Consider the following 71,536-nt stretch of genomic DNA (forward strand, 5'->3'; position numbering starts at 1 on the left):
CCAAACTAAAACAGAGACATAAAAAAGGAACTCAGGTCAAGAAGTGACAGTACCCCCCCGCCAAGGGTCTGGGTGGGCATCTGTCCGTGGTGGCGGCTCTAGCGCGTGACGTGGACCCCACTCCACCATAGTCTTGGCCCACTTAAGTGGCGCCTTTGGAGCGGCGACACTCGCCGCCGACCTCCCGAATAGACGGGAGACTCTGGCAGTCGCCGGAGTGAAGGACGTGACAGCAGTGTGCACATAGCCTGTCTTCTCTTGAGAGCCAGGTCTGCCTACAGTGGCCATTCTCAATAGCAAGGCTATGCTCACTGAGTCTGTACATAGTAGAGAGCTTTCCTCCAAGTTTGGGTCAGTCCCTTCACAGCTTTGTAGAAGTTACTTTTGACGCTGATGTTTAGGCCGAGGTATGTATAATTTTTTTGTGTGCTCTAGGGCAACGGTGTCTAGATGGAATTTGTATTTGTGGTCCTGGCAACTGGAAATTATTTTGGTCTTACTGAGATTTACTGTCAGGGCCCTGGTCTGACAGAATCTTTGCAGAAGATCTAGGTGTTGCTGTAGGCCCTCCTTGGTTGGGGACAGAATCACCAGATCGTCAGCAAACTTTAGACATTTGACTTCAGATTCTAGTAGGGTGAGGTCGGGTGCTGCAGACTGTTCTAGTGCCCTCACCAATTCGTTGATATATAAATTATGTTGAAGAGGGTGGGGCTTAAGCTGCATCCCTGTCTCACCCCACGGCCCAGTGGAAAGAAATGTGTGTTTTTTGCCAATTTTAACCGCACACTTGTTGTTTGTGTACATGGATTTTATAATGTTGTATGTTTTCCCCCAACACCACTTTCCATCAAGTTATATAGCAGACCTTCATGCCAAATTGAGTCAAAAGCTTTTTTGAAATCAACAAAGCATGAGAAGACTTTGCCTTTGTTTTGGTTTGTTTGTTTGTCAATTAGAATGTGTGCAGGGTGAATATGTCTGTCGTACGGTAATTTGTTAAAAAGACAGTTTGACATTTTCTCAGTACATTGTTTTCGCTGAGGAAATGTACCAGTCTGCTGTTAATGATAATGCAGAGGATTTTCACAAGGTTGCTGTTGACGCATATCCCACGGTAGTTATTGGGGTCAAATTTTTGTGGATTGGGGTGATCAGTCCTTGGTTCCATATATTGGGGAAGAAGCGAGAGCTAAAGATGATGTTAAAGAGTTTTAGTATAGCCAATTGGAATTTGTGGTCTGTAAATTTGATAATTTCTTTGATACTTTGATACCATCAACACCACAGGCCTTTTTGGGTTGGTGGAATTGTACTTTGTCCTGTAGTTCATTCAACGTAATTGGAAAATCCAATGTGTTCTGGTAGTCTTTAATAGTTGATTTTAAGATTTGTATTTGATCATGTATATGTTTTTGCTGTTAGTTCTTTGTTATAGGGCCAAAAATAATAGAGGAGTGGTTTACCCATACATCTCCGTTTTGGATAGATAACTCTTTGTGTTGTTGTTTGTTTAGTGTTTTCCAATTTTCCCAGAAGTGGTTGGAGTCTCTGGATTCTTCAATTACATTGAGCTGATTTATGACGTGCTGTTCATTCTTTTTCCATAGTATTTCTGAATTGTTTTAGTGATTCACCATAGGGAAGGCTACTGTTTTCTGGGTCTCTATATTTTTGGTTGGACAGGTTTCTCAATTTCTTTCTCAGGTTTTGCATTCTTCATCAAGCCATTTGTCATTGTTGTTCATTTTCTTCAGTTTTCTGTTTGACATTTTTAGATTTGATAGGAAAGCTGAGAGGTCAAGTATACTGTTAAGATTTTCTAATGCCAAGTTGACACATTCACTGTTACAGTGGAATGTTTTGTTCAGGAAGTTGTCTAAAAGGGATTGAATTTGTTATTGCCTAATTGTTTTCTGGTAGTTTTCCACACTACTTTCCTTCCATCTATAGCATTTCTTAATATTATTCAATTCCATTGGTTTTGATGCCTCATGATTGACTATTGCTCTGATCAAGTAGACTGTGATTTTGCTGTGATCTGATAGGGGTGTCAGTGGGCTGAATGTGAACGCTCTGAGAGACTCTGGGTTGAGGTCAGTGGTGAAGTAGTATACAGTACTACTACCAAGAGATGAGCTATAGGTGTACCTACCATGGGAGTACCATCTAAGCATACCATTGACTATGTACATACCCATCGTAGTTGTGCCTAGGGGGGTCTATATGGGGGAGGGAATGTTGTCACCTCCAGGTAGGTGTTTGTCCCCCTGTGTGCTCAGGGTGTCAGGTTCTTGTTCAGTTCTGGCATTTATGTCACCACAGACTAGTGTCCTTGGGCCTGGAAATAAGTGATTTCCCCTCCAGGATGGAGAAGCTGTCTTCATTAAAGTATGGGGATTCTAGTGGGGGGATATAGGTAGCACACAGGAGGCCATTTTTCTCTGTTATGATCATTTCCTTTTGAATATCTAGCCAAATGTAAAATGTTCCTGTTTTGATTGATTTAATAGAGTGAGTTAGGTCTTCTCTATACCAAATTAGCATATCTCTCTCTCTCTCTCCCTCGCCACATGGACACACACACACACGCCTACACTCAGGCACGCACACAGTCACACAGTCACACACACAAATACACACACACATTCACTTACAGAAATACAGAAATGCATGCACGCAGGAACACACACTCACACACACACCTCCCCTTTAACCATTTAAAATCCAATCAAGCCTAATTGACTGCTCGGCAGTAGCAGCATATCACAATATCATTATGACCTACTCAGTCTAACTCAAAGTGTTTCAGCACTCTCTCTCTCTCTCTCTCTCTATCCCTCTCCCCCTCTCTCTTTCTCTCTCTCGCTCTCCATATTTCTCTCTCTCATCCCCTCTCTCTCCCCTCTCTCTCCATCTGTCTCTCTTTCTCTCTCTCGCTCTCCATATTTCTCTCTCTCATCCCCTCTCTCTCCCCTCTCTCTCCATCTGTCTCTCTTTCTCCCTCTCTCTCTAACTCTCCCTACCTCTCCCCCTCTCTTTCTCTCTCTCTTCCCCTCTATCTGTCTCTCTTTCTTTCTCTCTCTCTCTCTCTCCATCTTTCTCTCCCCCCTCTCTCTCTCTCCTTCTCTCCCTCTCTCCACCCTCTCTCTCTTCTCTTCTCTCTCTTTCTCCATCTTTCTCTCTCTCTCCTTCTCTCCCTCTCTCTCCACCCCTCCTCTGCTAAGCTTTCACCCACCTCCATCGCTCTCTGCTCTCCAACCAAGATGCCACAAATGTATCATTTGTATAGCTCTTTATAACAAATAGTGTAAAAACTATCAGTACTACTCATTTCTCTGAGAGTGTGGCGGATTACAGCATTTAGAAAAAAACGTGATTATTTGTCTCTCTGAAATGAATCCATCAAGCAATAGATTTTAAACAAATACATGACTGGCATTGAACATGATTAAAACACACCAATATCTTTCAGAATTTCTTTAATTACACAATAAAATCTCATTGACAAACATTTCTGAAAATGGATATATAGCATTTTGGAATGAAACTATTCACTTTCTACCACTGGACTGTCGTTGGGTGGGGTTGGTTGGGCTCAGGGCTGACGGGTAGAGGTTGAGGGCAGGAAGAGAGGGAGGAAAGGGGCAGAGGAGGAGGTATAGAATTCAGCTGAGAGCAATGTCTCACCCAGGTACGACAATTTCTTCATTAGCGAAGACACACAGACACCAGAAGATGTGGTGGGATGGGAGGGGGAGAGGAGGGGTGAGAGGAGGGGTGAAGGGGGAGAGGGGGAGATCTGCAAACACACCACCCCCTCCGCTGCGCTGACTAGCTGTTCCAGATTCGACGACTTGTTTTTTGGCGGTGGAACCTCATAAATCACCCAGAATGCTTTGCTCTCTGACTCACCATCATAACCGGCGTGTTTGCACTGCAAAAATATTCCTGGAAACGAAGGAATACATGAGAGAACTCCTAGCCAAGGACAGGATAGGAAAGTAGGTCTCATCCCCAGAAGCTTGTGTACTGAATGTAGAGATTGATAAAGGTTGGTCAATCAATTCCCAATCAGAATGTCTTATACTGTTCAGACTATCTATCTATCTATCTGTCTATCTATCTATCTATCTATTCAGTTCTCTATGTGTTTTCAGTATACAAGAGAGGGACCTAGGGCACCACTATGACTAACCATATAGAAATAAATAAACAAGAGGACTTTCTACTGTCTGATTGGGGTTTCCTGACCCCTTAGAACACCACTGAGCTTATCAAAACTCAATTGACATCTTCTGTTTGGGATACACAGACCAGCCCTCCACACCTTAATGCCGGGCAAGTGTGTGTGTGTGTGTGTGTATTCACACACACACACACACACACACACACACACACACACACACACACACACAATTAACGAGAACTAACCGAGACTGCAAGCCATAGCGGTTGGAGCAAGCGGAGAGGCTAACATGCTGTGTACTCAGCTCTCTGGACGGACAAAGACTTCAGTCACTATACTGTCTGTCTGTCTGTCTGTCTGTCTGTCTGTCTGTCTGTCTGTCTGTCTGTCTGTCTGTCTGTCTGTCTGTCTGTCTGTCTGTCTGTCTGTCTGTCTGTCTGTCTGTCTGTCTGTCTGTCTGTCTGTCTGTCTGTCTGTCTGTCTGTCTGTCTGTCTGTCTGTCTGTCTGTCTGTCTGTCTGTCTGTCTGTCTGTCTGTCTGTCTGTCTGTCTGTCTGTCTGTCTGTCTGTCTGTCTGTCTGTCTGTCTGTCTGTCCGTCCGTCCGTCTGTCTGTCCGTCCGTCCGTCTGTCTGTCCGTCCGTCTGTTTGTCTGTCTGTCCGTCCATCTGTCTGTCTGTCTGTATGTATGTCTGTCTGTCTGCAGCTACACACACATCCCATAACATAGCAGACAGATGGCCTAACTCAGCAGGACTTATTTACCACTGGAAGACTGAGCAAAGACCAGTATGTGATGCCCAATCAGCAAACATCCTCACTGAGTATCCAGAAACACTCACACACAAACAAATGCAGAGGCACAGGCACAGGCACAGGCGTACACACACACACACACACACACACACACACACACACACACACACACACACACACACACACACACACACACACACACACACACACACACACACACACCACACACACACACACACATAAATATATATATTCAACACAAAAAACTTGGACATCCCAGTCCTTTCAATCATAAGATGATCCAATGTCAAAGCCGATGCTACTTGAAGCCGCCATAAAGTGTATAGAGTTTGTAGTTATGTGTAAAGGTATGGAGGTATTTTGACTGAGGGGAACCTTTGCTCCTTGCTCCAGCACACAGGGTTGCAGTCCTCCGGCCTGCTGCAGTCCAACCCTAACTCGGCCAGGCCCTGCCAGCTGGATGTCACATTGCTGCTTCATTACTGTTTGCTGGTGTCCCTGTGACCCTGCAGTTTTCATTTACACCCTGGTGTGGAACCCTCCATCACTTTCCAGTCCTGGGACAGGTCCCCCGCCCTGCTCTCTGAGCCTTTCAGAGAAAGAACGCAGAGAGAGAACGGTCATCATTCAGTACATATCAACCTTACCTGATGCCTAATCATGACAAAGATGGAATATGAGAGTTGAAAGTGTATGTGTATACCTATGATAGGTGTTCATGGTATTGTAGTGATCCTCGCTATACAGTGCATTCGGAAAGTATTCAGACCCCTTTACCTTTTCCACATTTTATTACGTTACAGCCTTATTCTAAAATTGATTTAAAAAAAAAAATCCTTCATCAATCTATACACAATACCCCATAATGACAAAGCAAAACCAGGTTTGTAATCATTTTTGCAAATGTATAAAACATTGTTAAACTGAAATATCACATTTACATAAGTATTCATATCCTTAACTCAGTACTTTGTTGAAAATGCACATGAAAGTAGGCTGTCATGTGCCTTTTACTGAGGAGTGGCTTCTGTCTGGCCACTCTACCATAAATGCCTGATTTGTGGAGTGATCCACAGAGATGGTTGTCCTTCTGGAAGGTTCTCCCATCTCCACAGAGGAACTCTGGAGCTCTGTCAGAGTGACTGTCGGCCAAGGCCCTTATCTCCCGCTTGCTCAGGTTGACTGGGCGGCCAGCTCTAGGAAGAGTCTTGGTGGTTCCAAACGTCTTTAATTTAAGAATGATGGAGGACCTTCAATGCTGCAGCATCTTTTTTGGTACCCTTCCCCAGATCTGTGCCTCCACACAATCCTGTCTCGGAGCTCTACAGACAATTCCTTCACCCTCATGGCTTGGTTTTTTGCTCTGACATGTACTGTCAACACTGGGACCTTCTATAGACAGGTGTGTGCCTTTCCAAATCATGTCCAATAGATTGAATTGACCACAGGTGGACTCCAATCAAGTTGTAGAAACATCTCAAGGATGATCAATGGAAATTTCGAGTCTCATAGCAAAGGGTCTGTATACTTATGTAAATAAGGTATTTCTGTTTTTTATTTGTAATAAATCTGAAAAAAAGTTTTTTGCTTGGTCATTATGGGGTATTAAGTGTAGATTGATGAGAGAAAACATGTATTTAATCAATTTTAGAACAAGGCAGTAACGTAACAAAATGTGGAAAAGGCAAGGTGTCTGAATACTTCCTGAATGCTTTATATGAGCCACATTACAATTCCCACCAAGTGGGTTAACCCTATAAGTGTGACTTTTATGCCAGCAACATAGGTTCACTTTCCTGCCCTGCCATTCGCTACATTGGTGTTATTAGTGGGATGGCAGCCATTGGAATGCACGGCCCAGACATGTAAGGGGGCTGATTAGTCGAGGCACGGGGACGTGCCTTGCTGTTCCGAGGGGAGGTGTAGCGATTCTTGCTACATAAGAAACATTACAATTCCCAACATGTGGGTTAACCCTACTGGCAAATCTGCGGTCAGTGTTTGCCTGTCACACTAGCGACCCAGGTTTGCTTCCCTGCTCTGCCATTAGCTACAGTATAATACAAATGGTTTATGGTTGGGGAAATGAGGGGATGATATGGTCCAAATTAGATTTACCCTCTTCACCCAATACACTAGAAGACGCGATATGAGAAATGTACTTTTCAGGGACACCTAAAGCGAAACAACCATGAAAATGAAGAGTTACAGTTCTAAATTAAGCCATGTTGCTTTCCATTTGATTTCTCTCCCTGGTGCGAGGCGGTCTGTCCTCCTGGCATACTGCATTTGGGGTTCATCTACTTTTTTAGTTTAATGACAGACAGGGAATTGTAAACGTGTTAGCCGTGTGTCACACCTCCATGAAGATTGTCACAGAGACACGTCAGCGATGGAAGCCCCTCAGAAGGATTCCTCAACCTGAACCGTTCCATCTCTACGTGTCATATCAATTAGACAATTCACTTAGCATAGCTGTGTTGTCACTGGTATTTATTCAACACTCTGTGCAGCAGCCCCAAAAGAGGATTGAATTTGGGTGCAGGAGACCACAACACCAGTGTGAGCATTGTGTGACAGGTACTGTGTACGTTATGTGTGATAACCATTGTGCTTTGGCAGGGACTTTATTTTCAACAGTTATTTACTCACAATTTGGCTCTTTGCGAAAAACTGTCTTCTCGTTTGTTGGTGTGGACTGTGTGGGAGTTCTTTTTGAGTTGCGCTGACAAAGGTTATTCAACAAGACTTATCGGTGCCAGTTGGAATAGGCTATGTATTCACCTTAGCCCTGAAAAAATATGATTTATTCTTTCATCCCGACATGGGCCTCAGTCTTTGGCTTGCAGTTTTATATTATAAACCTTAATATGACATAGACTGAAATGTATAGATTCAATCCCTCTTCGCCTTTTAGGAAATGGAAATTATATGATTGTAGACACTGTAATGTGGTAGTTAACGTAGTGCATGCCTAAGTACCTCAGGTTAGGCTAATTTCATTGACACTGAATGCGACTGTAATTGACACGCTGAACTCATATTTGAGAAAACAAAGGAACTTTTAATTTATTATTAAAATGGCATAAATAAACATTAACTCCCAATGAGTCCAACAAACACAAATAGAATAGATATGTACATATGATTGCCAGGGAGGGAATGTACACAGAGCGAAGGAGAAGAGACATCTGTGCTTTCTCCTTGGGCTGCAGTGGGAGGATACAAGGCACTTTTTGCTTTCATTCTTTCCTTCTTTCTTTCTTTTCCTTCAGGCCACAAAAAGCAACACACTGACTGACACTGGATCCAAAACAGTTCCATGTAAAAGGCTAACAAAGAAAATGGACGTTAATTTATTTTATATACACACATATACATGTTTTATGTTAGATCAACAGATTATTTCATCCTATTTATCTATTATAATAATAACCAAACTAATTGTAGCAATAAACAGTTAAACATAAGGATTGGCCCCTTTAATAAAGTTGAGGGGGTTACTTCACAAACTTAGCTTTGTGTAGCTAGTGATCCTGATTGTCTTACGCCAGCGTACGATTGTCTTGGGGTACTCTTGTCTGTACTGAAGGACACAACTACAGTAACACACCAGCAACTGGAACAATTGTAGAGGAAGTATACTCAGATTGTCTTAGGCTTGTAACTGCACCTTGGAGAGAGTGAAGGAAACTCCCAACGGAAAAACACATGCCTCTTCCACTCAGACTAAGCTTAGAATGTCTTGGGTGTTCGGAATGGAAGATCAACCATGTCATGTTGGTAAAACACAAGGCCTGAGAGGATCCTACATCTCTCTGCTTCAGATAGATCTTCTTCTGAGTTGACTCTGCCTTTCAAAGGCGTTGCTGCTTCAACCCAAAAGTTTCCTAGCTGATGGTCAGGCAGTAGAGTGGAGATGGTGGTGATGTGGAACAGGATGGTGGTTGAGGAGAGTCAATGGCTATGGAAGCATTGTGCTCAGTAGCTCTGAGCCACAGGTGCCCAGGAGGCGGTGAGCCTGGCGATGGAGCTTTCGAACTGGGCCTCGCCCACACCTACACCCACCTCGCTAAGGCTGGGGTCGTACATGGAGGATGGTGAGGATACGGGCAGGGAGGAGGTCAGGCCTGTGTAGGAGGAGCCTCGCAGGAACTGGCTGGTCAGGCCACCAGCGATGGAGCCAGAGGAGGAGCCTGAAGGAGTTAGGGCTGTCCCGGCAACAGACCACAGGCTGGGATACTGGCTGTAAGCGAGAGAGAGAGACACAGAGAGAGAGAGAGAGAGAGAGAGAGAGAGAGAGACAGACAGACAGACAGACAGACAGACAGACAGACAGACAGACAGACAGACAGACAGACAGACAGACAGACAGAGGGAGAGAGAGAGCGAGAGAGAGAGAGAAAGAGAGATAGAAAGAAAGAAAGAAAGAGAGACAGAGAGAGAGAGGGGTTAGATTAGAGTTTTTTTCTAACCAGGATGAAATCTGGGCCTAGTAAAGGTCTAGCTAGGCCCAGGACCCAGAATTGTTCCTGATAAAATCATGTAGTCAGGAACATGCAGAAAAATAAACAGTGATATCAGAAACATATATATGATCAACTATGACCATGTGTTGCCATACCTGGAGTTGGATGTGGAGTTGCTGGTATGGGCCAGGGTTCCCATCCCGGTGGAGTTAGGGATCTGAAGGGCTGACCAGTTGTCATGGGTGGGCAGGGCTCCCGACGAGTTGTCCATGTAGTTGTCTAAACAATAAAGTACATGGAGAAATTACTAACAACAGCATACAAACATTTCTCTGATCAAAACAATGCATTTCCTTCAGGGGTAATTTCTCAAACATATTTTAACCAACATCTTCAAATCCATGAAACCCCCATGCTGTATTCTATACCTATGAGTCTGACTAGTGATCAGAATAAACAGTAAACAGTGCATTCCCAAAGTGCTGGGTTGGGTAGAGGAGGTTCTTACTTGAGCTGGAGGAGCGGTGTGGGTAGTGGCTGGGGTAGGGAGCGGCCCTGTGGCCCCTCAGGCTGGAGTACCTTTCACAGTAGGACCCTGAGGAGTGGCCAGGGGCCCCGCTGAACGGAGGGGGGCTGCTGCTGGGGCACATGGGACCGTTACCAGGTAGAAACCAACCACCAACTGGAGGGAGAGAAGAGACAAAATGGTTTGGTTAATACACTTCCTTTTTCCATACTGTTCTCTATGTACAGTTTCCTTGGGGACATGGAAGGCCTTGAAAATAAAATGTATGATGATGATGATGATGATGATGATGATGATGATGATTTTCTGAACATGAATAAAAGTGTGTTGGAAAATGATGTCTTATATAATGACTTGGTTTGATTGTTGGAATTGAAACGGAGAGGTACAGAAAGAGCTTTTCTAATTTGGTTGGTGTTGTGAGACTTAAGAGAAGACTTACGTTGAGAATAACCAGACTGTTGACTGTCTCCACCATGGTCTGGCATGTCTTTATGATCGCTTCTAAAATTGAAAAACATAATATCAAAATTCGCACACAAAATGAAAAATACAGGAAAAGCGTTGTCATATTGCCGGCACAATATCAGTCTCTTCCTCTTACCTCTCTTTGGCATCGAGGAAAGCTTTAGCGAATGGATTGTGTTTGATCTTCAACGCAGTTATCTAGAAGGTACATAAACATGACAACTAATATTATTTTCTTCCTTCATTGTAAGCAGAACACAATATAATGTTTTTTGATTGTGAACAAGGATTATCTCTGTGACTGTGTAATTAAGGCCACTGACCTCTTCGTTCTGGTAAGCAGTGACAGCGATGAACTGAGTCTCGGGGAAAGACTGGCTACTGATCATCTTCTGGAGCCCTCCAACCTTCACAATGTGTATCCTGGGCTCATACTTGTGCAGAGAGTTCAGCATAATCTAGATCGAAATTATACATTATTTTAATAATATCACTATTAAGAATCATTAAAAAAACACACTCAAACTGAATAAGATAGAAATATGAGCCTACAGAGCCCTAACACAAAATTGTGAAGTTGATTTGCCATGAAATGAATAACGTTTTCCCGCAGAAAATGCCTACTTTTGTAATTCAGCACAGCAGGGCAGTACATCATTAGCTCTGAGAGAGCAGGGCAATATGACCTAGCCTACCAAGTTGACTTTGAAATTATTTACATAATAATGAATATGCATACTACAAATACGAACACAGAAGACGACAAAGAAATCAGGGCATTACTTGTCCTCCCCCGTTGAGTTTATTGGACAATTTGACTTTGCTAAATGAGACGGGCGCTTTCATCCAGTGCGCTCCGAAGTTAGGCGAGTCTGGGTGGATGTAGACGCAGCTAGGGCTCTGTGGCTCGGGCTTGCCACCGGGAACCCACTCGCCGTTCACGTACTTCCACCGGTTGTTGTCTGCAGCCACGAAGTCCAAGAGAACTGAGTACATAGCGTTGGGGTCCAAGCCACTCACATTCGCTCTGAGCACTGGAAACATCCGCCTGTAGGTTCAAATAAAGTTGTTAAATAAACATATAGCCTAAGCAAGCCCAAATATTATGTTATGTTGGCTCAGCCGTTGATCTTTATAAATGTATTATTTGACAAACGTATATATTTGCATTAATAATAGGGTTTATAAGATTTGACGACCATTGCGCGTTATACCTAATTCTTGACATGGTATTCAAGTTGTAACAGTAAAGCATATATGGCCTATAGATATGGCCTATAGATATGGCCTATAGATATGGCCTATAGCCTGGTCAATACCCTACAGACTATTCTGAAAGGCTGAACATGCCTGTTGCCGATCTAACAGATCAGTTACGTTTAGCTTCGTAGTCGTGCGGACTACGATCTCTCCAGATAAACTTTGCTTTTATCTAGGCAGGCCAGTAGGCCTCGAAGGCCTCATTTTGATCCGTAGCTAACAGAAAAAAACAACCATAGCCTACCTGCCAGTCTTGGTGACAATCATTTCGTTGGTTAGTTCTTTAAACTTGGTCCATAATTCTGCATCTTCTAATCCCAGTTTAATATCCCTCTCTGAGGCATCTCCTTTCTCGCTGCCCTTCTGAAACTCGCTCTCCACCACGCTCAGAAGGTGGTCCAGCCTCTGGTCGGAGTTTGAAGTCATATTTCCTATAGGATGAGTTCGTGTGGAGTTCCGTGAAATGTACCGTTAGAATAGGATTCACTGTTTCAAGATTCGTTTTGACAGTGAGATAAGTACTACTGGCTTCGGAGCCCAAGGCCAGATCATATAAGGCCCCCCAGGGACCACATGGGGACAAGGGCGTGGCGTTGCGTTCTAGACCACGCCCCGATGGCCTAACGGTCTGGCTTCGAGCGTCTCTGCGATGTCCCCAATGCAAAATGGCCCATCATAATTGCGTCAATGCAAAATGAATAAATGTACCTATAGGCCTCAAGGCCTCCTTTAAACAGGGTCATGTTTGAATAAGAATAACGTCTTCATTGCTCTTTCCTTTAGGTTTATAGCCTTCATGACCAAGGCCTATACATTTTCTCAAATTGTTTGGATATTCGTTTACTTTTGCATAGCCTAATACATTTTTTGGAGCTGTTCATATTTCATACATTCGTTATTTATCTTAAATGACCCTCTAACGAAAAAAATACACGTTAAAATGTTATTAGGCCTTATTGCCAAAAACATACAATATGTTTATGGAATTAAAAATAGTTTATTAGTATCCTAGTCTATATCATCTATCTGTCAGATAGGAAAAAACATCGTTGGATTATTAGGCCAAACTAATTTTTGGAATATTTAAATAGAAACAAAAGAAAGGAAGAGACAGGGCAACAGGCTGCAGCCACGGTGCCTTTGAACTAAGTTGTATATTTGCGAATAATGCTAATCTTTTGTTGTCCCAAATACACACGTGAGAAATGTAGTGTTGACTGTGGCCGGGCCATTAGGCTGTTCCTCTGTTCCTGTACTTGGCGAAGTGTGGATAGCCCCGAGGTGACATCGGAGATCTGCATAATGGGGCCGCCTGTCTGTTTCTGATCTCACATCCACTCTCACTAACATCGAGGAAACATTTATTCACACTTCATTGTAAAAGTATTAGAATTCTTTATCATTAAGATCGGGGATTGAGTTTATAGGGAATTAATAATTGTATCCTATACCAAATGATCTGCATATGGACTTTTTTCTTCTCTCATTCTGATACTATACTCTTGATCAATGTCAGTAGCCTAATGTCTTGTATATATATATAGGCCTACTTTTAAATTCTATAGTAATTATCATCATTTCATATTTTCTTCCAGTTTATTATCTTCTTATCCATTTCATATTTATTATTACATGTGGTTTCCTGAAGATTACTCCAAATGTTACATGTTCATTTCAAGGCAGGTGAGGCCCTCCCTATAATGTCAGAAGATTTAGGAGGGAACTTGTGTGGCTAAAGTCTTTCCTGATGTATGAAGGTTAGATTAGGTCTAACAGTTACCATTGATCCTGAGGGGAGGCAGAATACAGTGGGTATGTGTGTTTCTGTCTGCTCTGTCTCAGGCTCTGTGATGTACTTGGAATTGAGTGGGTTCTGTGGAGCGTGACTCCAGTTTACTACTCCACTTCCTGCAGCTCTACAGAGGTCATAAATGTAAAGGGGTTCTCTCACACCTTTCCATCCCATATCATTCAACTGCCTCTTCCTTTACCCCTCTTTATTTTGAGGCCTGAGAAGAGAGAGAGAATTCCACCACCAGCTACAAAATACAGGACTGTTCTCTATCCCGACCAGTCCTTCTGTCTCAGTCTGAATTTAAAATGTATTATAGTTAGATTTTGTGTCACTGGCCTACACACAATACCCCATAATGTCAAAGTGGAATTAAGTTCTTAGAATTTTGTACAAATGAAGTTAAAATGAAGAGCTGTAATGTATTCTACCCCTTTGTTATGGCAAGCCTAAATAAGTTCAGGAGTAAAAATGTGCTTAACAAGTTACATAATACATTGCACGTGTGCAGTAATAGTGTTGAACATGATTTTTGAATGACTACCTCATCTCTGTACCTCACACATACAAACTATCTGTAAGGTCCCTCAGTTGAGCAGTACACAGTTTCAACCACAAAGACCAGGGAGGTTAACCAATGCCTCGCAAAGAAGGGCACCTATTGGTAGATGGGTATACGTTGTTTTTTTTAAAGCAGATGTTGAATATCCCGTTGAGCATGGTGAAGTTATTAATTACACTTTGGTTGGTGTATCAATACACCCAGTCACTACAAAGATACAGGCATCCTTTCTAATTTAGTTGCCAGAGAGGAAGGAAACCGCTCCGGGATTTCACCATGAGGCCAATGGTGACTTTAAAACAATTACAGAGTTCAATGGGTATGATAGGAGAAAACGTATGATGGATCAACAACATTGTAGCTACTCCACAATACTAACCTAATTGACAGATAAATACATATCATTAAGGACTGGGGAGTTTTTTCAGGATAAAACAATTAATGGAATGGATTAAGCACAGGCAAAATCCTAGAAGAAAACCTGGTTCAGTCTGCTTTCCACCAGACACTGGGAGATGATTTCACCTTTCAGCAGAACAATAACCTGAAACATAAGGCCAAATCTACACTGGAGTTGCTTACAGTTTTGACTAAAATCTACTTGAAAATCTATGACAAGACCTGAAAATGGTTGTCTTGCAATGATCAACAACCAATTTGACAGAACTTGAAGAATTTTGAAAATAATAATGGGCAAATGTTGCACAATCCAGGTGGCAAAACAAAGTATTGACTCGGGGGTGTGAATACTTACATAAATGACATATTTCTGTATTTCATTTTCAACACATTATCAAACATTTTGAAAAACACGTTTTAACTTATTTTTGGTTCTAGGCATATGTATTTAAATAACAACTTGGTGTTGAGTTGTACTGTTTGAGTGATGTTCTACTCAACCAATAATACATCTGAAACTAAGATTAATGTCATTCCTTCATTTGTAATGTGTACCTCAATGTTATTTGTTCCATTTTGTTTCCCATAATCTCTTTGGCCTGGTCTGTTGGTGATGTGAGGGTTAAACCATCCAGTCTCCTCAGACATCGACACACGCTCACCTAGGTGAGAAATATTACAGAGGCCTGGTGCTTCACAAAGGGACAGTTATAAGGCCAGGCATATTTTCCAGAGGACTTCGTCTTCATCTTCGCTGGCCTAAATAAGTAAATACAGAGACGAGGATGAGTCAGCCCTGAGAAAGAAGAAACAACTCACTAGACACACACACACACACACACACGCACACACACACACGCGCACACACACACACACACACACACACATACACACACACACACACACACACACACACACACACACACACACACCCTTAAATTTGAGTCTCTTGTGTCCTATGCACATTAACGTCTAATATCCTCAGCATTATTTTCTATTTGAAGACACTTTACTGTAAGTTAGTGTAAACACCATTGAATCCATCTCTCCTTTATCACAGATTTCAGACTCACTGGTCCTCTTATCTCATCTCATATAGTATATCTGCTGTGACCACAGACTTCATTTTCCCATTTTTGTGTTTCATCCTCCTCTCTTTGTCTGTTTCAGGATATAAGGTACCAGTATACCAGTACGGTGATGACATGACAGAACATGTTACTTCCCATGCCCCTGTCATTTCACCAGACTCTTCAAGCTCCACCATAAAACTATCTGTCTGTGTTTTCCTATTTTGTTTATCACCGATAATTCAAGGTGGGTTTGAGTGAGGCGAGTGTTGGGTTTCTATTGCGGTCGTTGTATTGTATTTTAATGGTACTTTATTAGTGGCTGGTGTAACTGTGGCTCTGTGTGAATAAGCAAAGGTGTTGTTGTCCATAGAGACAGATAGTACCTGAGTGAAACACACCAATAGCCACTTCCCTCTCCCTCTCCCAAACCGTAACCCTCCTCCTACCCCTGTCCCTTACCCCCTCCCCCTCCCCTCTCTGATGTGGATTGAGCCCAAAGATACGTCTGTCGCTTTGAATTTCGTTACAAGTTCAGGAAATCTAAACTTTCCTTTTCTAATCACTAAGGCCTTTGAAAGAGATACAAAAAATTAGTCGGGAAAGTAATTTCCCCCTCTGCCACCCTTATCGCCAGCTCAACTAATGCCAGCCAACTAATACCAGCTCAACTAATGCCAGCTCAACTAATGCCAGCTCAACTAATGCCAGCTCAACTAATGTCAGCTCAACTAATACCAGCTCAACTAAAGCCAGCTCAACTAATGCCAGCTCAACTAATACCAGCTCAACTAATGCCAGCTCAACTAATGCCAGCTCAACTAATGCCAGCTCAACTAATACCAGCTCAACTAAAGCCAGCTCAACTAATGCCAGCTCAACTAATACCAGCTCAACTAATGCCAGCTCAACTAATGCCAGCTCAACTAATGCCAGCTCAACTAATGCCAGCTCAACTAATACCAGCTCAACTAATACCAGCTCAAACAATGCCAGCTCAACTAATACCAGCTCAACTATTGCCAGCTCAACTACTGCCAGCTCAACTAATGCCAGCTCAACTAATGCCAGCTCAACTAATGCCAGCTCAACTAATACCAGCTCAACTAATGCCAGCTCAACTAATGCCAGCTCATCTAATGCCAGCTCAACTAATACCAGCTCAACTAATGTCAGCTCAACTAATGCCAGTTCAACTAATGCCAGCTCAACTAATGCCAGCTCAACTAATAGCAGCTCAACTATTGCCAGCTCAACTAATGCCAACTCAACTAATGCCAGCTCAACTAATACCAGCTCAACTAATGCCAGCTCAACTAATGCCAGCTCAACTAATACCAGCTCAACTAATGCCAGCTCAACTAATACCAGCTCAACTAATGGCAGCTCAACTAATACCAGCTCAACTAATACCAGCTCAACTAATGCCAGCTCAACTAATACCAGCTCAACTAATACCAGCTCAACTAATGCCAGCTCAACTAATACCAGCTCAACTAATACCAGCTCAACTAATGCCAGCTCAACTAATGCCAGCTCAACTAATACCAGCTCAACTAATACCATCTCAACTAATGCCAGCTCAACTAATACCAGCTCAACTAATGCCAGCTCAACTAATGCCAGCTCAACTAATGCCAGCTCAACTAATGCCAGCTCAACTAATGCCAGCTCAACTAATGCCAGCTCAACTAATACCAGCTCAACTAATGCCAGCTCAACTAATGCCAGCTCAACTAATACCAGCTCAACTAATACCAGCTCAACTAATACCAGCTCAACTAATGTCAGCTCAACTAATACCAGCTCAACTATTGCCAGCTCAACTAATGCCAGCTCAACTAATACCAGCTCAACTAATACCAGCTCAACTAATACCAGCTCAACTAATACCAGCTCAACTAATACCAGCTCAACTAATGTCAGCTCAACTAATACCAGCTCAACTAATACCAGCTCAACTAATGCCAGCTCAACTAATAGCAGCTCAACTATTGCCAGCTCAACTAATGCCAACTCAACTAATGCCAGCTCAACTAATACCAGCTCAACTAATGCCAGCTCAACTAATGCCAGCTCAACTAATACCAGCTCAACTAATGCCAGCTCAACTAATACCAGCTCAACTAATGGCAGCTCAACTAATACCAGCTCAACTAATGTCAGCTCAACTAATACCAGCTCAACTATTGCCAGCTCAACTCAGGCTCAGCTTTGACACGACAGATTATGAACTTTCTCTGTAAAGTGGCTGCTTCTGACTGGGGATACTGTCGTAGGATACTGTAGTAGACTTTTCATGTTCTGTCATGTTATTACAGTACTGTTATATCTGTTACCTAATATCCTGAAACAGGCAAAGAGAGGAGGAAAAAAGGGGAAATGAAGTCTGTGGTCACAGCAGATATACTATATGAGATGAGATAAGAGGACCACTGAGTCTGAAATCTGTGATAAAGGTGAGTGTCATAATGTTACAGAGTTGACACAAACAGAAATGTATTTGAGATGTCTTTTATGCAACACAATGATACATTGACGTGCCTTTATACAATATTTACAGTAACAATGACTTTTCTAGGACTACTGTCCATCCCTTCCCTTCTACAGTAAGCCATTTAAACTTGAACAACCATTTTAGTAAAGGGTGCAAAATGTAACTAAATGACTGGATAAGTTTAGAAATGTCACGTATTCTCCCTCTCCGGCCTCTAGGTCATCAGGCTGCTGATTATCCCGCACACCTGTCACCATCGTCTCGCACACCTGCGCCTCATGACACTCACCTGGACTCCATCACCTCCTTGATTATATTCCCTGTATCTGTCCATCCCTTCTGTCCATTGTGCTGAAACACAGTTTCACAGATTGTGGCTTTGGATTGATGATTTAGATGTTGACTTATGAAGTGGATAGCGCCAGGGGCACAGTCTTACTGTATATCTGGTTCCTCTAACCTAGAAGGTGTCAGGATCAGCAGGTCAGGTACCCAGGGTGACAACATAGCTGATTTACTACTTGTTGTAATGTCAGCTAGCCTAGCAATACACTGCTGTTTCATGAGATGTTTTCATCTCATGTTTAATCATGTTTCATCAAGAAGTGTTTGATATATAAATAGACTAATATTTTTGAAGTATAGTAGGGCTCCAGACAAACGGTGCCACTGGAACTAGTTTGGGACCTGAATACCAGTAAAGTAGTTCACTGCTGGAATATGAGAGCGAACGTCTCATTATATTTTGATAGCTTCTATACTCTCACAGGCCTGTATACTAGCTCAGAGGGAAAAGTACAATAATTACAGGTATATGACTAAGGAAAATCCTTGTTCTACTGAGGCTATATCATCAAGCTATAGTCTGTCTCTATGTCTCTCTCTCTCTCTCTCTCTCTCTCTGTCTCTCTCTCTCTCTCTCTCCCTCTCTCTCTCTCTCTCTCTCTCTCTCTCTCTCTCTCTCTCTCTCTCTCTCTCTCTCTCTCTCTCTCTCTCTCTCTCTCTCTCTCTCTCTCTCTCTCTCTCTCTCTCTCTCTCTCTCTCTCTCTCTCTCCCTCTCTCTCTCTAGTGTTGCCTGGTGTAAATACAAGCGGCTGTTTTCAGTCTGTTTCAGTGGGTTTTGTGTTGCCTGGTGTAAATACAAGCGGCTGTTTTCAGTCTGTTTCAGTGGGTTTTGTGTTGCCTGGTGTAAATACAAGCGGCTGTTTTCAGTCTGTTTCAGTGAGTTTTGTGTTGCCTGGTGTAAATACAAGCGGCTGTTTTCAGTCTGTTTCAGTGGGTTTTGTGTTGCCTGGTGTAAATACAAGCGGCTGTTTTCAGTCTGTTTCAGTGGGTTTTGTGTTGCCTGGTGTAAATACAGTGCATTCGGAAAGTATTCAGATCCCTTCCCCTTTTCCACATTTTGTTACGTTACAGACTTATTCTAAAATGGAAGCAAATCAAACATTTTCTACACACAATACCTCATAATAACAAAGCAAAAACAGGTTTTTAGAATTTTTTGCAAATTTACTAAAAATGAATAACAGGAATAACTTATTTATATAAGTATTCAGAACCTTTCCAATGACACTCAAAACTGGGTTCAGGTGCATCCTGTTCTCATTGATCATCATTGAGATGTTTCTACAACTTGATTGGAGTCCACCTGTGGTAAATTCAATTGATTAACATGATTTGGATAGGCACACACCTCTCTATTTATGGTCATACATGTTATAGCAATAACCAATCCATGAGGTCGAAGGAATTGTCCGTAGAGCTCCAAGGCAGGATTGTGTCGAGGCACAGATCTGGGGAAGGGTACCAAAAATGTTCTGCAGCATTGAAGATCCCCAGAAACACAGTGACCTCCATCATTCTTAAATGGAAGAAGTTTGGAACCACCAAGTTTCTTCCTAGAGCTGGCCGCCCGGGCAAACTGAACAATTGGGAGATAAGGGCCTTGGTCAGGGAAGTAACCAAGTACAGAGCTCCAGAGTTCCTCCAGAGTGCCAGACAGAAGCCACTCCTCAGTAAAAGGCACATGACAGCCTGCTTGGAGTTTGCCGAAAGACACCTAAAGGACTCTGACCATGAAAACCAAGATTCTTTGATCTGATGAAACCAAGATTAAACTCTTTGGCCTGAATGCCAAGTGTCACGTCTGGAGGAAATCATGATCTTTTTCAACGGCAGGGACTGGGAGACTAGTCAGGATCGAGGGAAAGATGAACGGAGCAAAGTACAGAAAGATCCTTGATGAAAACCTGCTCCAGAGCGCTCAGGATCTCAGATTGGGTCAAAGATTAACCTTCCAACAGGACAGCGACCCTAAGCATACAGCCAAGACAACGCAGGAGTGGCTTCGGGACAAGTTTCTGAATATCCTTGAGTGGCCAAGCCTGAGCCCGGACTTGAACCCGATCAAACATCTTTGGAGAGACCTGAAAATAGCTGTGCATGAGAGGATATGCAGAGAGGAATGGGGAAAACTCCACAAATGTTATCTTTATTTAACTAGGGAAGTCAGTTAAGAACAAATTCTTATTTAAAATGACAGCCTAGGAACAGTGGGTTAACTGCCTTGTTCATTTTTTACCTTGTTAGCTCAGGGATTTGATCTAGCAACCTTTTGGTTACTGGCCCAACACTCTAACCACTAGCCTACCTGCCACCCGAATACAGATGTGCCAAGCTTGTAGTGTCATACCCAAGAAGACTCAAGGCTGTAATCACTGCCCAAGGTGCTTCAACAAAGTACTGAGTAAAGGGTCTGAATACTTAAATAAATGTGATATTTACATATGTATAAAAACCTGTTTTTACTTTGTTATTTTTACTTTGTAAGGCTATAACGTAACAAAATATGGAAAAAGTTAAGGGGTCTGAATACTTTCCGAATGCACTGTATGAGCAGCTGAGGTCAGCAGACACTAGCGTGTGAGAAAACAGTTAAATCTGCTCAGTCAAGCCCCTAGCTGTGCCATCTCTCTCTCTCTCTCTCACACACACACACACACACACACACACACACACACACACACACACACACACACACACACACACACACACACACACACACACACACACACACACACACACACACACACACACACACACACACACACACACACACACACAATCATTGGTCATGTGTGGGTAAGTCACAGTCTGTATTTCCTGACTGCATTTTCTAAGAACCCAAAAGCCTTTCCACTCTGGATATGAGGTGGCTGCGTTATATACTGTCGGTAAGGAAGGAAGGACATGAGCTGGCAGGGTTAGGTATGGGAGTAGAGAGAGAGAGTTGGTGCAGAGAGATCAAAAGGACAGAAGCACAGACACACAGACAGATAGTTCTGACAAACATTCAAATGTGGCAACCTCCACCATGCATGTATTAATGGTAGCAGATATCAGGACCCCTGAAGACGTTATTTACCCAGAAGAGTGATGGGGCGTGAGCCCACAGAGCAGACACATCACTGAGCACTCTCCTCCTGTTGCATCACTTCCTCTTCATAAATGCAAAATGACATGTTCACATGATACAGTGCCAGTTACTGATGAATGTTCTATGATCTGTTAGGATTTCTGTTAATCTATTAAGACGCCTTTGTCACCGCTGGCATACAACCGACTAACAACACCATTTATTTGTTTGGTTTTCTGGTGTTCATCCTGGGACACACAGGGGAGATGGTTTAAGATAGTCTGTTGCTGAGTAGTTGACTGGAATCTTTAACTAATCTTTGTTTAAAGAGAAAGTGCTGGAACACACAATGCTGAGGCAATGCCCTGCAGAAGTGCTCCTTTTTTGACTGATCAGCTTCCCTATATGTGTCCAAGGTTTTCCACGTAGGAAGGAGCCCCTCTCTGGGTAGCCAGAACCAAAGCCAGGACAAGAGCCAGCCAGGGCACCAGCCCAGCGTCTTGTCTGTCCGGCCAGTCTGAGGGGGCTAACCAGAAGCTGTAGGCCAGCAGACTATAAAATGGGATAAACAAAGGGGTTGGGCCGGAGCTGGGGGCTTTTTACTGCATTCCCACGCCAGCAGCAGCAGCAACTCACTAAGAAGTGCTACCTGGAAAACGCAGGCAGGCAGGCAGGCAGGCAGGCAGGCAGACAGGGCCCCCCCTCCCCTCCCAGTCTACACCCATCTACCCCCATTCTCCACTACCAGCTGCAGGAGTAGACAACCAATCCAAGGCGAGTGCTGCAGCCCAGGTGTACAAACACTAAACACAGACCCAGATCAAAGGGTCTCATTAAAGGATAATAGATAGACCCCCCCCCCCCTCCCCTTCAGGTTTGTACCACAGCAGGAGTCTTCTCTACATCAATCCCCTTCCTTAGGCTACACCTGCTAGAGCTCCCCCTACTGTCTGGTCAATGCAGGGGCAAGACAGTCACTTCGAGTCAGGCAACACTGCCCCTATTGGCCAGTTACTCAGCTTTGCTGAGATTATAGGTGGTTTGCGTGTGTACAACGGCCTTACAACTCTACACTACTATCACCCAGGACTTTACGTGTTGCATTTGTATACACACAAATAAAGACACACAGCAGTACTGAGCTAAATAGATTGTCCAGAACGATTATTCACTCTATCCAGCAATTTTGGACAGGAAATGCTAACTGGTACTTGGCAACAGTGGATTTCGGCCTATCTATGTATTCACCCACACTTGTGAGTGAGCAGTGAAACTGTATAGGCCTCTTATAATAAGATAAACAAATGGAAAAATATAATCAACCAGATGCTGTGTCACTATTACCCAGATGTGCTGGGTATTACATCAGCTTTACATGGCAAAGATAAATATTCACAAGAGGGTAGATACTTCATAGCAGAATCATCCTTAAGAATGTGTGTGTCAACTCAGGCAGGCTCTCAAAAACAAGCTGTAAACAATCCAATCAGAACACAAAAGAAACAGACACTGCCACATCGTTTGATTTAGATTCAGAAAGCTTTATTGATAGATGTTAGTGAGTCAGGCCTGGGAAAGGTCTGTCTGTCTGGACTGAACGGACCTCAGAGGCCCATACCAGCTCCTGTGTGTCTTTGATGGGGAGGCCCTCTCTTTGTAGTCGGCGTGTTAGTCAGTAAAAGTTAAAGGGCCTAAATGGTCCCTAACAGGAAGCAGTTTACATGGTGATGCTCAAGCTGCCTGTGGCCCCTATTGTTCCAGGGCCCCTCACCACTTCATTACTATTTCCATAAGAAAGGAACAGTAATTTGCCCTTTTCTTCTGGTCTCCCTTCATCTTGGTGGAGTGCACCTCTCTCTCTCTTTTCTCACTTTTTCCTTCTCTCGTCCAACCTACCCATTTATCGGGTGGAAATCTAAGGGTTGGTTATGTAATCTTTAAAGCATTTAAAAATCACGGAGACCAGTTATTAAAGATTATAAATAAATCAAACTGTATAATGTAGAAGCATTTGTCTGTTTTGGGATGAGAAGTAGGACTAACTTGTAAAGCATATTGACCTGAGAAAGTCAGCTCTGTCCATTGATGAAGGAGGGGTTATTATGTGAAACTTGATGTCTTCTGAGGAGTTTAGCATAGCTGAGCTGTGCACAGAGAACAGTTTCAAATCCTGACTGACTGAAGGGACACTGTGACTGACCACTCTGTTCTCGGACCATTCTGTCCTCTCACCTGGATGGAGAGAAGGCTAGTGTAGAGAAGTCTACCAGCGGAGTTACAGAGACCATTGTGCAGAGCGTTCATAGGGTTTCACAGAGATAGAGAAGGAAAGATACTTTCAAGACAATATAGAAATATTGGTCATCCACATTATAAGGCAAGGTGTTCAAAACCAGAAAAGTTGACCATATAGTGAATCCCAGCTGTGGCAAAGCACATGAAGGAAAGAAACACCCCCCCTCAAACACACAACCCACCCCATACTCCACCCCACCATCCCCTTCCCCTGCCCCTTATCCCACACTTTGAACTCCTGAAGTGAGAAGGGGAGAAATGCAGCGAGAGCAGAATTAATCTATGCGTAGAGAATAATGTGTAACCTCTCCAGTTAATCCCATTAACCTTGGCGCATGGACACATCCTGGGACACATGCAAACACCGATCAAACATGTCCTCTCTCGCTCACACCTGGTCGGATCCCCCAGGATCCCCATATATCCCACTGGGTGGGCAAATACCCCTGAGTCTCCTATGGTAGCCCTCAGTCCTGTAAACCTGTGAACGACCTTAGTATTACCCACAGATATAATGCATGACACGTCTAGTGCACAGAATTACATGTGTTTAGGAGTGTTTGTATGGTTGAATGCGGCAGATTCTGTTTTCAGCCCAACAGTAGCCCTGTCCTGCCCTGCCACTCTATTTACAGGAGTAGGTGGTTCCCCCTCACTATTGAATGTCACTTGTCAACATGAGGTGAAATAGTCTGTCATTATATCATCCAGGGTGGTTATAATTCCAGCCATAACACCTCTATGGTTCTATCTCTCTATTTCTCCCTGTTTTCCGAGGGTCTTAGCCGGAAGGCTGCTTGTTGTTCCTCCAGTCTGAGAAGGGGAGAGCGGCCGGCAACGGACCCCCTCAGTGAGTTGGGCTGTTTTACCCACGGCCCCATGCAGTCCCTGACAATAGAACCAGGCTGGAATCCTCGTCTGACCTATTGTTGCAGGGGGAGCCAAAGAGGCTGGTTGAGGTCCAGAGTTTGTATTCAAAATGTGTCTCAGAGAAGGAGTGCTGATCTAATCATTATGATCTAAAAGGCTTAACAGATCCAAGATCTGTTATCCTACTCTGAGACGCTTTGCCTCCACCCGAGCAGGCCTCCTTATTACACTGTATTTGCTTTGGAGATGATCTCATCCCAGGTGAACCTTTATAGGTTACTGGCTCCTCTTAATGATACTCTATTCCTTTACAAAGCCATCATTTTTGGTTTTACATACTACCTATACACTACCGTTCAAAAGTTTGGGGTCACTTAGAAATGTCCTTGTTTTTGAAAGAAAAACTTTTTTTTTTGTCCATTAAAATAATAACAAATTGATCAGAAATACAGTGTAGATATTCTTAATGTTGTAAATGACTATTGTAGCTGGAAACAGCAGATTTTAATGGAATATCTACATAGGCCCATTATCAGCAAACCATCATTCCTGTGTTCAAATGGCTCGTTGTGTTAGCTAATCCAAGTTAATCATTTTAAAAGGCTAATTGATCATTAGAAAATCCTTTTGCAATTATGTTAGCATAGCTGAAAACTGTTGTGCTCATTAAAGAAGCAATACAACTGACCTTCTTTAGACTAGTTGAGTATCTGGAGCATCAGCATTTGTGGGTTCAATTACAGGCTCAAAATGACCAGAAACAAAGAACTTTATTCTGAAACTCGTCAGTCTATTCTGGTTAGAGCCAGTTTGCGCTGTTCTGCGTTATACGAGATCATCAGTTTCTTGGCAATTTCTCGCATGGAATAGCCTTCATTTCTCAGAACAAGAATAGACTGGTGAGTTTCAGAAGAAAGTTATTTGTTTCTGGCTATTTTGAGCCTGCAATTGAACCCACAAATGCTGATGCTCCAGACACAACCCAACCAGCCGCACTGCTTCTTAACACAGCGCGCAGTCAACCCAGAAGCACCAATGTGTCGAAGGAAACACCGTGCACCTGGCAACCTTGGTTAGCGCGCACTGCGCCCGGCCCGCCACAGGAGTCGCTGGTGAGACAAGGATATCCCTACCGGCCAAACCCTCTCTAACCCGGACGACGCTATGCCAATTGTGCATCGCCCCACGGACCTCCCGGTCGCGGCCGCTTACGACAGAGCCTGGGCGCGAACCCAGAGTCTCTGGTGGCATAGCCCTTAACCACTGCGCCACCCGGGAGGCCCTGATGCTCCAGATACTCAACTAGTCTAAAGATGGCCAGTTTTATTACTTCTTTAATCATAACATCAGTTTTCAGTTGTGCTAACATAAATTGCAAAAGAGATTTCTAATGATCAATTAGCTTAATAAAATTATAAACTTGGATTAGCTAACACAACGTGCCATTGGAACACAGGAGTGATGGTTGCTGATAATGGGCCTCTGTAGGTCTACGTAGATATTCCATAAAAAGTCTCCAGCTACAATAGTCATTTACAACATTAACAATGTCTACACTGTATTTCTGATCAGTTTGATGTTATTTTAATGGACAAAAAAATGGCTTTTCTTTAACAAACAAGGACATTTCTAAGTGACCCCAAACTTTGAACAGTAGTGTTTCCAAATAACTAATTTGATTGAAAAATATAAACGCAAAGGGTGTAAAGGGTTGATCCCATGTTTCATGATCTGAAATAAAAGATCCCAGCAATTGCACATAGTCACAAAAAGTGTATTTTTTATTTTGTGCATGAATTTGTTTATAATAGATCAGGGCCTAATGAATGTATTTCTATTGACTGATTTCTTTATATGAACTGTAACTCAGTAAATTCATTGACATTTTTTATATTTTTGTTCAGTATATATATTTGACTTGTTTATAATGAATACAGATTTCCATTACCTACCGACAATGTAGTCTTATTTCTTTTCATTTACCTGATCAAATGGATGGTAGAAAACTATAATGAAATGCTGCTTTTAGAAGTGAAATAACACTCATTGTGGTGAGATTGTATGAACACCAAGAGCAATATTCCATAAAGAATTGTACCTAAACATACCTAAAATCATTTAAAAACTGGGACTTTTAATCATATTTGTGCAGTTAGTATACCCTTGAGATTTATTTGAAAAATCTCCTCTTCAGCGATGTCAGGCTCTTAATCTAAAATACCATGACAACCTCATCTAGTAACCTGGTAATATTGACTCAACCATTCCCAACCTATGAACTACAAATATCGATGTCATCCACTCTGTAAACGGATGTTGTCTGCTTGCTCTAGCCCTACCTGGTACATGCTCCTGACTCTATATACCTCATTCAATATCAGATCATATTTATAGCAATTCATAGGAGATCCATACAACCTCTAGTCTCAAAGCCAGGACACGTTACATAATAGCAACACATGGTCACTCAACATCTACAAGTTTCATTTCAAACACATTGAATATGTCAGTCAGTTGGGAGCCCTTGGGACTGAGGCTTGGAAGTCCTCCAAATTCAATACAACTACCTGTTAACCTGGCCTTCAACTACGTTTTACAATTGTACACTTTCAATTCATGGGTAATAAAAACATGAGAACAAATAAAAAAATGTGACATTTGCTGCATCTCGCAACGTCTCTGAAAGCTCTTGTAACATTTCACAATGAACTAAATGCCTAATCTGCATCGTAGCTAATCTCACATGGTATTTCAGTTATTTTTCTCTAACATTAAAGTACCGATGATGCCAGATTTCAATGAATGTGGTTTGAATTCATTTATTTTAAAAGAAAAAACTCCAAACATTTCTTTAAAACATCCAGAACACAGTAACAAATGCAACACAACAAAGATGGGAGTTATTACAGTCGTCAAGTTTCTGTCAGTCACAGGAATGAGACTAACAAGAACCCATCACTTTAGGACTACAGAAATGGGAAGACAAAAAGGGTGATGAAGACAAAGAGAGAAAGGGTGATGAAGAAAGAGAGAAAGGGTGATGAAGAGAGATTCAATTCAACTGTAAGATCGGCGCCGGAGGTTGGTTTTGATGAGGATTCATAGTCGTCGTTTTCCTGCAGAGGGGTATGGAGGGTTGGCTGGGGAACGACAGTGACGTCTCTTAGCTGAACTTGGCTTTAGAGAAGTCCATCTCTGGGTGCTGCGACATGAACCTGGAACACAATGGGGGGGGGGGGTCACATCCTAGAGTCTGAACAGTGAGAGAGTAGCCTGGTTCCAGGCTACAAGGGTTTGGCAATGACAACGATCATAGGCGTTTGCAAGACTAGCCATGTTTAATAGTCAGATTACACTGGATAAACTCATCCCAGCATTGAGCCCAGTAAAATGACAGTGGAGAAAGCCAAGCTGGTACCAGCACAGTGAAGCCAGTTACAGATGCACTGAAGTGGACATTTTCTGTAGGTCAATATTTTCACCGATAGGTCAATATTTTCTTCGCAATATTGACCTCTCCCTTCATTTTCTCACCTCCACAACAGGCCAATGCAGATATAATTTAAGGCTTTTAAATTGCCCGATACCGACATGGTTAAAAGAACACCTTACAAAGTAACCACATCAGACTAACACCCATTTATAAAGGATTTGGATTTCCTCTATTGTGTCACACAGTAATGAACAGAAGTCTAACCATAGTAAGGGTACTAGATCTTTTGAATAGGACACTTTCATAAACAGAGGAAGTGTGAGACGTGGCAGAATGACATCACACATATAACCAGCCAACCTATTATTGGCCTCGCCTCGTCATGACCAGGATAGGGGGTAGAAGGGATTAATAACATGAACTTTGATAAGAGACTGTTCTCTACATCCATCTCCGATGGCTCCTTCCCTTAAATAGGGTTTCTAGTAAGCCACAGGTGAACAAGGGTAACCTAACGCTGGCCTTGCTCGTGACTGGGACTAGAAGGGGTTAATTAATAACCTCCACAGTGATAAGAATGTCCTGTACATCCATCTCCAATGGTTACGGCTCCTTCCCTCTATCCCGTACACACCCCTTATCACTGTGTAATGGTTCTTCTACCTATACTAGTCTAGTGAATCATACAGAGATCATTCAGGCAGTATTTGCCAACTATCACTAATGGACCTCACATTGCTCAGGTCACGTCACTGGGAAATAAGGACATGGTCATTGTCTGGTCATGCAATCTGTCTAATACAGAGCATATTCATAAGACGACGCAGTATGTAAAATGCATATAACTTTGTTCTTGTATAAATAAATAAATAACAGGGCACAAACTATGCAATCCACCTGCTCATAACAAAAAGGCTTTGAATAGGGATAACATATAATCCACCTGCTGAAAAGGAGTGCAGTGGGTGACACGGGGCATTATGATGGTCGAGGAACAACAAGTGAGGTCAGCTCTAGTCTCCGGACTCAGTTGGGAAGCTGGTACAGACGTCTCACTATCTGTTTATGGCTGCAATGATTGTGTGACCTGACCTTGACAGGAAACAGTAGGAGGCAGCCGCTTTTACATTCACCTTTTCCTCGTTTCTATGGCTCTGCTAAACTATCCAGTATATTGGAACATGTTTGACAATAAAAAGAAAAGCACCAAGTAAACCTATAGAAAGTAAACAGCAGACAGAACATCGTCTTGTCAGTAGGTATATAACATGAAGTACTTTTCTAATGTTCAATTCTGTCAGTAGATTACCAGTAGTTAAGTCCCAGTGATTATTGGGATAGGTCAAACATTTCACTGTCTGTGTTTTCCTTTTCTTTCTTTAACTAGGCAAGTCAGTTAAAAATAAATGCCTTATTTACAATGATGGCCTACCCCTGCCAAACCTGGACGACGCTGGGCCAATTGTGTGCCGCTCTATTGGACTCCCAATCACGGCCGGATGTGATTCAGCCTGGATTTGAACGAGGGACTGTAGTGACGCCTCCTGCACTGAGATGCAGTGCCTTAGACCACTGTGCCACTCTGGAGCCCAATGTTAAGAAAAGTACTGCACTACTTAAACTGTGTCATGATGGACATGCTATATGATGGTGCTATAAGCAATGTGCTGAAAGCTACTTTTTGAGGATGTCTTGTTTCTTCTGCTCTTCGGAGGTGGGTAGACCCATGGACTTCTGTCTCTGATCATACATCATCTTCTCCACCATACCACGGGTCTCCCCATCCAGATCTGACAGCTGAGACAGCAGGAAGAGAGAGAGGGTGAGAGGGAGGAATATAGAGAGATAGAAGAGGAGCGATTGAGAGATGGAGAGGGAGGAATAGAGAGAGATGGAAGAGGAGCGATAGAGAGATGGAGAGGGAGGAATAGAGAGAGATGGAAGAGGAGCGATAGAGAGATGGAGAGTGAGGAATATAGAGAGATGGAGAGTGAGAGGGAGGAAAACAGAGAGATGGAAGAGGAGCGATAGAGAGATGGAGAGGGAGGAATAGAGAGAGATGGAAGAGGAGCGATAGAGATGGAGAGGGAGGAATAGAGAGAGATGGAAGAGGAGCGATAGAGAGATGGAGAGGGAGGAATAGAGAGAGATGGAAGAGGAGCGATAGAGAGATGGAGAGGGAGGAATAGAGAGAGATGGAAGAGGAGCGATAGAGATGGAGAGTGAGGAATATAGAGATGGAAGAGGAGCGATAGAGAGATGGAGAGTGAGAGGGAGGAATATAGAGAGATGGAAGAGGAGCGATAGAGAGATGGAAAGAGAGGGAGGAATATAGAGATGGAGAGTGAGAGGGAGATGGAAGAGGGGAGAGATGGAGGGTGAGAGGTTAGGAATATAGAGAGATGGAGAGAGAGAGGGAGGAATATAGAGATGGAGAGATGGAGGAATATAGAGATGGAGAGAGATGGAGAGTAAGGGAAAGAGCTTTAGTAAGTGGGAGATAAATGACCCTTTAATCTTTAAATAAAGTCGAATAATCACATGTTCTCTTGCAATATACAGTGAGCCTTGCATCGGTAGCTTGGCGTTGGTTACCTTCGAGTTCTCTGGACAGATCTTCTTTGTATTGAGTTCTGGATCCGTGGTCACCAACTTATTCCACCACTCCATCTTGTTGATCTGAAACAGACGCAAGGCATGATTTAGTGTATTAAAAGGTTTCAGAGTGAAAGAGATGTTTCATCTCAATGAAACCCCTTGTAATACAAGAGAAATAAAAGCAGTACCTTCTCCAGGTGAATGGTGACCACCTTGCCGTCCTCAATGAGCCAGGAGCTCTCCTCCACCTTGACGTGGTTGTAGAGCTGTCCATCGATCACAGGAGGATGGCCCTTCAGACCCACCTTCAGCACACCACGCTGGATGTCCACCACCACATCCTTCCCCTTCATACGGAACTTCACATCAAAAGGCACCACCAGCTGAGGGGGCGGGATAAAGGGGAAAACCCAATTAGAATGAAGGCACCACCAGCTGGGGGGCGGGATAAAGGGGAAAACCCAATTAGAATGAAGGCACCACCAGCTGAGGGGGCGGGATAAAGGGGAAAACCCAATTAGAATGAAGGCACCACCAGCTGGGGGGCGGGATAAAGGGGAACACCCAATTAGAATGAAGGCACCACCAGCTGGGGGGCGGGATAAAGGGGAACACCCAATTAGAATGAAGGCACCACCAGCTGGGGGGCGGGATAAAGGGGAACACCCAATTAGAATGAAAGCACCACCAGCTGGGGGGCGGGATAAAAGGGAACAACCAATTAGAATGAAGGCACCACCAGCTGGGGGTGGGATAAAGGGGAACAACCAATTAGAATGAAGGCACCATCAGCTAGCAAGATAAAGAAGAACACACAGAATGCCTGATTACATCTTGCCCAATACTAACCCAATCCCTAGCAACTGGGGGCAGAAAGATAATCATCCGCTCTGAAATAGAGGAGCTGCCCAGCCCATGCATAATGTGCAAAATGAACAGAGAGCACAAAATACCCCATCATAGTTAAACAATCATGCTACAGTTAAACTTTAATATCCATGCACTAGGGGATACTAAAACCAAAGGCAAATAAACTCACGTCCACTTCAGACAGGGATTGTGTCCAACGATAGTTGGCCAGGTCAGCTCCATTGCCTGCATTAGGTTTAATCTTGTCCTTGTCTTTCTCATCTTCTTCTCCATCGGAATCAGTCTGGCAAAAATCAACTAGTTATGAATTTGCTTTAATTGCCTTCAACATGCATAAAATAGTTTATTTCCCCTAGTTTATTTCCCAAGTGAGATACCCCACCTATATGATAGCAGGGGAAACAGTGATGTCTCACTACAGCTCATTTATCTACTGAGGCATCCCAACCAAATCTCTTACCTCCTTCTCTCCCTTCTCTCTCCCTTCCTTCTCAGCTTTCTCAGGTGGAATTTCTGCATTTGTGTTTGTGGCCTCTTTCTTCTCCTCTTGTTTCTTTTGCTGAAACCAAGACAAGACAAAGACAGACATCAAGCTTCATCAAGACAAAGACTAGGATGGTCCCCATTAAAAAAAACATTGGTTTACAGAGAGTTGTCTGTTCTTTACCAAGAGTTGTCTGTGTTTTGTGCTCATGCACATAATTATGTTACCCGACCTTCCCCAGTAAAACTAACCCTGTCTGAATAGGGTACAATAGAGCCTGACCTATAGCATATCATAATAACATCAATAAATTGGTTATAACAAACTCTGAACACCGTAATACGTGATAGCAAAATTGATGCAGAGGACGTGACGAATACAATTTAAACTGGGGGATGTTTTCTCGTTGCTCAGGAGGTAAAGGGAAAATCTGATGTGTGGAATAAATGTGACTAGTTGTGTAAAATCCCAGAGATCAAGAAAAATACGGTAAGGAGCAAATGATGCATGCATATTATGTGTCTTAAACAGGTGCTGTATCGATTACAATATGAATTTTCTGACCGTTTGGAACAAGGTAAACACTAAGGTAAAAGCGTACCAGAGAGTCTGCTCTAACATTTTTATGTTAAGCCTTTATTACAGTAAAGAATAAAAACAGTTGCATTCATTCATGAATGCAATTTCCCGAAAAGGAAAAGTTTATTTATTGCATAAGCTAATTATTAAATGCTCGCTTTAGTGTATTTAAAAAAATGTCATGCTTGATTGCGTTTCAAATCATGAATGACTCGTATACTGTGTAGTGACATGAACGAATGAATGATTGATACAGTAGCCTATAGAAGTATTGAAATATAGGCCTAAGTTAATTACAGTAATAAGACTAAACAGGATGCCCTAGAGCCGATGGGGGTTATACAAGGCTGCTATATTAATCCTACTAATGATAATGACATTACTTATCATCATCATAATAACAACAACAACAACAACGAGATCAAGAAAAAGGAGGGGTTTTGTTATAAATATAATTTCCCCAACAATTTAGAACAGCGTAAAGACTAAATCAATTATAAATAATACCAGAAAGGCTGTTCTAACTAAAATTACAGCGAAGCAAAGATTAAAACACCGTCTAAGTTGTGAAATTGTTTACTCGACATGTCGTTGAGTGTGGCTTGGTAGTCACGGAATCAGTAGGCTATTAAACAAACACTCAAACAGGCAACAGAAGCAAGATCTGTCTTATTTCTGTAGATATATTGATGATTTATAAAGACAGGCACATTTAACAGTTAGGCTATTGATTATAGACCTAATTAAGTTGGGGTTTCCTCTCTCCTCACTTTTCTTAGACAATAAGTCCAGGGCTGTTTTCTTCTCTCCTCATTCTGCTGCTGTTCTCCACAGCATTGTTCTCAACATCAATATGCTGGGTAACTTTGCAATTATGCACATAGCAACATGGTCTAGGAAAAGGCACAAATTCAACAGCACAATGCTGTGTTTCAGAACCATGGAAAGCGACCGGTAAAACGCGCATTTGTTATAAAATAATATTATTTTTAGTGTTTCAACATTGTTCTTATGTAATATAACCATATACAATTTCAGTTTAATATGTCTTAGACTGATGGACTGTGCCATCTCCAAGGCCTCCACAATGGATCAGTTCACTCAGCGTGAATCAGACGGTTGATATTTTCTGCTACTGCTCGACTAAAGAAATCTCAGTCCGCCAACAAGCCTATCGACCAAACAATTGACCAGTCGACTAAACGAGGTCAGCCATAACAAAGACAAACCGTTAAATCTAATGTGTATAGCACATCAAACATTCATAAGTGACAACACGTTTTTCTTACCTTGTCGATTTCAGACTGAAGTCTCTCTGCCTCTTCGTCTGTCAGTTCTTTGATTTTGGGCTCGTCGTCTGCTTTCTTAATCTTATTTTTCTCCTCTTCTTCAGCTAGCTTAGCAGCCCTCTCTGCCTTCTCTCTCTTCTCCTTCTCCTGTCTCTTCTCCTTCTCTCTGTGGGCCTTCAGGGCAAGACCGCTGTGTTGGGCAAACGACTCCTTCACCAGCTGGGGACAGAGGTATTATTACTAGGTAACACAGCCACAAAGTCATAAACCCCTCTTATTTCTACAAATTTCTCCTCTTCAAATCTAATTTTAAAACCTGAGCCTAACCCCAATCCTAACCTTAAAACAACTTTAAAATGTTTACTATATAGCCAATTTTGACTTTGTTACTGTGCTAGTTCATAAGATTAGACATATTAGTTCAGCATATCTTGATGTATGCATTTTTGTTCTGTTAGGTATCCAATTTTGGACTCACCTTCTCTGGTGCACCTGCCTCGCCACCCGTAAAGAAGTCTGTTTTACGCCGGAGGAAGCTGAAAAACGTGTTTACTAACTGTTGGACGAACAAATATTACATTAGAGATGATATATAGCCAACCTGCGCCTTATATGACTCACAAGCCTATTTGTTATGGCTTACTAACGGTACCACACCAACATGCCTAAACACTGCTAACTACCCTATGGTTAACGATTGCGCTACTGGTGTGATATTTAATATATGCGACTAACATTAGCTACATGTTTGTGGTGTTATATGCATGGTGCAAACGCTGGACATTTTCCCATCCCCCATAGAGCAAACTTAATTAGCCGGCTAGCCAGTTGTTGATGAATTTGCTAGCTAATGTTAGCATGCTATCAAACTGTAATTTACCTCTTGTACACCTCCTTCGTGCTGTTGTGCCATAACAAGCAACATCCCGTCATACTTTTCATCATCACCCATTTTCTGTTCTAATATATATATATATATCCTTATATATATATATATAAACTTGTTTGAAAATATAATTTGAAACGGACAGGCTAGCAGCAACAGGGAGCAATGTAAAGTCACGTTGCTGTACTACTTCCTGGAAACAAGCACCGCCTTGTTTCTAAGAGAATGGAAAGTTTGATGCAATGGGAGGCCAAGCTTTTAAATGACAACCAAACAGCCAATTAGATCGTGTTACATGAACGGATATGGACACATTCAAATTTTAACGGGGGGAAAATAGGAATATTCTAGATTAGAAATTAGTGTTTGATTGATGGCAAAAATATTGCAAATTAATTATGCCATAATTATCGTATATTCATTTTATTTCACGATTACACATTATTTCTTCGTTAATCTGTTATAACTGTGCATTTGAATAAATGAAAATGTATTTATGGAAAGACATTTTTACACGCAAACAGATGATTTGTATGCTCAAGGATAACATTCTGATTCTGAAATTCTTTATTGTAGCCATTATAGCTAATTTCACCACCTCTGAATCAGCAATGATCCTATTGAAAATGTTACATATAATAGTTGTAGAACATCTTTCTAATTCTAACCCTCATTTATTGTCCATGATAGTGATTTAGCCGGAGATATCGCTGATGGATAGATGTCATTGACCAACAGCTCTTTGACCCAGATAACATATCTGTGGCGCCATGACTGAACTATTCAAATAAAGTGAAATAAGGGTCACAATGACCATCACACAGAGTTATGTTGAGTGATATGCAACATGAGTGGAAATATTAATGTTTTCTATGTTGCATAGCCTATTTGCAAAAACACATGTAAGGCCAAAAAGAAAGTAGGCTATTGATCATGATAATAAAATTATATCTATCTATGTGATTAGGATCTAGGCTACTTCTGTTGTTTTCCTAAAATTATATTACTCTTTGTCAATACCAACATTTATGCTGCTATCCTATGATCCTAAGTCTGCATTTACCCCTTAACTAGCACGTAATCGAAGACTGAACCAAGGCTGTGTGTTGGGGTAGCAGTCTGTATGGGAGCATTGACCCTGTCCTTGGTAGCCTGGTACAGGCTGAGTTAGTAACTGCAGGTAAACATGATAAATGACATTGACCCCAGAGCGCAGCCGGCTTCCTCACATCTCTCACATCTCTCACATCCCTCCCTGCAGGGCAAATGTCACAGTTGTTATGAATACGCCCTATTACCTCGCTCCACGTGGATAGAACCCAACGCAGCGAGCAGAGCAGTCCAGGGTCACTCTGTTGTTCTCGGGTGTGTGTGTGTGCTCTGAGGGGGAGGGGTCAAGGCTGACTTGTCACACACAGATCAGAGAAGCGTGTCCTATCTTCCTATAAATAGGACTTGGGCTACTGGAGTTGTCAGACAGTCAGAGCTGCTGATCACACTGCTGGACAATATTTCAAAGAGAGAATGTGGCTATTCTCACCTCTGTAGCATAGCTCTGTAAAGCCTCCGCACTGGGGACATCTTATCATCTACTGATTGATTGACACTTTATTGATCCTCAAAGGAAAATTCATCATGATGTTTCCACTTGAAGAGATGAAGACCACCTGTCACTGTTCAGGTTACCGGGAGCAACAACATCAGCCTCACACCATCCTGTACAATATCCTGAGCCGGGCGGACAGTAACTACAACAACAACAACAGTCTGATCAACAACAACCACGTGAACCAGTATGACTACAACATGATAATGCCTCACAACTGTCATTGCGAGTGGCGACGGGCAGTGTGTCTGAAGAACCCTGCGGGAACCTGTCAGGTGGCGTCTGATGTTCTGGTCAAAACCATCCGCTTCATGAAGAGTTTACCCTCCTTCAGTCAGCTTCCAGTGGATGATCAGCTATCTCTGCTGAGGGACTGCTGGGTGCCCCTGTTCTCTCTGGGCCTGGCCCAAGAACGGACTGTGTTCGAGGTGATGGATGTACCACAGGCTAGCATGCTGAGGAAGATTCTCCTTAACAGTCAGGGGCCACGGAGTGAGGAAGAGCAAGAGGAGGAAGATGAGGGGAAGAGGTCTCTGCCCACACTGGCTGGGGTGCATAAACTCAGATCCTGTCTGAACAGACTGTGGACTCTGAATCTAAGCCCAAAGGAATATGCCTATCTGAAGGGTGCTATGCTGTTCAATCCAGGTAAAGCTCTTCTTCTCAGCATGATATGGTCTACTGTGGAACTCCAAATCTACCTGAACTGACATTCTATTAATTTCATTCGATTGAAATATTTGAAGCAATCAATGGCATAATCAATGATTATTTAACAATCTAACATGAAAAATTATGGTATACAGCTTCACTCTTCAGTCACATTAGTGTTAAACTGCTGATGGTGGAATACAGTTGAATTGACATTCCATTTACCCCAATTCCTCTTAACAGACGTCCCAGGATTGAGCACCACTGTATTTATCAACAGTCTCCAACAGGAGGCCCAGAGAGCTCTACAGGAGGTTGTCCTGACCCTTCACCCAGGAAACTCGGGTCGATTCAGCCACATCCTACTATCGACTTCTGCCCTACAGGCTGTCAGCCAATCACTCATCACAGAACTGTTCTTCAGACCTGTTATTGGTCAGGCGAATCTGTTTGACTTGTTAAGTGAGATGCTGTTTATGAGACAAGAGTACAGCTGAAAGTTTGTGCGTGTGTATGGGGTATGTGTGTGAATTACATTTTAGGTTATTTTCTACTGACAAATATGAATGTGAAGATTGCAACTAAGCAATACAAGTTTTATAAACAAAATGTTTCAGTTTCTCTCTTCTTTACACATATTTAATCACTCTTCTATCATTCATTTTTGGCATACATCTGACAATTTATCAGTGGTGTGATAAAAATAAATGAAGTGAGAGCTACTGTATTTTCCACTGATAGAAAAATCATGGACTAATTGTACTCGCTCTTAGCATGATATGTACTCTGGCTCCTTCTAGTGGTTTCCTACATGCAACTACAAACATGTTGTGCTGTATACCATACAGGGAAGTACAGAATGGAAAGTACCAAAAATCCCTTGAGTGATATTACCTGGAATTGAACATTTCAATGCATGATAAGGGAGACTAAATGTGGCATTGGGCCATGTATTAATACTCAACTAGCTCAACAATGTGTAAACAGTTATCCATTTCCTGTAAACCTACCTCTTATCAATTTCCTGTCTATGGCCAGAACCAGAATAACCTGTTTTACATGAACAACCAAACATGTAGTCAGTCATCCTGTTACAGTTATTTGGTGGCCTGTATTATTTTGTCCTTGACAAAGATAAAAGTAATCCCCAGGGGGCACAAATGAACACCCCGTCAGTGTGCACCTGCCAGAGTCTGTGTAGCGTAAGTCTTAAATGTTGGCCTGTTCAACATGGCAAAGCATTACAGAACATTCAGACAAAAATGTATTGAGTAGAATCAAAAATATGCTTGCCTTCCATTGTAAGAAAACATTATTGTGTCAGATCTTTTCAATCTTTTGACATGCTAAAAGTTTCACCTCACAGAACCCCCATTGGCTCTCACAGTCTGCATGTTGTCAGACATTCTTCCATTTTGATACATCAACTCTATAGAACTGAGGTGAAAATAGACGAAGAGTATTGTGTGTGATTATTGTGTGACTCAAGTCTAGTCATGTGAAGGGAAAAGGCTATTTAGAAAGAATGAAGACCCAGACATACACAGAGCTTAATGTCAACACACAAAACGTAGGACTCTGACTTCTATTGGTGAGCTAATGAAAGGTGAGGTAGTCACAGTTTGACATCTTTTTTTAAATTACAATGCAAGTCATTAATTTACACATGCTTAGAGTGGCAGATCCTAAATTCCACATAAACCCACTTAGTCTCCCCTTGTGCAGAACTAAAATTAGACTTAAGTGGAAGTTAGAATTTTCCCCATAGAGAACAACTCATATCCTTTATACCAACCACAATAAAACATTAGACAAAATGTGCAAGAATCGCATGTCATTAACGCCATCACAACTTCATTTGTATGTCACTTTTTTTTAATAGTTTTATATAAAATCACAGAATTGCATACATTATAAAAGTTCATTTCACATATGTACTCATTGGAGTCTACAATAATATCATGTTACAACATTAGCTGGGCCACATGCTCGCTAAAGACTTTGAAGCATTACCCATTTTAAAGCAATCTCAACATATTAGGATTAAAGTTATGTATTGTAGTACGATTTTCCCATGGCATCAAAAGATCCTTCTACAATTGTATTTCACAGTCACCAATAAGCCAATAACAACATCCATTGTCTTTGAGGTGTTCTTTCTTCATAAGTTCCGAGTGGTTTTTGGCCTCCAGTACATTCCAGGTTGGTTCTTGGTGTCGAAACCACTGCATTATTCACATGGGTTAAACCTTACGAAGACTAAGACCGTCAGGTCCAAACACAGCACAATAAAACCGTGGCGCAATCAAGTGTGCGGTTATCTATATTTCTTGGGTCAGTTTACTTTACCCTGCAAGTCCCTGGATGCAAGTACACTACCTTGAAACTGGTTCTTGTGTCAGTGTTGGGGGTTGACCTGATAAAGCAGAAAGAGATCAAACAGCAGTGGAGAGTGGGGTTTCATATTAACACAGATAGTTGTTATTCAAGGATAAAGGGACATACAGCACTAAAGTAATACGAGGGCGATAAGAAGAACGGACATCAAAACAGAAGCTTCTGGAAGGGTCTGATAAGTCTACAGTAACTTCTCTCTGAGACAGACCAACCCCCAAACACGGACGCAATATGTCAGAATCAAAAATACATTCACTACCCTGAGTGCATTATAATCTTTCAAAATACAGATGACACGATTCATAGTATAGTCTTCAAAGTCATGGTCTTTGGAGTAGTTTGCATATGCGTAATACTCCTCCCACCTAATTTACCAAGTGCAATTCTCTGGCTCCTTCAAGGTCCCAACACAGAATTCAATAGAACATACAATACATGTGTAACTATGGGTCCCAACCTCTCCAGCTGGGGACTGGTGAGATGCTCCGTGGCATCAGGAGTGTCGAGGATGGGTCATCATGTTCTGACCGGGGTCCAGGGCAGGGGCATGCCGAACACAGAGATCTGATGCTCAGAACTTTCGGCTTAAATCAAAATATAAAGGTATGAGATATATAATAGAACAGACAAACTTCATTGTCAACGCAATGAGGAAATTTGGCTTCAAAGTTCACACATAAAATGCAAATGACAACGAAAACATCAGGAGTACCGTAATTGCTGGACTTTTAAGCGCACCTGAATATAAACCGCACCCACTGAATTATAAAAAAATAAGTATTTTGTACATAAATAAGCCGCACATGTCTATAAGCCGCAGGTGCCTACCGGTACATTGAAACAAATGAACTTGGTCACTATCTTCCTCCTCCTGTGCACTGAAACCACTGAAGTCATCTCCTTCGGTGTCGGAGTTGAATAGCCTCAGATTTGCTTCATCCGATATTGGATCGTTTTCATTGTCGCTCTCGTCACTTTCATCCGGAGGCAAATACCCCGCTGAGCTCATGCTGCCCCTTCAACAGTCCAGCCTTTTGAAACCCGTTGATGATAGTGGATTTTTTGACAATGCTCCACGCTGTCAGGACCCACTGGCAGGCCCGTTTTAGTGAAGGATTTCTCCCCACTTGTCATCCAAGCCTCCCACTGAACAAGGAGCGCCACCTTAAATGCACGATTTACACTGATGTCGAGTGGCTGCAAATACTTTGGGCCATCTGCGTTTCTTCCCTCTGAAAACTTTTGTTGTCTTTTAGCACTGAGTCAGTTCCTCACGCTGCTGTTTCCAACGTCTTATCATCGACTCATTAAGGCCAAGCTCCCAGTCAGCAGCTCTATTTCCTTTTCCAACAGCCAGATCGATCGCCTTCAACTTGAAAGCTGCATCATATGCATTTCTCCGTGTCTTTGCCATGATGAGGGTGAAAAAATTACTACCGTAATCAGAATGATGGGAAGTTTGAGCGTGCTCGATTTACGTCACATTATGTGACGGTTCTCAGTTTTTTGGCGGCATGAATCTTGTGAAAGCGGGAAAAATCCATAAATTAGCCGCGTCATTGTATAAACCGCGAGGTTCAAAGCGTGGGAATAAACTAGCGGCTTATAGTCCGGAAATTACGGTACCTTGTCATCAATTTACAGTGCCTTGCGAAAGTATTCGGCCCCCTTGAACTTTGCGACCTTTTGCATTTCAGGCTTCAAACATAAAGATATAAAACTTTATTTTTTTGTGAAGAATCAACAACAAGTGGGACACAATCATGAAGTGGAATGACATTTATTGGATATTTCAAACTTTTTTAACAAATCAAAAACTGAAAAATTGGGCGTGCAAAATTATTCAGCCCCTTTACTTTCAGTGCAGCAAACTCTCTCCAGAAGTTCAGTGAGGATCTCTGAATGATCCAATGTTGACCTAAATGACTAATGATGATAAATACAATCCACCTGTGTGTAATCAAGTCTCCGTATAAATGCACCTGCACTGTGATAGTCTCAGAGGTCCGTTAAAAGCGCAGAGAGCATCATGAAGAACAAGGAACACGCCAGGCAGGTCCGAGATACTGTTGTGAAGAAGTTTAAAGCCGGATTTGGATACAAAAATATTTCCCAAGCTTTAAACATCCCAAGGAGCACTGTGCAAGCAATAATATTGAAATGGAAGGAGTATCAGACCACTGCAAATCTACCAAGACCTGGCCGTCCCTCTAAACTTTCAGCTCATACAAGGAGAAGACTGATCAGAGATGCAGCCAAGAGGCCCATGATCACTCTGGATGAACTGCAGAGATCTACAGCTGAGGTGGGAGACTCTGTCCATAGGACAACAATCAGTCGTATATTGCACAAATCTGGATTAAAGATATCCATAAAAAGTGTCGTTTAAAGTTTGCCACAAGCCACCTGGGAGACACACCAAACATGTGGAAGAAGGTGCTCTGGTCAGATGAAACCAAAATTGAACTTTTTGGCGTAAAAGCAACACAGCTGAACACACCATCCCCACTGTCAAACATGGTGGTGGCAGCATCATGGTTTGGGCCTGCTTTTCTTCAGCAGGGACAGGGAAGATGGTTAAAATTGATGGGAAGATGGATGGAGCCAAATACAGGACCATTCTGGAAGAAAACCTGATGGAGTCTGCAAAAGACCTGAGACTGGGACGGAGATTTGTCTTCCAACAAGACAATGATACAAAACATAAAGCAAAATCTACAATGGAATGGTTCAAAAATAAACATATCCAGGTGTTAGAATGGCCAAGTCAAAGTCCAGACCTGAATCCAATCGAGAATCTGTGGAAAGAACTGAAAACTGCTGTTCACAAATGCTCTCCATCCAACCTCACTGAGCTCGAGCTGTTTTGCAAGGAGGAATGGGAAAAAATGTCAGTCTCTCGATGTGCAAAACTGATAGAGACATACCCCAAGCGACTTACAGCTGTAATCGCAGCAAAAGGTGGCGCTACAAAGTATTAACTTAAGGGGGCTGAATAATTTTGCACGCCCAATTTCAGTTTTTGATTTGTTAAAAAAGTTTGAAATATCCAATAAATGTTGTTCCACTTCATGATTGTGTCCCACTTGTTGTTGATTCTTCACAAAAAAATACAGTTTTATATCTTTATGTTTGAAGCCTGAAATGTGGCAAAAGGTCGCAAAGATCAAGGGGGCCGAATACTTTCGCAAGGCACTGTATGTGCAAAATGAAGTTAAGTCCACAGGTTTAGTAATATATACATAATTGGTTCAGGACCTTCATCATCAAGAACAACTTGTCATCCACACGATTCAATTAGGTTCATATTACAGCATTTGGTTTATAAAACCTATTTATTTGTGTCTAACAAAGAGAATACAAGTCTGACTTGCCCAAGGAGCTACAACCTTAAGGCAACCAATCCACCTCTGGGATAGGCTTAAATAAATAGGATGTTCACAATAAAAAGTCACGGAAAGGATCTATCTAACAGGGGAAGAGATAACGTTGGATATATGCCACAACATTCACTCTATTAGATCTCTCTCACTCAGATACTAACCCAACCGGTTTCAGTGTTTCCTAGATTTTTTTTTGTGCAGCGGTGGCAAAGGTCATGGAAGGGGGTGAATCACTGGGGAACTCCAGTCTGGATCATTTTTATGTAGGACTGTGAGAAGGTACACTATATATATAAAAAAAAAAGTATGCGGATACCCCTTCAAATTAGTAGGTTCGTTTATTTCAGCCACCCCCTTTGCTGACAGGTGTATAACATGGAGCACACAGCCATGCAATTTCCATAGACAAACACTGGCAGTAGAATGGCCTTACTGAAGAGCTTAGTGACTTTCAACGTGGCACCGTCATAGGATGCCACCTTTCCAATAAGTCAGTTCATTAAATTTCTACCCTGCTAAAGCTGCCCCGGTCAACTGTAAGTGCTGTTATTGTGAAGTGGAAACGTCTAGGAGCAACAATGGCTCAGCCGCGAAGTGGTAGGGCACACAAGCTCACAGAACTGGACCACTGAAGCTCATAAATATCGTCTGTCCTCGGTTGCAACACTCCCTACTGAGTTCAAAACTGCCCCTGGCAGCATAATAATTGTTCGTCAGGAGCTTCATGAAATTCGTTTCCATGGCCGAGCAGCCGCACACAAGCCTAAGATCACCATGCACAATGCCAAGTGCCCTGCAGTAGTGGTGTAAAGCTCACGCCATTGGAGTGAAAACGCGTTCTCTGGAATGATGAATCACGCTTCACCATCTGGTAGTCCGACGGATGAAACTGGGTTTGGTGGATGCCAGGAGAACACCAGCTGACCAAATGCATAGTGCTAACTGTAAAGTTTGGTGGAGTAGGAATAATGGCCTGAGGCTCTTTTTCATGGTTTGATCTAGGCCCCTTCATTCTAGTGAAGGGAAATCTTAACGCTACACCATAGAATAACATTCTAGACGAGTCTGTGCTTCCAACTTTGTGGCAACAGTTGGAAGGGAAGGCCCTTTCTTGTTTCAGCATGACAATACCCCTGTGCACATAGCGAGGTCCATACAGAGATGGTTTGTCGAGATCGGTGTGGAAGAACTTGACTGGCCTGCACAGAGCCCTGACCACAACCCCATCGAACACCTTTGGGATGAATTCGAACGCCGACTGCGAGTCAGGCCTAATCGCCCAACATCAGTGCCCGACCTCACTAATGCTCTTGTGGATGAATGGAAGCAAGTCCCCGAAGCAATGTTCCAACATCTAGTGGAAAGCCTTCACAGAAGAGTGAAGGCTGTTATAGCAGCAAAAGGGGGACCAACTCCATATCAATGCCCATGATTTGGGAATGAGATGTTCGATGAGCAGGTGTCCACATATGTTTGGTCATGTCGCGTAATTTCTGGTGACATTTTATAAGGGCAAGCTACTCCAAAAATAAAATCAATTACATAATGTAGTTATTTTGTTAGATACTTCTCCCTCTTAGCTGAAAAAACTTTTTCAAAGCCATTTTGGCTGTCATGCTAGCTGTTCAAATAATGGGAATTTGTTGCGCAATGCAGAAGTTAACTCCTTCCGAGGAATATGTTGCTAGGCAACCCCCCTGCAATTCAAATCAAATTGTATTGGTCACATACACGTGATTAGCAGATGTTATTGCGGGTGTAGCGAAACGCTTGTGCTTCGAGCTCTGACAGTGCAGTAATATCTAACAACATACACCACACACAAATCTATTGATTTAAGACTATATACATATGGATGAGCGATGTCAGAGCATTGCCGCTCTGTACGTGTCTAACGCTTCAAACACACCGACTGCGGCGTTGCATTTTGGTACACCAGAATTACATTCATTTCCAATGAAACGCTGCGTTTGCCTTGCAGCATTGCGTTGCAGAGGCGGTTGCAGTATGTTCGGGGTGTGGTGCATACGTTGGATTTATAGAAGGTAGGCGTCAAACTGTATGCGTAGATGGCTTGACAGAAATGGTAGCAGAAGGTGAATGTTGAACTTTTGTTGCACACATATCCAGATGATGCTGCTTACTATTTTGCACTATGACGCTGTCGGTGTGTTCGAAGCATTAAGCCAGTATGAGAAACGTGCTAACAAACGTTTGTGCTATGAAACTAAATAAATACTGCACTCTGACCCACAAAGCAAGGAAATTGAACTTGAAAAAGTAATGTAGTTTTTTTGGAATTTACAGCTGCTGTTGGTAAGTAATGATTCTGCTAGCTTCTGGCAAGACTTACTGCATCTTTAAAAATATATACATCAATTATATTTTCTATAAACTTTGTCTGGTTATAGTTATTTAAGTTTACACTGAAAGCGTTTTTCCATCCCCTAAAATTTTCCGGGGTGGTTGGCAACAATTTATAAGTGGCAATGTGCTGCTGCTAAATGAATACAAGGGAAATAATGCGGTTTCAGTAAACGTGTGTCTTGAAGGACTCTAACCACATCATAACAAGCTCTTAATGATGACTACAATAACACTGCACAGAACACACGTCAAGTCTCTTACCTGCTCTACTGTTGATCCTCATGTTCCTAGCATTCATATCAGAATCTGTCTCCTTGGATATCTGGATACAATAATCATCTTCAACGTAAAAAAAACAAACAAACAAAGAGTGACAGTCAACTAACAGTGTAATAACAAATTAATGACAAATTAAGTATCACTTCAATAAGTACGCAAAATAAGGGGAAAGCTGTTGGAAATGTTTATCCGTGGAGAAGTTGCTTACTGTTATTGCTGATGGTTGATGCTTGATAGTTGCTCATGGTTTCGTTACCACTGTCGGATGTTCTCCTCTGTGACTTTTTGCACGGAGGTCTCTTCTTGCTCTTCCTGGTGCTGATCCTGATAAAATAGAATAGATAAATGGTATATCAACTTTACTGTCCATTTTACAAAGTAAATGTATTCATTCGCTGTTGCGATACGCAACTGCTTTTGCGCGCGCACACACACAAACACGTTGTGCCCTTGATCAAGGCAGTTAATCCCTACCAGTGAATGGTAGCTACCTGATGATGCCCTTGACCAGTCGACACTCTGCATCCTGCTCATCAAGCTGATGCTCTTCGGCCAGGTCACTGATAAGCTGGCTGATTTCACTGGTCTTCTTCAGGAACACTGAGTCTGAGGTGCAGTGGGCCAGCTCCTCGATCTGGTACTCAGAGTACAGCTCCAGAAGCTTTTGGGTGATCAGAGAGTCCACGTCACCCACACTCAGATCACCGATATCCCCCTCGTTCCAGGAGTAGGAGGGAGGGCTGTACCGTCTCCCTCCTCCTCCACCTCTTCCATTGTGTAACGGAGGCCTGGTAACGACCACCAGCTCCTTCTCCATTGTGGAAATGTGCACTTTGACCCCTCTGATGTAGACGTCCTCCGACCAATCAGAGTCACCACCACCACTCTCCTTACTGGTTTGGGGGTCGTTGGTCCCAAGGTGGCCCTGGAGACCACGGAGGCTGACCTTCTCCCGATCATCATCTGGGGAGCTCTGTCTGGGACTAGGGGCCAGGATGGTGCTCCGACACACCCTGTAGAGTCCACAGGTCAGCACACTGCACACCCAGCTCTTACAGCTTCCTGGGGAGGAGTGGGCACAGGGACCACACCCCTGACCCCCTGAAGGAGAGTCTCCAGATCCGGGGATGAAGCCAATGGTCTCCTCTGCCTCCCTGCTCTGCGCGTCCCTGTGGTTGGCCTTGTGGTATGTCACCTTTGGCCACTGGTGCCTGTCCTCCACCGGGTCCACACATCGCTCCTCATAGCAGGACTCCAGGCTGGTGCTGTTGCCCCGGGAGAGGTGATGTTTGGGTCGCAGAGGGACGAGGCCTTTCTGGCCCCCTGGCTCGGACCAGGGTCTGGGGCTCCCTGTGCTGCTGCTGGGCATGGTAGTTAACTAGAGCCAGGGCCTGGGAAAAAAAAAGAGGAAATGGAGTGGGGGGGGGGGGGGGCACATTAACGTATGAAATATGTATGTTACATTTATAAAGAACATTGCTTAGCCCTGTCATAATAATCAGCGCCTTCAGACAAAGTAAGGTGGACGTGAATCAATAGACAACAACAATACTACATGGACATTAGGTCAATGCCTGACTATATGACATGTCAAATGTATGCTGCAGGCCCTTGGTATGGCAAACCAAACTTGAAACATAAGTCACATGAGGCTGCAACCCCTGCCAATCCAAGAAACTATATCAATCATCACATATCCCTTAGTGACAAGCGAAGTTACACACAACATCCACGGAATAGATTGGGTATGTAGCCTACAGGATGTAGGGCTCAAATTAGTTGTTTTAAAATCAATGAAAAACAACAAGATTAAATACACAAACTTAAACTTGGTTCAATTTCAGCCTTATTGGCGTTTGGCCTACACTACAATGACCCCTGCCCGTTTGTGTTATAGCCCAACATTAACCCGCTTGATTCATCTAAATCCAAGGGCTTGGTGATAAGATGGGAACTTGATTCAGGTGTGTTATTAATGTGATATGCCAGAAAATGGCGCCCTGGGTCTCCAGAACGCCCTAGTCTATACGTTCAATACCTTCTTTCACAGAAAGTAAACACGCCATTAATAATGGCATTATGGATGCCAGCATTAGGACGGTGACAGTCCATTCAATGTAGGCTGCTGAAGTTGGCCAAAATGTAAACAAATGTGTCATAAGGTGAATGTAATTTTTTTTTAAAGGTTTTACAAGGAGTTGATAATATTTAAAACAACCCCCGAACAGTTGTTTGATAAACCGGCCGGGCCTACTTCATATAATAAAAGGTTACTAATTTGCTGACACGCAGCAAAACAGCTTGTTGAGCAGGACGACGACGTTTTCAGTCGATTTATTTGTATTTATTTTACCTTTATTTAACTAGGCAAGTCAGTTAAGAACAAATTCTTATTTTCAATGACGGCCTAGGAACAGTGGGTTAACTGCCTGTTTAGGGGCAGAACGACAGATTTACAGACTTCTGTCAAAATAAGTTACAATAATTGTCAAGGTGCCATTTCCAAAATGTATATCCAATCAAGTATCGTATTTTGTTCTATCTGTAGTGTATTGCTAAAGTTACACCTGGGTTTATTAATTTGCAGTATGCGTTTCCGTTTAAGCTACGTTTTACTCACGGCATGGGAAGAGTGATCGCGGGTCTTTCCACCGAGTTTTCTTCCGTAAAGTTATATTCCTCAAAGAGCAAGAGCATTTGTATTATACTTTTCTTCTTAAATTAAATTGCCCACAAAACACACGCGGTATAGTTTCGTTTCCCAAATTCCTGCTAGGGCATTTATTTATTTTTTACCTGCGAGACAAGGTAAACCAAACATAAACTCAACCAGAGAGTACGAGGCGAAGCAAGATGGTTTACTCCGCCCAAAATCTGTCCACGAAAATAAATCCACGAAGAAATGTCAAGTGTCGAATTTGGTCAACAAAAAAATGGAATTGCTCATATCCCTAGTCAAAAAATCCTATCGGATTATGGATTTTTATCAGATTCTCACTATCCTATAGGTAAACTCAGCAAAAAAAGAAAGGTCAATTTCAGGACACTGTCTTTCAAAGATAATTCGTAAAAATCCAAATAACTTCCCAGATCTTCATTGAAAAGGGTTTAAACACTGTTTCCCATGCTTGTTCAATGAACCATAAACAATTAATTAACATGCACTTGTGGAACGGTCTTTAAGACACTAACAGTTTACAGACGGTAGGCAATTAAGGTCACAGTTATGAAAACTTAGGACACTAAAGAGGCCTTTCTACCGACTCTGAAAAACACCAAAAGAAAAATGCAGAGGGTCCCTGCTCATCTGCGTGAACATGCTTTAGGCATGCTGCAAGGAGGCATGAGGACTGTAGATGTGGCCAGGGCAATAAATTGCAATGTCCGTACTGCGAGACGCCCAAGACAGTGCAACAGGGAGACAGGACAGACAGCTGATCGTCCTCATAGTGGCAGACCACACGTAACAACACCTGCACAGGATCAGTACATCTGAACATCACATCTGGGAGACAGGCACAGGATGGCAACAACAACTGCCCGAGTTACACCAGGAACGCACAATCCCTCCATCAATACTCAGACTGTCCGCAATAGGCTGAGAGAGACTGGACTTGTAGGCCTGTTGTAAGGCAGGTCCTTACCAGACATCACCAGCAACAACGTCGCCTATGGGCACAAACCCACCATCGCTGGACCAGACAGGATTGACAAAAAGTGCTCTTCACTGACGAGTCGCGGTTTTGTCTCACCAGGGGTGATGGTCTGATTCGTGTTTATCATCGAAGGAATAAGCATTACACCGAGGCCTGTACTCTGGAGCTGGATAGTTTTTGAGGTGGAGGGTCCGTCATGGTCTGGGGCGGTGTGTCACAGCATCATCGGACTGAGCTTGTTGTCAGTGCAGGCAATCTCAACGCTGTGCGTTACAGGGAAGACATCCTCCTCCCTCATCATTGCAGCATGCCCCAGAAATGTCCTGGAACTTGCAGGTGCCTTGGTGGAAGAGTGGGGTAACATCTCACAGCAAGAACTGGCAAATCTGGTGCAGTCCATGAGGAGATGCACTGCAGTACTTAATGCAGCTGTTGGCCACGCCAGACAGTGACTGTTACTTTTGATTTTGGCCCCCCCTTTGTTCAGGGACACATTATTCAATTTTTGTTAGTCGCATGTCTGTGGAACTTATTCAGTTTATGTCTCAGTTGTTGAATCTTGTTATGTTCATACAAATATTTACACGTTAAGTTTGCTGAAAATAAACGCAGTTGACAGTGAGAGGACGTTTCTTTTTCTTGCTGAGTTAATAGAATTTTATGCAATTGGTGGTTCTAATCCTGAATGCTGATTGGCTAAAACCGCTTTCCACCCAGTGTCTTTTCCACAAATTACCACTGGCTAAATCTATGACGTAAAAATGCCTTTTTACTCTGTTCCATCTGACTGTGCAATCCACTGTCTCATCAGCCCAGCCAGACAATTTATACATTTGATCTCCACTATAAAGATGTGATAATGGCGCCGGAGGGGATGGATGCCATTTCATGGGCTCCTAACCATGCTATTTTGTTAGTTTTTTTTGCATTGTTTGTAACATATTTTGTACATAATGTTGCTGCTACCATCTCTTATGACATAAAAGAGCTTCTGTACATCAGAACACGATCACTCACCTTGAACTGGACAAATAATTTTTCTTTAATGGGTCGGATGAGAGGGATTTACTCCAGATACCCGATGAGGCCCTCATCCCCATCATTCACAAGAGAAAAAGACAGATATCGTGGAAGGAGATCGGGGTGCCTTGTAAGGAACCGGCGACGAAAGGCAAATCTGCCTTTGCCATCGGTACTATTGGCCAATGTACAATCGCTGGATAATAATGTGAACAAACTACAAGCATGTATATCCTACCGACGGGACATTAAAAACTGTAAAATCTTATGTTTCACCGAGTCGTGGCTGAAAAATGACATGAATAACATACAGCTGGCGGGTTACACACTATATTGGCAGGATAGAACAGCAGCCTCTGGTGAGACAAATGGTGGCGGTCTATGTATATTTGTAAACAACAGCTGGTGCACGATATCTAAGGAAGTCTCAAGGTTTTGATCGCTTGAGGTAGTCTCTCATGATACGCTGTATACCACACTATCTACCAAGAGAGTTTTCAATTATATTCTTCGTAGATGTCTATTTACCACCACAAACCGATGCTGTCACTAAGACCGCACTCAATGAACTGTATACACTCGTAAGCAAACAGGAAACCGCTCATCCAGAGGCGGCACTCCAAGTGGCCGGGGACTTTAACGCAGGGAAACTTAAATCTGTTTGACCTCATTTCTACCAGCATGTTAAATGTGCAACCAGAGGGGAAAAAACTCTAGACCATCTTTACTCCAATCACAGAGATGCATACAAAGCTCTCCCTCGCCCTCCATTTGGCAAATCTGACCACAATTCTATCCTCCTGATTCCTGCTTACAAACAACAACTAAAGCAGGAAGCACCAGTAACTCAGTCAATAAAAAAAGTGGTCAGGTGAAGCAGATGCTAAGCTACAGGACTGTTTTGCTAGCACAGACTGGGATATGTTCCGCGATTCTTTCGATGGCATTGTGGACTACACCACATCAATCTCTGGCTTCATCAATGAGTTTATCGAGGACTTCGTCCCCACAGTGACTGTACGTACATACCCCAACAAGAAGCCATGGATAACAGGCAACATCCGCACTGAGCTAAAGGGTAGAGCTGTCGCTTTCAAGGAGCAGGACAGGCTTATAAGAAATCCCGCTATGCCCTCCGACGAACCATTAAACAGGCAAAGCATTAATACAAGACTAATATTGAATCGTACTACACCGGCTCCGATGCTCGTCGGATGTGGCAGGGCTTTGCAAACTATTACAGACTACAAAGGGAAGCACAGCCGTGAGCTACCCAGTGGCACGAGCCTACCAAAAAAATCTATGCTCGATTTGAGACATGTAACACTGAAACATGTATGAGAGCATCAGCTGTTCCGGACGACTGTGTGATCACGCTCTCTGTAGCCAATGTGAGTAAGACCTTAAAACAGGTCAACCTTCACAAGAACGCAGGGCCCGGCCCAGGGTCAGGCTCCGAGCATGCGCTGACCAACTGGCATGTGTCTTCACTGACTTTTTCAACCTCTCCTTGTCTGAGTCTGTAATACCAACATGTTTCAAGCAGACAACCATATTCCTTGTGCCCAAGAACAATAAGGTACCCTGCCTAAATGACTACTGACCCGTAGCACACACGTCTGTATCCCTGAAGTGCTTTGAAAGGCTGGTCATGGGTCACACCAACACCATTATCCCAGAAACCCTATACCCACACCATTTTGCATACCACCCCAAACAGATCCACAGATGATGCAATCTCTATTACACTCCACACTGCCCCTTCCAACCTGGACAAAAGGAACACCTATGTAAGAATGCTATTAATTAACTACAGCTCAGCATTCAACACCATAGTGCCCTCAAAGCTCTGCAACAGGATCCTGGACTTCCTGACGGGCTACCCGCAGGTGGTAAGGGTAGGTAACAACATATCCCCTCCTGTACACCCTGTTCACTCATGACTGCACAGACAGGCACGACTCCAATCCCATCATTAAGTTTTCCAATGACAGTGGTAGGCCTGATCACAGACAACGACGAGGCAGCCTATAGGGAGGAGGTCAGAGACCTGGCCATGTGGTGCCAGGACAACAACCTCTCCCTCAGCGTGATCAAGACAAAGGAGATGATTGTGGACTACAAGAAAAGGAGGACCGAGCACACCCCCATTCTCATTGACGGGGCTCTAGTGGAGCAGGTTGAGAGTTTCAAGTTCCTTGGTGTCCACATCACCAACAAACTAACATGGTCCAAGCACACCAAGACAGTCATGGAGAGGGCACGACAAAACCTATTCCCCCTCAGGAGACTGAAAAGATTTGGCATGGGTCCTCAGATCCTCAAAAGGTCTACAGCTGAACCATCGAGAGCATCACTGCCTGGTATGGCAACTACTCGGCCTCCGACCGCAAGTGTAGTGCCAAGGGCGTTGTTAAAGGGGGGAAAACATGAATGATTCAAGGGGCCCCTAAATGTTTAGAAAATTATTTGTTAATCATTTTAAAAATGTTAAACTTTAAATTAAAACATATAACCATAATCAGGTCAGGAATCTCTACCCAACCATCCCGTTTGTACCTCCCCATAATGCACATGGCTTGGTCCATTCTCCACGAGGAGAGAAAAACAAAATACAGCTGGTCTGACAGTTGCTCTGGCATGTATCCTAAGCATTCAGGAAAGATAACCACTATGCCCCCCTCAAAAACAGAAAAGGAAAGAAAGGAAACAGAGACAAATGCAGCAAAATTCAGGATAAAAAGAGCTACCACTACCAGCTATGGCTAGCTAATTAGCTATTGTTTAGATATTATTATAACTGTATTCCCCAATATTTGCGTGATATTTGTTAGCTAGCTAGACTAAAATTAAAACCTAACATGTAGCCTACCTATCCATACTGTAGATGCTACCACTACTACTGCAGTAGACAAAGATCCCAATGTGTGTCTACTACATGAACTTGAAACAGCAGACCTTGGAGGTGAGGCAGTTGTTTTGTAGCAGCTACAGCATAACTAGACCATTTTTTTATTGTAAAGTTAGGCACATGATGACCTAGACACACTTTCTTAGTAGGGTAACCTTTGTAGGAGTGAATATTAAACCCAACATCCCCTTTGTTTACTCCCTAGTGCCTTGAGAGCTCCAGGTAGGCAGAATCTCCGCAGAAAGCTGTCAGACAGACTGCAGAGGAGAGCAGGGAGGAGGAAGAGGATTTAAAGAGTAGCAGCAATGCAAGTGAAGGACTGACAGAAGAGATTGAACAAGCAAGTAATAAGCGAATAAGCGAAAGGAAGAGTATGGGCAGATTTGAAGTGAGGAAGATGAGGTTTTAGATGATCCAGCACTGTGGTCAGAGACAGTACAAGACCATGAAAGAGAAGCTATTGTTCGCAGACTAGCCAACAGGTGTGGTGAGGAGACAGAACTGTATATAATCATGCCCCCAGACTCAGAAGGTGAGCCATTCCCCAACTATTTACAGTACAGTAAGTCAGCAAACGGAAGAGAAAAGGTGTAGAGAGACTGGCTTATTTGTGTAAAGGAATTATTATATTGCATTCCGTGTGTTCTTTTTTCTCATGAGCAAGGTTAACCTTCACCCAGTTCTCTGAATAGTAAGGATGGCTATAAGGATGGCTATAAGATATCATCAGTGAAATGGCGGAGAACGTTTGACAAACTACCAGAGCATGAGGATGGTGTCTCACAAGAACTGTTCCTGGAAATGGACAAATCTGCAGGAAACCGTAACAACAGCTACAGGTATAGACAGTCAGCTGCAGAAACAAATCCAGTCAGAAATGTATAAAAACAGAGCACTTCTAGAAAGGATTGTGGATGTGACACTGTACTTAGCATCTAGGATTCTGCCATTCTGGGGGAAATCACTCAATCTTGTTGATGTGCATAATGGTCATTGCCTAGGCTTACTGGAACTGTTGTCAAATGATGACCCGCTATTACGTCAGCACTTACAGAAAGTCAGGGACAAAAAGAAAGGAGCACGGCTGACTCATGACCTCAGCCCTGAGAGCCAAAACGACTTCATAGGAAAATGTGGTCAAAGGGTTTTGAAAACAATACTTAATGAAAGAGAAGATGCAATGAATTACTCAGTTATATGTGATGCAACTCCAGACATTTCCCATGCTGAGCCAAATGTATTATTGGTGAGATATGTACACGAAGATAGAGTTCAGGGAACAGGTGAGTTGGAATTAATTGAATGTTTTCTTGAATTTAAAGACTTTGCTAGTTAGACAGGCAGTGACATTTCTGAAATGATTTTGAGTGCATTGGAAGAGAATGGTATTGACATAGCAGACTGACATGGTCAAGGCTATGATGTCAGGGGAAGTGAAGGGAGTTCAAGCACACATACTGCAAAAGAATCCACTGGCCACATACTCACCTTGTGCCTCCCATACTCACCTTGAGCCTCCCATACTCACCGTGTGCCTCCCATACTCAATCTTGAGGGTGTACATGCAGCTCACATGCAGCTCAGTCGTGCCAAGAAGTATCAACCTATTTTGGCTATGTGAATCGTCTTTACAATCTGTTCAGTGCCAGCCCAGAGCGAGGGCCATTCAAGGAAAAGACTGGCTGCTGTCAGACACACAATGGAGTGCACGTATTGCTGCGGTCCGACCAGTGGCAACTCATTTACCGTCTATCATCAAGGCCCTAGACATGCTTTTTGCTACCTGCAGCCTGACAAACTAAGCCAAATCTGAGGCAAAAGGTCTGAAAAGCTACTTCATGTCTTTCAAGGCAATCTTCCCACTCACTTTCTGGGTAAAAGTTTTGCAGTGTATTGAGAATAGAAGCCTAATTCTTCAGTTAGGAAATAATTCTCTGGACACTGAAGCAGCTCACATTAAGGCAGTACAGAAAGAAATACCGGCTCTGTGTAATCAATGGGACGCTCTTCTGGCAGAAGCCTCCACGGCGGCAAATTAAATTGGTGGAACTACTCAGTTTCTCAGTGAACAGAGGAACCGCCAGAAAAAAAGAAAACGTTTCCCTGATGAGACTGAAGATGACATAGCAAATGAACAGAAGTTAGACGCAGGATTTCTCCACACAGTGTTTTATGTGGCTCTGGATAGTGTAATCAGTAATTCGGACATGCGGTTCCACACGATTGCAGCTATATACGATGAGTTTTCACCAATAGTTACATTTAGGAAAATAACTGAAAACCAAATGCCAAATGTATGTATCTTGCCACAAATTGAGAAACAAGTACTCCAAAGATCTCACAGAAGGATTTGAAAATGAAGTGCCAGTTTAAAGACGATATACAGTGCCTTGCAAAAGTACTCAACCCCCCCTTGGCGTTTTTCCTATTTTGTTGCATTACAACATGTCATTGAAATAGATTTTTATTTGATTTTCATGCAATGGACATACACAATAGTCCAAATTGGTGAAGTGAAATGAAAAAAAAACGTATTATTATAAAATAATAACAAACGGAAAAGTGGTGCTTGCATATGTATTTTGCTATGATATTTGCTATGAAGACCCTAAATAAGATCTGATGCAACCAATTACCTTCAGAAGTCACCTAATTGATTAAATAAAGTGAACCTGTGTTCAATCTAAGTGTCAAATGACCTGTCATATGATCTCAGTATATATACACCTGTTCTGAAAGGCCCCAGAGTCTGCAACACCACTAAGCAAGGGGCACCATCAAGCAAGCAGCACCATGAAGACCAAGGAGCTTGCCAAACAGGTCAGGGACAAAGTTGTGGAGAAGTACAGATCAGGGTTGAGTTAAATAAAAATATCAGAAACTTTGAACATCCCACAGAGCACCATTACATCCATTATTAAAATATTTAAAGAATATGGCACCACGACAAATCTGCCAAGAGAGGGCCGCCCACCAAAACTCACGGACCAGGCAAAGAGAGCATTAATCAGAGAGGCAACAAAGAGACCAAAGATTACATTGAAGGAGCTGCAAAGCTCCACAGCGGAGATTGGAGTTTCTGTCCATAGGACCACTTTAAGCCGTACACTCCACAGTGGATTTTTGCTAGTTAAACTACATTGCACGCAACACAGCCTTTTTGGTCAGCATGTCTATCTACATATTACTGAAGCTGAGACACACTGCACAAGCAAAAATGGTAGTGCACCCTTTCAACAGTAGATGGCACCTACATCACATCTATAGGGGTGACATGGAAATGTTGGCCCTACTTTCCACACAGTAATCTCAACGCCTGGCCAGTGGTCTCTAGGGTTCAAGGATGGCACAGTAAATGGCTAAATCATTCCTAACACAAAAAAACGTACTGTTGATTGAATGGTTTATTTGAAATATTTGTCTAAATGCAGTCATGCAAGTGACTCATTTCCCAAGTATCCAAGCATTTCGCTACAACTGCAATAACGTCTACTAAATATGTATATGTGACCAATAAAATGTGATTTGATTTGAATGAAAGTCAAATCAACTGAAAATACATAAAACAAGACAGGTAGAATAATATTAATTATTCAACATTTTATTGAAGTCTGAAATAACATCAGTTTTGAGTCTCACCTAGAAGACATGTAGATTAGTAGCAAGTCAGACAAAAATCTGAAGTGCTTACTGAAAGCATTCAAAATCGTGTGTTCTCTACACTGAAAATAAATCCTAGTTTGTTTTTAGTTCGTTTTCCTTGATTAATCTGTCCTCTTTCATCTTTCTTCTTCTGATTTCATATGGGAGTTGGCAACCAACCTTAAGGTGCATTACCACCACCAAATGTGAACTATTCTAAAGTTTTTCTAACATCCAAAGATGCTTAGTGATATCTCAACCCATGGTCTCTCATTCTAGATCTCTGGACTCTAATGTATGTAGTGCTGGGGCCTTTCTGCTTGGCAGGTGCAGTGTAGTTTGGCTGTGGCTTGTTAACACTTGAGGAGCTGGATTTGGAGTGACTAAGGGAGGAGGCACTACTCCCATTGTGAACAGGGTCTTGGAGCCAATGGATTCAAGCTCCACTGTAGTGTTCTGGGATGTTTTAGATGGTGGCCAGGGCAAAGCGCTGAGGGGTTGTGGAGGTGCCACTGCTGGTCCCACTATTTTAATTCTTTATTTAACTGGGCAAGTCAGTTAAGAACAAATTCTCATTTACAATGACGGCCTACACTGGCCAAACCTAGACGGATTTCACTGCATTGGGTGTATAGATGGGCTGATAGCTTTGCCTGGGCTGAGCGCTTTGCTTGGGCTGACTGGGGGCAGGTTTAAAGCCGCTGTTTCTGGATGGTGGCAGGGGCATTCTGGATGTAGGTTGAAGAACTGCCAGCCTGGGCAGAACTGAAGAGGCCGGAGGTTGGCCCACTACTGGCAGCATAGCTGTGCTGGTAGCTCCTCCTCTGAGCAGACATTTGTCTGTGCTTGCTTTTGGCAGGAGTTTCCACTTTGTGTAGAGCTCAGGCAAAAGAGACTTGAGGTAGAGGCTCCATCTATTTTAATGGCCAGAGGTTTGGGCGTATTGACTGGAGGTTGAACCACTTGGCGCTTTGGGAGAACGTTTTTGGCTTGACGTTTTGAGAGAAGCTGGGCTTGTAGTTTTTTATTGCACTCCTACATTGAGTAGAACCAAAACTCAGATGACCTGCTCTGAATGACGTTTGGGACCACTTGACGGTCAGGTGTGTAAGACGATTCCCTTCCAGACTGGACAGAAACTTCTATTGGTCCTCTTGAAACCAGGATAGATGGCCATAGCGGGTGAGGTCCTGGTCATAGCGGGTGAGGGAGCTGGTGTGGGTAGAAGCTTGAACACTGTGGCAGGGGGCTTCTCTACTCTGAGTCTGGACACAACCTTGGTTGGGTTGGCTGGAGGTGGAAAATCTTATTCCACTCTGGGTAGAGCCATAGTGGTTAGGAGGAGATACACCAGTAGAGGGTTTCATATTACTAGAGACAGAGCCAGCTATACCAGGGACAATACCTTGAAACCTAACATAGCCTTGACCGTAGTGGCTTAATGTGGGGGTTTGGCTCTGGACTTGTAGCTTCCGCTTTGTGCCACAGAATTCCGGGAGGTTGTTTTGAATAATTCTGAACTGATTCAGAGCAGCTGTATGCATTTTTTTTAAACATTCTGGCTTGTAAAGCCCCGCACAGGCTCTACAATTTTAGCTGTCTTGTGCCACGATTTTATCAGCTCAGACCAAATTTCAACGTCGTGGGCAAATTCTTAAACCGTAAATGATTGTCGGACATCTTGGCTCGTTCAGTGTGAGAGGGTCTAGGTCTGCTGTATAAGTACCACTATGTGTGGTCGTCGTAGGCTCCGATAAAGTCCTGGCAGTGTCATAAGTTTTTAGTCTATATCGTATAGTGTCGCTGGTGTTATGAGACGATCCCAGTGACTGACCAATAGGAACACGGCAGGCACTTGAGTATGCACACAATAATATTATTGTGAGTAGAGTGCTGAGGAGGAGGAGTCTATCATGTCCGGAAGTGACTTCACCATTCACTTTCTGTATTCAGGGTTCACTCAAACATAATTTTATGCTTGGTTTTACTATTGACAGTTACAGCTGATTTCTAGATTGTATATATCGATCTCCTTAAATATAAGTCATCTGATTTATTCGTTTCAGGCTCTGAAATTATTATAATTACTTTTTACACCTTTTCGTGATATCTAATTGGTAGTTACAGGCTTGTCCCATCGCTGCAATTCCTGTATGGACTCGGGAGAGGTGAAGGTCGAGAGCCAAGCGTCCTCCAAAACACAACCCCGCCAAGTCACACTGCTCACTCAACCCGCAAGCCAGCCGCACCAATGTGTTGGAGGAAACACCGTACAGCTTGTGACCGATGTCAGCTTGCATGTGCCCAGCCTGCCACAAGCAGTTACTAGAGCGCAATGTGACAAGGACATCCTGGCAGGCCAAACCCTCCCCTTACCCGGACGATGCTGTACCAATTGTGCGCCACCTCATGGGTCTCCCGGCTGCAGCCGGCTGCAACACATCCTGGGATCTAACCCAGGTCTGTAGTGACGCTTCTAGAACTGCGATGTGGTGGCTTAGACCGCTGCGCCACTCGGGGGGCTCGTCTCTGAATTGTTTACTCAAACTTTTTGCCGCCAGCTCCTGATATCAGGGCACAAAAACTACAATCTGGCTCCTGAATTAGACTTGGCCCAAGTTTTGTTTTCCCCATTTTTTTCCAGGTTAAACTAGCTGACTAGCTAAGCTATGCTAGTTTTCGTCTTCATTGCCAAAGTTCATAAATACTGCACCCTCAACTTCAAAACTAATTTGCTAGTAATACAATCATGTAACTCAGAAATGTATTGAAAATACTATTTTGTTGAATAGTCATGACTGGTTTGAGATATCTGTTGTAAGACAACAGTGGCGAAGGATATCATTGCTATTTAAGGCGGACACAATTAAACTGTTGAGATCCACTGCCGTCATTGGCGTAGGATTAGCTGGACATTTTTGACTGGCCTTGGAACTGTGACAACAGCCAGCCTCTCCTCACTTGGCTCGATGGGATATGTCGTGATTTTGTCAACACAACCAGATACTGTATATACACAGTCTTGTACCCAGTGGCGACCCATCATTCAGGGCAGGTGGGCCAGAACCCCACCTGTTTTGAGCTCCACCTGTTTGGCAATTTTTTTTATGTGCTTTTTTGTATGCATGTTTTGTTTGTTATTTTGCCATTAATACATATTACATATCATTTTCCTAACAAATTAACAAATAAATCATTGAGTTAAAAAGTCTGCATACAAACATGGTCTCCTTTTTACTTTCTTGAGTAAGGCAGCTCCAAAATGCAGGTATTTCAGCCTAGCTCAGTGATTTCTGTGGTGGTGGTGGGGCAGACAGAGGAAAATACAGAGCTTAGGTGTTTGTAATATTCTCTAGTTGCGCCGTGATTGTCTCTCATGGGGATACTACGTCATTGCAAAATGTACAGGGAGAGCTAGAAAGTTCAAGACCCTTGGGTGCTGCCATAGATTTACATTAGAAGTGCCCATCCAAGAAAGCTCAAGGTCATTGACCACAGATAAAATTATGTTAAATCATGTTATATCTACAGTAGCTTTGATTGGACTGATCATGTCAACATCATACTTTCAGAATCTTAGCTAGCAGTCATCATCATGCATCAAGTCGACAATCTACTGGCAAATCCTTTTTAATCCTTGTCATATGAAGATAAATAATAGGTACAATGTATTGGTGCTCATCAGCCATTGGACATAAACATTAAGGTAACAAGTTGGAAATTGCAATTTGAGTGGTTTGGAAGGAATCAGTGACTAACCGCAAAATCAATCACTAGCCTGCTATTCGGTGGAGAGGGTGTGTGGTCCAAGTCTTGGTTTAAGGGTCTCTTTGCCAAGCTTAAAAGGATAAACATTCACATGCAACATCATGGGCAAGAAAAGGTTGAATAAATTGGCCATGCTGTCAATCCAGCATGACTTCTGCCTATCCAGCATGACTTCTGCCTCATTCAAAACTGGAAACTCTGATCTGGGAAATCTCAGACTTCAGTGAGTTCAAGACAACTTGCAACTCTGAAAAAAATTAGCTCAGACTGGGAAAATACATTTTGAACTGTCATCCAACTCGGAATTCCAAGTCGGAAACTCGGGTGTCGTTCTAGAACTCCAACCTGAAGATCACCGACGTCATGATTCGACCTTGTTTTATTTCCCCACCATAAATCCAGAGAATGCCAGATTAATGACAAAATTTGCCCACAAGAAAGGACCACCACACCAGGTGAGCACAGCACAACAGGGTAAGTGGAAAAATGTCTTGCATGCTGCTGCATAAATTATGTAATTTGCCAGGGAGATATGTATACTGTAGCTAAGAAAGTAATACTAAGTGAATATTGTGTTGTAAGCTGTTAGTAGCCCATGTGCCTCACCCTAATCATTTGGTCCCTTCCCCCATCGCGAGACATCCGGGAATGCTTGTGAAACAGACCAGGCAGGGTTTTGGTATTTGAGAAGTCAATGAGAGAAGGGAAAAATGATTCCTTAGTTGTTAATTTTCTCAAAATATAAAGGCACAACCTAGATTTGGGCCAATGTCTTAAGTAGTTATTTTGTGAATTTTTATTAGGATCTCCATTAGCTAAGGCCGCAACGTTAGTTAATCTTCCTGGGGTCCAACACCAATTAATAAGACATTACAAACAATTACAAATGAAGACTTTACAAACATTTTACAAGTAGACAATACAGATCATTAAAATACCTGACAGGAAACACATTTAACATTTAGTTGATGCTTTCTATTTCCTGTCCAGTCATATGGTCTATCGCATTAGATGTTCTTTTATTTTGTTCTTGAAGGTGGATTTACTTTTTACCTGAAAAACATGCATTGGTAAAGAGTCCCATTCAGCTATAAAACTGTAGATTTAAGGTAATTTGTCCTTGGCTTGGGTTGTCTAAGATGCCCTGAATTTACCTGTCTGGTTTGGTGGTTATGAGTGTTGCTAGTATGTACTAACTGGCCTGAAAAATGGTGTTTTTAAAAATGTAAATACAACATTCAGAAGACTGATAGTCATTTGTTTTCAATGTGAAGCCATGAGAGATTCTGATGCATTTGTATAATATTCATACGGATAGAGCAATGAAGAGATAATCAGGAAGCCCTGTTTAGAGCCATTTGGAGCTTTTTTATATATTTCGTTGCTGCAGATGACCATATAACTGGACAGTACTCTAAGTGTGATAGGACCAGGGACTGACCATATAACTGGACAGTACTCTAAGTGTGATAGGACCAGGGACTGACCATATAACTGGACAGTACTCTAAGTGTGATAGGACCAGGGACTGACCATATAATTGGACAGTACTCTAAGTATGATAGGACCAGGGATTGACCATATAACTGGGCAGTACTCTAAGTGTGATAGGACCAGGGACTGACCATATAATTGGACAGTACTCTAAGTGAGATAGGACCAGGGATTGACCATATAACTGGACAGTACTCTAAGTGTGATAGGACCAGGGATTGACCATATAACCAGACAGTACTCTAAGTGTGATAGGACCAGGGGTTGACCATATAACCAGACAGTACTCTAAGTGTGATAGGACCAGGGACTGACCATATAACCAGACAGTACTCTAAGTGTGATAGGACCAGGGATTGACCATATAACTGGACAGTACCCTAAGTGAGATAGGACCAGGGGTTGACCATATAACCAGACAGTACTCTAAGTGTGATAGGACCAGGGATTGACCATATAACTGGACAGTACCCTAAGTGAGATAGGACCAGGGGTTGACCATATAACTGGACAGTACCCTAAGTGTGATAGGACCAGGGATTGACCATATAACCAGACAGTACTCTAAGTGTGATAGGACCAGGGGTTGACCATATAACCAGACAGTACTCTAAGTATGATAGGACCAGGGATTGACCATATAACTGGACAGTACTCTAAGTGTGATAGGACCAGGGGTTGACCATATAACCAGACAGTACTCTAAGTGTGATAGGACCAGGGACTGACCATATAACCAGACAGTACTCTAAGTGTGATAGGACCAGGGATTGACCATATAACTGGACAGTACCCTAAGTGAGATAGGACCAGGGGTTGACCATATAACTGGACAGTACCCTAAGTGTGATAGGACCAGGGATTGACCATATAACTGGACAGTACCCTAAGTGTGATAGGACCAGGGATTGACCATATAACCAGACAGTACTCTAAGTGTGATAGGACCAGGGACTGACCATATAATTGGATATAATTGGACAGTACTCTAAGTGTGATAGGACCAGGGATTGACCATATAATTGGACAGTACTCTAAGTGTGATAGAACCAGGGATTGACCATATAACCAGACAGTACTCTAAGTGTGATAGGACCAGGGACTGACCATATAATTGGATATAATTGGACAGTACTCTAAGTGTGATAGGACCAGGGATTGACCATATAATTGGACAGTACTCCAAGTGTGATAGGACCAGGGATTGAATCACCTGATTCAGAATGCTAGATGTTACATACTCTGAAAATTTTCTTGGAACAGCAATTACCTTACCAATCTTAATAACAATATTATCTATGTGCTCTGACCATGATAAAGCTACATCCAACATGACACCTTGTAGTTTCGTTTTTTTCACTTGCTCTACATGTCTTCTATTCATCGACAAATTCAATTGGGGATCATGGGCAAGCATATATCTTCAACCAAATACAATACATTTAGTTTTAGAAAAGTTCAACACAATTTGTTCATATCAACTCACTCAGACACAATTCTTAGGTCACTACTCAGTACATCTGTTAGCTCATTACATTCTGATGCTGCGGTATACATCGTAGAGTCATCAGCATATATTACTACTCTTGCTTTGCTCATTACTGGAGGTATATCTTTACTGCTTGAAAAGCTACCATTGAAGAACACCCTTTGCCTTCTCCTGGATAGATAGCTTTCCATCCAGGATAGAGCTGCAGACTTAAAAACATAACATTTGAGTTGACCTAGTAACAGTTCATACGCAACTACATCAAACGCAGGACTGAAATCTAGCAACACTGCATCAACTAACTTCCGGTCATCCATACTCTTTAACCAATCATCTGTCATTTGTGCTAAGGCCGTACTCGTAGAATACCCTTCTTTGTATGCATGTTGGAAACCTGTTATCAGACCGTTACATGAGAAATAGTCCTTGATTTGTACAGATACAATTTTTTTCAAATAATTGACTGGACACAGGCAGGAAGCTTATATGTTGACTATTAGGACCAGTGAATGCAGCTTTTTTTTATCCTTAGGTAGTGGAATAACCTTGGACTCTTTCCAGACTTCTGGGAACACCCCAAACATCAAACACTTATTAAACATTTTAGAGATTATGGTAGATATTTGGTTAGCTGTAACTCTAAGCAATTTGGCGTGAAGATTATCTGTACCAGGTGAATTGTCATCCGAAAGAGACAACATCATCCTTTCTACTTCTTCCCTTTCTACTTGGTGAAATTTGAACATGCATTGCCTGATACAATCTTTTATAAGGGTATATGACACGGAGCCATCAGTTGGAATCATAGCATTCCTCAACTTGTCCACTTTGCCTGTAAAATATTCATGAAAGTCATTTGCGATGCAATGTGGTTTTGTAATAAACATACCCTCTGATTCAACAAAAGAGACAGACATGTTTCGAATTCCTACCCATAATAGCGTTCAACGTTTCCCCCGGTTTTTTCCCATCACCCTTTACTTCATAAATGTTGTGTTGATAGAATCCCTTCTTCTTTCCTTTGTTTAGCTTGGCCACCAGATTTCTTAATTTACAATCATTTTGCTTATCAAACAGAGTACCATATTTATCTGCTGCTTTTTAAAAATCATTCAATTTCTCAGCTCATCATCAATCCACGGGCACTGATTGACTTCACGGTGCATTTTCTTTTAAAGGGGCATGCTTATCAGCTATACTCGTAAATCATTTAATAAACTAACCTAGTGACATTTCAGGATCATCCTTACTGCACACTTCTGTAGCACCTTCTGTAGATTATTTTAGGGCCAGCCTTCGGTATTTTAGTTTTCCTAGCGTGCAACCAATTTATGATCACTACAACCTAGTACCACTGATACAGCTTTAGAACAATATTCAGCCATGTTGGTAAAAATGTGGTGGATGCAAGTTGATGATGTGATACCGGACCTATTAGTGACGTTCTGGTTGGTAATGTCATAACTTGCGCCAGGTTACATACAGTTGAACATGTACCGTTTTTCGGAACTCACTTCACTCATACATAGAGTGAGGTTTGCGCTGCTGGTGCTGGCACATGCGCAGATCAAATACACCGCTGCAGTCGACGTGGCCTCAAACCAATCTTAGATTGGACAATATTAAACACAGTTTAGCGCAGAAAACGTGGTAATTAACTACCATGATCATAATCCATTTTGCGCCTACTTGTCGGTTCTGTGTTTCTTTCAAGCCTGCTACATTAGGTTAGTGTAGGAAAGAGAAGGGGAGGGTGAGCAGAGACAGAAGCATGCGTGATCGAGAGGGATAGACAGCAGTTGCTTTGCAAGGTATCTACCTGAAAATACATGATCTATAGGCCTTATTTACTTTGAAGAACTACGAAAATTGTGATATTGTCAGACAGCATAGGCAGCAGCTCTACAGAGATGATGATTTGGTATTAAATAATAAAGTAATAAAATAAAGCAAATGTAACATACACAACAACTGAAATATTTTATAAAGTAATGTCATGTGAATAAATTATGGTTAATAAGTGATAAGCAGTCACTACCGTCCTGGGACTTTTATGAATTGTTTTATTCTGTGTTATTACGGCATTCAACCCACATAATGCATAGTGCATTTAAAATCACCACTGGAACAGAGTGACAAGTTATGGTATGGGCAGGAATAGGCTATGGACAACGAACACAATTCAAATTGAACACAATTGAACACAAATTGATGGCAATTTAAATTCACAGAGTGCCAATTGTGCGCTGCCCTATGGGTCTCCCAATCACGGCCAGATGTGATACATCCTATTGCACTGAGATGCAGTGCCATATATATAATTATCTATTATGTTAATTTATTTTTGAGTACAGACTAGCTAAAAAGGTGAAAAGAATAAAGATAATTTTCTGGTAAAAAAAAAAAGTGAAGGTCCAAAATAATAAGTTTGCACACCCTATTTTAAATTGCTCCATGCAATAACTTTGCAGCTGTTTCTGATGAATAAACAATGCCATGCTGGTGGGTTGTAACATTCAAATAAAATCCAGAATTTCTGCTGGTGTGGGCATTTAAGTACTACAGCACGCACAGACTAAAAAATGCAATTGCTGCCAGCTAGCAAATTTAGGCCCGCTTGCGCTGCGACTTGGGCTGTGTTTAGACAGGCAGCCCAAATCAGATTTTCTTTTAATAAACTAATTGGTCTTTTGACCAATCTGATCAGCTCTGAGAAAGATCTGATGTGAAAAGATCCAATGTGATTGGTCGAAAGGCCGACTAGTGGTGGGGAAAAAATCTAAATTGGGCTGCTTGTTGAAACACATCCTTACTGCCTTGTGTAGTTGGTATATCAGTTGGGTGTATGTTTGGCTGTGTTTAGACACCCAGTCCAATTCAGATTTTTTTTTCTCACTAATTGGTCTTTTGACCATCAGATCAGCTCTGAAAAAGAGTTCTGAAAAAGACCAACTAGCGTGGGAAAAAAATCTGAATTGTGTTGCCTGTATGAAAATGCAGTCGTCATCACTGTTTGCTTGATTGATCATGTTCAGCTGCATGTCATTGTGATGTCATAACGATAGCCCTCTTGTTTGGATGAATTTCTTAACTCTCTGATTGGGAAGATCTCAATTGCTTACTCTTCGAGTCCTCTCTCCTTGTCTCCTTCTCAAAACCCATTGGATGAGAAAGCCAGAGGTCCCGCCCCTCTGATCTGCTTCTTCAATGGGTTTTGAGAAGGAGGTGAGGAGAGAGGACACGAGGAGTAAGCAATTCTCCCCTTAACTTCTTCCTTCCTCCATCCTTGATTGATTTAAAATCTGTTCTCTCAACAAAGACATAAAGCTGAACGTGATCAATCAATGAGCCAGTGATTGAATGGCAATTGCAGGTTCAGGCAATAAATACACTCCCAGCTAGTATGGCAACTAAGCAAGGCAGTAAGTCACAGTGGGCTTAAGGTTTCAACTTGGCAACGATAGTGGTGGCGTGTCTGTTGGTACTTAGATATGGCTTTTGGAATTAATTTGTGGTAAGAGTCTTTGAACAATGTGTTGTTGATCTACTACATGGGTCCTGCTTGACCTTTTGATGTTAAATTTCACTTGTGTTGCACAGGCACTGAATTTATTTTCTTTACAGGATCGTGTTGCTTTGCTCCATATTCTCAGAACATTTAAGATCTGCTTGTGCTCCACATGGTGAGGCATGAACAATACATTGTCTTTTTTAGTTTTGTTGAAGACCAGCCTTAAAATTGTGGTGACTCATACTTCCCTTAATCTGTTTTAGATGCCCAGCGATTAAGAGGCTACATGTATTCTGGCTCTTCCCAAGTGGAAGATGAACAGAAACAACCAGGTGATGGCTATCCTCAGGATCCAATCAAACCAACTTTTAGTACTTCAGGATCTGTCCAGAGTGATGCTACTCCCAGAGAGACTGGCCCCAACACCCATAACCAGGAACTATCCCGCAGAGGCTCTGCTTCAAGCTCTATCCAGCCTGCCCCAAGAATGTTAGGCCTCTCTGGCTCTCTAGCCAGTAGAACCTCTGTCAGCCACAACAAGCGTCACACCCGTGCCAGTATAACTTCAGGCCAAAGTGTCACCAACCCTAGTGCAGTGAAGATGGTTTCAAGTTGGGAAGCAAAGGGAATCCAGCCCAAAACCTTTCCATTACAGCCTCGTTCAAGCAACTCTGGATCTGTTCAGAATTTCCTGGGAAGCCATTTATTCAAAGCAACCTCCCAGAATTCTGTGGCACAAAGTGGAATCTACCAGTCCGTAAGGGAAGTGGCTTCCACCCCTTACCTTCAAGTTCCCTCACGTGGTTCTTCAGGAACTTCATTTAGACCAGGTCCTCTGCATTTTGGGTCTACTGAAGGTGGGAGTGCAACAAATGCGTACAAGCCCAGCTTCTCTCAATATGTCAAGCCATACCAGAGTAGATATGCCTCCGCCAGTAGTGGTTCAACTTCTAGTCAATATGCCCAGAGTATAGATGGTGCCTCCAAAAGCAGCAGTATCCCTATACTTAGCCTGGGGTCTAGCTCCAGTCTCTTTACCCCGAGTTCTACGCCTAGTAAAAACTCCTATGGAACCTACAAGCCTGGCTCTACCCTTGGTGCAACACCACACCAGAGCATGTTTACCTCTAACCAGGGTGGCAGTGCTTCAGTCTACAGCCAGAATGTCCTTGCCGCCAACCAGAAGCCAAGTAGCACTACACCTGCCGACAGCAACCACAGGCAAGTCTCTGGTCAGGTGGGGGACTACCAGCCTAGCTATGTTGCCAGTAGTGGGCCAATCTCCATCCTCTACAGTTCTAACCAGGGTGGCAGTGCTTCAACCTACAGCCAGAATGTCCTTGCTGCCAACCAGAAGCCAAGTAGCACTACACCTGCCGACAGCAACCACAGGCAAGTCTCTGGTCAGGTGGGGGACTACCAGCCTAGCTATGTTGCCAGTAGTGGGCCAATCTCCATCCTCTACAGTTCTAACCAGGGTGGCAGTGCTTCAACCTACAGCCAGAATGTCCTTGCTGCCAACCAGAAGCCAAGTAGCACTACACCTGCCGACAGCAACCACAGGCAAGTCTCTGGTCAGGTGGGGGACTACCAGCCTAGCTATGTTGCCAGTAGTGGGCCAATCTCCATCCTCTACAGTTCTGCCCAGGCTGGCAGTTCTTCAACCTATGTCCAGAAACCAAGCACCTCTAAACCTGCCCCCAGTCAAAGCTATCAGCGCAGCTATACTCCCAATGCTGTGAAGTCAATCCCTAGCAATGCCAGAGGACCTACCCAGAGCAGTACCACCACACCTCAAAGTGTTGTTCTGGTCTACATCTACAACATCCCAGCACGCTATGGTGGCACTCATATCCGTCGGCTCAAAGACCTGAGTCATAGTGGGCATAGTGCCTACACTAGCCACTCCAAAACCAGCGCAAGTGTTAACAAGCCACAGCAAAACCACACTCCACCTGCCAAACAGGAGGGTCCCAGCACTCCCTACGTCCAAGTCTCACACTCTACTAGATGGGAGCCCAGAACATGACTAAGTGAGAGCTGTAACCACCAGTTGAGGTGATTGGTGTTTATTTTTATGCTCTTGAAAAATTGTGTGGGGGGGGGGGGGTAGTAATCAGAATTGGGCAGCCTGTCTTCAATCCTCCTTGTTAATAATCTACTGTTTGTTTTCTAGGTGCTGAGACCATGAAGTGATGCCAGGCGCTGTACTTCAATGGTTTTAATAAATAACGTTGAATCTTATCCAAGTTCAGTCTCACTGTATCCATTAAGTTTTTACTGACATGTCTGCTTGGTCCAGCAGGACTTTTTGAATGCTGGCATTTGTTAAGATGTTGTATGATGACCTCTACAATGAGCCTGAAGCTGTGTTGGGCTAAACATTTGATGCTTCATTCACCCCCTGCAGCTGGGCTGACCCAGAGCACACTTCAGGTTCTAATGCAACTTGACTTAGTTTGTGTACATCACAACCATCAGTGGAATATGTATTTTTTTCTCCAGAAATTCAATCTCATATTTATTTGACCCCTGATACGTTGTCTTTTTGTTAGTGCCAATGACCATGACATTTCTGCTCAAGATGTCCCCTTATGAGCCCTACATTTTGCCTTAATACCTACCATAAGCATGACAAATGTATTATGACTAGGAGTCACACATGGTCAGATGGGGAACTCCTGGCCCTAATTATGAGACAGTAAAAGAATGGCAGTGAGGTATTTGCATGTGTTTTATAACCCAGCGTCTTGGTTTGTCGCACCTGGAATTTCACTTTGCAAACCTACCCTGAATGTCACTAACTTTTTTGTTTTGTGCCTGCTTGACCAATTTGACTCAAGATAACTAGGTAGTATACATGTAATTACCCTTACCACCAGTTATGTAGGACGCTTCTCTAACATCTGTCTGACGTGTCAATCTGTTAATGATAGGCTCATTAATGTCCGGTCCTGATTGAGCAGGAGGAGCCTGTTTGTCATCAGGCCTTGTATCCATGAGGCTGTCTGTCCCACTTTCACCCTCTTCTAATCAGACACATGGCATTGCTAAACAACCTAGGTTCAGATAGTATTCAGTCACTCCAAGTCTTCCTCTGTGCTTGGTTGACTGTGCCTGGCTCAGTGGAATCAATAGAACAAACCCATATCTGGCAGTCCAGACAGGCTCAAGCGCAAAGTATTTGAAAGATCTCAAATAGTTTGATCACAGGTCTGACTAGTTAGCCGTGGAGTCAAGATTCAGAATGTTTGCTTACATTTGAGATGTTATTGTTGACCTGTTTGACGTTTACAGTGAGGTGTATGACGAGCCAGGAAGGGAACAGATTTACCTCCGTCTGTCACAGTTAAATGGAGAGAGAGCGACACCTCGTATGCATTGACCAGCCATGTGTGGTGGTTCAGATAAAAGCTATGCTATTTCCTGCCAGAGGAAGTAGCAGCGGCACAGAGGGAACTCTTTTAGGAGCTGTTTCGTTTCCTCTCTTTTTCCATCACGACTGGGAACATTCATAAAGAGAAAAAAACATGTGGAAGAAAAAAAAGAGAAATGTCTTCCTTCCACTGGCATCAGCAGAAACTATCTTTCTGACAGGACATTTAGATGGATTGTAGATTTGCATGAAGAGGAGAAAGGTTTCATAAATCATACTGAAAATGAGATCTATTAATCAACAGAGGACGTAGGTGACTGTTCTCTCTAATGGGACGATGACACACTGTCAGGCCATTGAACAATCTGCTTCACCCATGATGTTTCATCATAATAGGCATAATGTACAACGTACATCTTGCGCTCTCTTTCCATCTATCTCTCGCTCTCTGGCTCTATGCCAAGTAGTAGAAGTGATAGTAGCAGTAGTAGTGATAGCAGTAGTGGTGATAATAGTAGTAGTAGGGATTGTAATGATAGTAGCAGTGGTGATAGTAGTAGTGATAGTGATATTTGCGATAGGTAGGCTTCATTGAGGTTGACAGATGTACAGTATATGCCTACATCACTGACTGTCCCTGTCTGTTACGTGTTTTAATGTCAGTAGTAGAATTCAGAGAGAGAGGTGCGACCGTCAGCACAACACCAGGCAGGTTGTGTCTCCTCTCATCTCCTCTCTGGAAGAATTTACCCTTTGACCTTCAGAACGTACTTCTCCTCCCAGCCAATCAGGTGCTTCAGATCCCTGTCGGGCGCGCCAGGCCCCCTCTCGCTTCGGCATCTGGTCGTTGTGGTGAAGAAATGAAGGTAATAATAACCTGAGATATAACGAGCATAAGACTCCTCCCCCTACAGGCGAGAGGTCAAGCTACCTATAGAGAGCCATGCCTACCGCTGTGACCACGCAGATCACAGATTCATCATCAGAAATGACAAGTGAAGCAGAGCCCTGTCCAAGTCTGTCCCAGAGTTCTAGCATTACACAAGCATTTATTTTAGCCACTATAATATTAACTACAATAATAGCTGGCAACTCTACATCTAGATTTTGTTTTGGCCACAATAACAATTTTACAAATACATTTGTGTCATTTTATTTGTGCATTTAAAAGGTCCCAATTGACTCAGTAAACTAGGCATACTGGTAAATTGATACTTATAATCACTTCACAAGACAGATATGTGCTGTGTGAGGAAACGAG

At 42.7% G+C, this 71,536-nt stretch overlaps 5 protein-coding genes across 7 annotated transcripts; 2 read left to right on the top strand and 3 right to left on the bottom strand.

Annotated features, from left to right (window-relative positions):
* Positions 1-8,336: 8,336 nt before the first annotated feature.
* ntl (Ntl T-box protein) lies at positions 8,337-12,144 on the bottom strand (the record flags this gene model as incomplete). The annotated part of the gene is given in 10 exon segments (NM_001164070.1): positions 8,337-9,209; positions 9,588-9,624; positions 9,626-9,637; positions 9,640-9,711; positions 9,941-10,114; positions 10,401-10,462; positions 10,563-10,624; positions 10,750-10,884; positions 11,210-11,474; positions 11,931-12,144. Coding segments are annotated over 10 exon segments (1,266 nt in total). The 3' UTR covers positions 8,337-8,944.
* Positions 12,145-27,389: 15,245 nt separating this feature from the next.
* LOC110488186 (nuclear migration protein nudC) lies at positions 27,390-34,913 on the bottom strand. Its single transcript, XM_036971315.2, has 9 exons — positions 34,720-34,913; positions 34,318-34,395; positions 33,840-34,058; positions 31,948-32,046; positions 31,657-31,770; positions 30,806-31,000; positions 30,615-30,698; positions 29,698-29,816; positions 27,390-27,801 (listed from the first exon to the last, which is right to left on the bottom strand). Exons 1-9 carry the CDS (start codon positions 34,789-34,791, stop codon positions 27,750-27,752), a joined length of 1,032 nt encoding a protein of 343 aa, XP_036827210.1. The 5' UTR covers positions 34,792-34,913; the 3' UTR covers positions 27,390-27,749.
* A 1,248-nt stretch (positions 34,914-36,161) lies between these two features.
* Positions 36,162-37,591, top strand: LOC110488188 (nuclear receptor subfamily 0 group B member 2). Of its 2 annotated transcripts, none has more exons than XM_021560291.3 (2): positions 36,162-36,979; positions 37,226-37,591. In XM_021560291.3, exons 1-2 carry the CDS (start codon positions 36,361-36,363, stop codon positions 37,477-37,479), a joined length of 873 nt encoding a protein of 290 aa, XP_021415966.2. In that variant the 5' UTR covers positions 36,162-36,360; the 3' UTR covers positions 37,480-37,591. The 2 variants fall into 2 exon arrangements, with proteins under 2 accessions (XP_021415966.2, XP_090084057.1); XM_090227931.1 differs by having other exon boundaries at positions 36,178-36,979; positions 37,263-37,591.
* A 1,248-nt stretch (positions 37,592-38,839) lies between these two features.
* Positions 38,840-48,484, bottom strand: LOC110488187 (uncharacterized). Of its 2 annotated transcripts, none has more exons than XM_021560290.3 (5): positions 48,205-48,484; positions 45,900-46,799; positions 45,617-45,732; positions 45,391-45,468; positions 38,840-39,963 (listed from the first exon to the last, which is right to left on the bottom strand). In XM_021560290.3, exons 2-5 carry the CDS (start codon positions 46,775-46,777, stop codon positions 39,896-39,898), a joined length of 1,140 nt encoding a protein of 379 aa, XP_021415965.3. In that variant the 5' UTR covers positions 46,778-46,799; positions 48,205-48,484; the 3' UTR covers positions 38,840-39,895. The 2 variants fall into 2 exon arrangements, with proteins under 2 accessions (XP_021415965.3, XP_021415964.3); XM_021560289.3 differs by having other exon boundaries at positions 48,029-48,332.
* An 18,307-nt stretch (positions 48,485-66,791) lies between these two features.
* On the top strand, positions 66,792-69,148 carry LOC110488189 (uncharacterized). The gene is made up of 4 exons (XM_021560292.3): positions 66,792-66,902; positions 67,013-67,071; positions 67,163-68,957; positions 69,076-69,148. The coding sequence occupies exons 1-3, from the start codon at positions 66,880-66,882 to the stop codon at positions 68,926-68,928; spliced, it is 1,848 nt and encodes a 615-aa protein (XP_021415967.3). The 5' UTR covers positions 66,792-66,879; the 3' UTR covers positions 68,929-68,957; positions 69,076-69,148.
* Positions 69,149-71,536: the final 2,388 nt, after the last annotated feature.

This window comes from Oncorhynchus mykiss, chromosome 30 (assembly GCF_057628025.1).
Source record: "Oncorhynchus mykiss isolate SJ-2025 chromosome 30, ASM5762802v1, whole genome shotgun sequence".
Classification (NCBI taxonomy): domain Eukaryota; kingdom Metazoa; phylum Chordata; class Actinopteri; order Salmoniformes; family Salmonidae; genus Oncorhynchus; species Oncorhynchus mykiss.

Bases quoted from the DNA above. Each gene is read 5' to 3' on its own strand.
- LOC110488186 (XM_036971315.2), bottom strand. From the start codon at position 34,791: ATGGGTGATGATGAAAAGTATGACGGGATGTTGCTTGTTATGGCACAA. The intron at 34,396-34,719 runs GTAAATTACAGT...TTCGTCCAACAG, and splicing joins ACGAAGGAGGTGTACAAGAG to TTAGTAAACACGTTTTTCAG. The intron at 30,699-30,805 runs GTACTGCTTTTA...CGTCTGTTTCAG, and splicing joins TCACCATTCACCTGGAGAAG to ATCAACAAGATGGAGTGGTG.
- LOC110488188 (XM_021560291.3), top strand. From the start codon at position 36,361: ATGATGTTTCCACTTGAAGAGATGAAGACCACCTGTCACTGTTCAGGT. The intron at 36,980-37,225 runs GTAAAGCTCTTC...TCCTCTTAACAG, and splicing joins TGCTATGCTGTTCAATCCAG to ACGTCCCAGGATTGAGCACC.
- LOC110488187 (XM_021560290.3), bottom strand. From the start codon at position 46,777: ATGCCCAGCAGCAGCACAGGGAGCCCCAGACCCTGGTCCGAGCCAGGG. The intron at 45,469-45,616 runs GTAAGCAACTTC...TTTACGTTGAAG, and splicing joins ATCAACCATCAGCAATAACA to ATGATTATTGTATCCAGATA. The intron at 39,964-45,390 runs GTAAGAGACTTG...TTTTGATTTAAG, and splicing joins GAGGATCAACAGTAGAGCAG to CCGAAAGTTCTGAGCATCAG.
- LOC110488189 (XM_021560292.3), top strand. From the start codon at position 66,880: ATGGCTTTTGGAATTAATTTGTG. The intron at 66,903-67,012 runs GTAAGAGTCTTT...TTTTCTTTACAG, and splicing joins GCTTTTGGAATTAATTTGTG to GATCGTGTTGCTTTGCTCCA. The intron at 67,072-67,162 runs GTGAGGCATGAA...AATCTGTTTTAG, and splicing joins ATCTGCTTGTGCTCCACATG to ATGCCCAGCGATTAAGAGGC.